Source organism: Sturnira hondurensis, unplaced genomic scaffold, assembly GCF_014824575.4.
Source record: "Sturnira hondurensis isolate 20B ecotype Veracruz unplaced genomic scaffold, ASM1482457v3 Scaffold0022910, whole genome shotgun sequence".
Lineage (NCBI taxonomy): Eukaryota > Metazoa > Chordata > Mammalia > Chiroptera > Phyllostomidae > Sturnira > Sturnira hondurensis.
Genome location: NW_028095541.1, coordinates 12,837,320 through 12,909,408, shown reverse-complemented (window position 1 = coordinate 12,909,408; position 72,089 = coordinate 12,837,320). Strand labels below are relative to the sequence as shown.

The 72,089-nt window shown below is 37.7% G+C and overlaps 1 protein-coding gene and 1 non-coding gene across 2 annotated transcripts; one reads left to right on the top strand and one right to left on the bottom strand.

Moving 5' to 3' along the window:
• The first annotated feature begins 1,204 nt into the window (after nt 1–1,204).
• LOC118980634 (U6 spliceosomal RNA) lies at nt 1,205–1,308 on the top strand. The gene has a single exon (XR_005065159.1). It is a non-coding gene; the product is annotated as a U6 spliceosomal RNA (small nuclear RNA).
• A 38,989-nt stretch (nt 1,309–40,297) lies between these two features.
• On the bottom strand, nt 40,298–71,828 carry RAB18 (RAB18, member RAS oncogene family). The gene is made up of 7 exons (XM_037037059.1): nt 71,622–71,828; nt 67,001–67,056; nt 57,298–57,359; nt 48,381–48,453; nt 46,405–46,523; nt 46,268–46,334; nt 40,298–44,541 (listed from the first exon to the last, which is right to left on the bottom strand). Exons 1-7 carry the CDS (start codon nt 71,687–71,689, stop codon nt 44,366–44,368), a joined length of 621 nt encoding a protein of 206 aa, XP_036892954.1. The 5' UTR covers nt 71,690–71,828; the 3' UTR covers nt 40,298–44,365.
• Nucleotides 71,829–72,089: the final 261 nt, after the last annotated feature.

Below are 72,089 nucleotides of genomic sequence, written 5' to 3'. Positions count from 1 at the left end.
GGGGACAATCTTCTTCACTGGGTCTACCAATTGAAATATTAATCTCCAAAAACACTTTAACAGAAACACCCAGAATGATGTTTGACCAAATCTTGAGCACCTCATGGCCCAGTCAAGTTGACACATAAAATTAACCATCACAAGATATAAAAACAAATAAATAAGATGTTTTATGACAGACTACAGAGAAAACAGATCCAGTAATCTCATCCCATGGTGACATGAGAGAAGGTGACAAGGGAAAGGGAAGAGGTTAACTTAAGCACATCTTTACGTTTTGTCACTGGCTCAAACTTTAAATACATCAGTATCCAAATGCCATCTTGTGGCTGATTATTCACATGAAGTTTCATTTATTTGGTGCCATTCACCCCACATCTGTTGAGAAAGGGTAAAATGTTTGGAATCAATGGGATTGCCAAGGGCTCCAGGGTTTCTCCTCCCGTTTCACTTGCATTGTTAGTAGCAAACCCTTGCTTGGTGGGTTCTGGGTACCAGCAGCCATACCAGCTCCACATCATGTGCAACTGCCTTCTTTGCTTGTAATGGATTTATGGCAAGCACAAAATAAAATACACTATTCATGATCAATATACCTAAGGATGCCATAACAGAAATACATACACCTTCAAACTAACATACCCGATCACTTTACAACCACCATGTTTGGTGTAACAACAACATCATTACGATAGGACTAAATCCATAGGACTGGATCATTTCCCCAAATCCAGGCCTCCGTAAATAGTAGTCTGCATTCTTGGCCCAATATTGTAATCTTTGCTTGGTAACTTTATGCTATCTAATAAAAAAACTTACTATAGAAAAGGGCTTGGGCGTGGCCCATAATCCATGATTTCTCTTGAAAACGTATTATCATTATTGTGTAGGTTGAATCTTGACATTCTTTTCACACACACCACCACCTCCACCACCACCACCACTGCTCCTTACATCTGCATCGCTCAGAAGGCCCACTGATGCTGAGAATTACTGGCTTTCTTTTTAACAAGTAAATGTATGTATGAAACCAACACACTGTATACCTTATACGTACCCAATATTATAGATCAACTGTGTCTCAATAAAATAAAAATTTAAAAATATTCTACAAGGCAAAAATGTGTATTAAATGATAAAATTACATGAAAGAACATTTAAAACATATGTAAAATATACAACTATAATAATTCAAATACCCTTGGTGCTCACTTTGGCAGCACATACACTAAAGTTGGAACGACATGGAGATTAGCATGGCCCCTGTGCAAGGATAACACACAAATTTGCGAAGTGTAAAAATTAAATAAATAAGCGCCCCTGTGTATTAGTTTCCTATTGCTCTATCACACATTACCATGAACTTGGCTGCTTAAAACAACACCCATTTATTAGCTCACAGCTGTGCGTGTCAGAGGTCCAGCATGGTGGGGCCGAGTTCTCTGCTGAGGTTGCCACATGGCTGCAATCAAGGTACCAATCAGGCTAAATGCTCGTTGCAGGCTCTGGGGAAGAATCAGTTCCAAGCTCATTCTTGCTGTTGGCAGACTGTAGCTCCTTGCAGTTGTGGGGTTTAAGTCCTCCTTTCATTGACATGTGACCCCCCTCTATCTTCAAGCCAGCAATGACGTGTCAGTCGAATCCTTCTGATGCTTTGAGTCTCTAACATTCTAATCTGCAACCCTGGAAAAAACTCTGCCTTTAGAGAGTTCATGTGATCGGATCAGACCCACCCAGACGCTTCTCCCCTTTGAGTAACTCTGCATCAGCTGATTATGAACCTTAATCACATCTATAAAGTCCCTTTTGCACATTAAGTGACAGAATCACAGAAGTAACACAAAGGAACAGAGGTCCTTAGGGCCTTTTTAGAGTTCTTTCTACCACACGTTGTGTCCAGCATCATTATAACAAGATGAAAATACTACCAATCCTCTGTGGGTACCTTCCTGGTCTTATCCCCTTCCTGCTGTCCTGAACTCTGGGCCTGGCCTTCTCTCGCTTTCCTTTACCCTTAGCACATGTGCATATAACACTAAGAATATATCATTCCAGTGTACATAATTTCAAAGTATATCTAGATGAAATAATATGAAAATAACCTTGGTGGTAAAGGATAGTCTTTCAACAAAGGTGCTAGAATTATTGGATATCCACATGTAAGAAAAAATCATAGCTTTTTCCCACGCCTTGCACAATGTACCAAAATTAATTCAAAATGGATCAGAGGTCTAAAATGCAAATCAAAAAACCTCAAAAAAGATTCTAACAGACACATCACCATATAAGATATATAGATGGCAAATAGACACATAAAAATACGCTCATCCTTATTAGTTATTAGAAAAATGCAATCAAAAGTACAAGATAAGATTATTCACCTACTAAAATGGCTGAAAATAGAAAGGTGAGTGGGTAAAAAAATTGCGGTATATCCATACAATGGAATACTGATAACAAGATGGAATGGCCTATTGATACATGCCACATGAATGAATCTCATTATAATGATCATGAATGAAGAAGCCAGACAACAAAAGTACATAGTATAATTCCATTTATATAAATCCCTAGAAAAAGCAATATACTTTATTGGGAAAGAAAGCAAGTCAGTGGGTGTTTAGGGTGATGGGAAGAATCAGAAGGGAGGGTTACATGGGGCAGAAAACTTTTGAGAATTGTGCTATGTCTGTTACCTTGGTGGTGGATGGTTTCCTGTATAAATATGTGAAACTGTTTAAATTGTTTATATATGTGCAGCTTATTGTATAACAATTCTGAATAAATCCATTTAAAAGTCAGGAAAAGCAATTTACTCTGAACTTTATATATTTAAAAAATCAACTGAACGAATCATTTACCAGCTGCTTGAGCATGTGCAAATGAAAACACAGCAGAGAGGAGAGTCACCCACGATTGTGTCTCTAATTAGTCTCAGGGGAACAAACAAATGTAATAAACAAACATCTTTGGTATACAATACACTATCATCATTGGTTCATGCAGTCCTACTTATTTTGTTTGCTTCTACATTTATCATAATGTTATGAAGAGTTATGAGTGCTTGGCCAAGTAAATAATTTTGATCATCACTCTGACCCATTTTATACCCTGGCCTTCAAACACCCCGCCTAAAATTACCAACCACCTTGAATTTTCTATTAACCTTCTCTTGGTATCTTAGAATGTTTTATTTAACATGATTTTGAAAACTTGTTTAGTTCTGAATGTTCTTTAAACTTTTTTGAAATGGGTATCATGCTCATCACAGCACTATTCACAGTAGCCAAGTGACCGAAGCAACCCAAGTGCCCACTGACAGATGAATGGATACATAGATTGTGGTGTATATACATACAGTGGAATACTATTCAGGCTTAAGAAAGAAGGAAATTCGGACACATGCTACAACATGGATGAACCTTGAGGACATTATGTTAACTGAAATAAACCAGACACAAAAAGACAAAAACTGTACGATTCCCCTTATATGAGGTGTCTAACACAGGCACATCCACAGAAGCAGGAAGTACAAAGGTGGTTACCAGGCAGCCGGGGGGGGGGGGGGGGGGGGGGGCGGTGGGGACTGGGAGTATTTTCGTGGATATATATTTTCAGATTTACAAAAGGAAAACGTTTTTAGATATGTTTCACAGCAATACACTTAAAAATGGTTAAGATGGTAAATTTCATTGTTATTTATTATATAAACCATTACAAATAAATGCAAATGCTAAATGTAGTCTTTTCCCACTAACATTACTAAATTGTTATTTGTATTATTGTATGTAACTATGTTTTCACTGTTGTAAAATATGACTTTTCTTGTTCCTTCTTTCTTTGGTTTATTTTGATAGTTTATTTTGCCTGACATTGATATTCAGCATTTTTTTAAAAGTGTATGGATTAATGGTTATACATTTTCTGCAATATGTTTTAACGTAGTAAAGACAATATAACATGTATTTTAATACAAAGTATTTCTGTTATTGTTTATAACATTTTCTAATTTTTATTATGATTTCTTCTTTGACACATGGGTTATTCAAAAGTATAATTTAAAAACTGTAATTAGATTAGGATTTTTCTAGTTACATTTTGTTCATTGTTTAATTCATTGTGTTCAGAGAATCACAATATATGGATCATTTTTAAAATATTCATGTGATTGAAAAGAATGTCATTCAGTTTTAAGTATTTTCAAATTTTGGTCATCAGATTTTTAAAACTATAGGTTGTTAAATCTCCAAGGAGTCAAAAATTTAATGACTTGTTTTTGTCATTAAATTCTGATATATTTTGGTCAGTATAATACCTATTCTTTGAAATTTGTTGAGATTTTCTCTATGGCTTACAGAATAATGAATTTTTATAACTGTTAAACTTGTCCATTAAATCAAGCTTATTAAGAGTGAGATTCAAATCTATATTTCTAACTGGATTTTTAAAAAATATATCAACAACTACATATTTCCTAAATTCTCTACCGTGGCATTGGATTTGTTGATTTTTGTCTTGTAGTTTTATCAATTTTGTATATATTCAAATCAATTTAGTATGTATATACATGTTTAGAATTTTTAATGTAATTTATAAATCTTATTGGTGGATTGAACATTTACTATTATGTAATAAACATCTGTATACCTAACAGTGCCTTTTATTTTAAAGTACATATTTTATAGTTTTATAATAATTAATAAGTTATGCCACCTTTCTTTTAATTAGCATTTACCTAACATATATTTCATATTCTTTTACATACTACCTCTATATAGCCCTATGTATTAGATTATCTTATAAATGAGCATAAAACTGGATTTTTAAAATCCATTCCATCATTCTCTATTTTTTCATTTACAATTTTAGTTCATCTATATTGGTCATGATTATTTATATATTTGAATTTGTTTAAATCATCTTTTTATTCAATTTTCTGGCTTTACTATATTATTTTTCATTTCTTATTTGTTTCTCTGAAGCAATGTTAACCATCCATATTACCAAGAACTTCATGGTTAAAAAAAAATTAGTGAGCATTTGCTTTCTGTTTGGTGAGGGTGTCATAGCTCTCCTTCCACTCTTCTCTTTGCTGCTATTGGTCCAAAGCTGTGGAAATAACCCCAAGGAAATTTGACCCCGTTTCTTCCTTGGTCTATTTTTAGAACCCAACCCCAGAGGATTAGGGAAATCCCCAAGCGGTGAGAAGCTCACACCCTTTGAAGAAGCCAGCAGAGGACAGGAACCTGGTAAGGAAGAACTACTTGCTTTTCCATCCATCACCGCCATTTCCAGACCCTACCTTCCCTATGACCTGCAGGAAGCTGGGACTACAGGGTGTCAGTCCCTCTAAGGATCCACCAGTGTTTCCAGACCTGTCCCTTACAGGGTCGCTCCCCTACCACCACCACGACCGCCAGCATGTCCTTTTCTTACTTGCCAAAATACTGCACAGCTTTCTCAGAAAAGGAAGAGATCCACAGTTCTCTGCACCTTCTTTCGCTTGGTCTAAACTGTAATTTATGAAGCAGGAATTCTATGATGTTTGAACAAGGTAGTTGGCCTTTTCCTAAATTCAGATGCCTTACTTTACTCCCCCAAATTTAATTTCTTTAGTCTTTCTTTTGAGAGTGATTTGGGGGGTCAAAAATCAGGATCAGTACTATGTAAGCTTGTTCTTACCTGTTCATATCCTTGGTTAGCTACATGTTCTAATTCTAAAATGATTTTATACTGTTTGTGTAATTTAATATAATTTTCACCTAAGTTTATTTAAAAATAAATGTCATTAAATTTCATCCTGGTGTTTTCCAATCAATTCTTGCAACAAATACTTGAGCTTATAGTGTTCCAGGATGACATTAGCTGACTTGTAATTTCCTATTTAAATAAAGCTTCTTTTGCTCTTTTTACCACTAGTATGATAATTATATGAGCCAAGCAGAATGCACCTCTGCTCTGGAGATTATCCGTGAAAATTATACAATTAATGTATTTTGATTTTATCCTGAGGCATTCTCTTTGAGTCTTTTCAACATAACCCTCTCATAAACAGGATAAAAACACCAGCATTTAGATTAACAGCTGAATTTTGTTTTAAATATTTCCTTAATTATAATCTATTTAATTTTTTGCAATGTAAGGGATTTTTGTTGTTATTGTTATTGGTTTCCAGAGAAAATCTCTTACTTGTGTTTCTCATATAATGATTTTGTGTTTTCTGGGATGCAGAGCTGAAAAAATATGATGACAGTTGCTCTGAAAAGCTGTCTTCTTATTCTGCTCTTTTAAATTTTGCACCCAAGTAACAATTCTCTTTTAGAAATACATCCTTAAAAAAAACAGTCATAGCTCAACAATTCATGCAGAAATACAAGTTTCCAAAACTGGGGGAAGCTCAGTGAATCTTGGGGAAAAGTTTTAAAAAAAAGCAAATAATTCCTGCTAGAATGCTTACTTCCTCTTGAAACTTAGAAAGACTGAGCAATATAAGAGTCAGATGAGTATGAGATGCTGATTTTTCTCATCTTAGAGAAACTGGAGACAAAGCCTACCTGTAACTAGCAAAGGTATAGCCCTCGGAGAGCCAAGGTGGAGCTTCATCATTTCAACAGAGACCAATTTTTATTTTAGAACTCCACACATGACTCATATCTAAAACCTTCAAATTGTAGAGACTCAAAAAGCATCCTAGACAAAAATAAAAAGGTAAAAACGTGGAAGAAATAAACTATAGTATCAAGATATGATGCCAACGGTAAGGTGACCCTGCTGTCCACATAATGTAGATGGAGAAAAGGAAGGAGAATGAAGCAACCAGTCGCTATACGCTAAAGCCGGGCCACCCTGGTTGCCCGAGACTGGGCTCTGTTCTGTGTCTGTTCTTTTGCTTGTCTGCCCTTTCTTGGGAGCACAGTGTTGTGGAAAGAATATTGGCCAAATCAACAGTAAAAACAAAAAAACCCCCTCTGTTTTCAATGTAGAAAATGGATGGCATCCTTAGCTAATAAGTGTTTAATTCTATCAACAGCTCTAGTTAAATATATTAAATATGGTCTCTATCACCAGATTTCACTGTTTCAGAAAGATGCATCTGTTACATACACAGAAAGGCAGGCCATCCATGAAACAGGAAAGTGATACAAGACGCCTGGCTCAGGCCAAGGGCCTCCCCATCCTGCCGCTAAGAGGCGAGGCTCTGCCATGTGGTTCTCATCAAGTACCTCAAAAGTGCACTTCACATCAAAATCTAAAGAGACAACCCTAGATTAAATGCAGGCTCAACACATACACATTTTAGGATTCAGTGGAGGTATTTCGATTGTACAACATATGTAGTCATTTCTGGTACATAAAATGGATTTTTACAGGCCTTTACAGAACCCATAAAGAAGCCTACCTGGTTTTTATAGTCTTTCTGACAATATTTTGTATAAATGTTGACATTTGTCCTTTGAATTGTGTTAATTGGGTGGTAAGGCTTCTGCATCCCTATAGGATGACTTTGGCATTTGTGAAGAGCAGCAAGAAGCAAGACAAGGAAGGAACGGGGCGTGGGGGGGGGCAGGAGCAGCGGGAGTGGTGAGTGTAGAGGCAACAGGAGAAGGAAGACAAGGGGGAGGGGGCAGGGGGACAATTAGAGAGTCCACCCTGGACGCAGTGTACCTCCTTCCTACCTGCTCCTGCGATCACCCACTGCAGTGCCTCGCCAGCCTGAAGAGAGACACGCACCTCTTAGCTTTCATTGAGAGGCAGCATAATGATCCCCCAGAGTTGGCCACAATCTCATTCTCAAAACCAGTGAATATGTCACTTTCTATGGCAAAAGGGACGTTGCAGAATTGACTCAGTTAAGGATCTTGTAGAGAGACAATCCTAAATTATCTGAGTGGGCTCAGTGTAATCACAAGTATCCTTATAAGAGAGAGGAAGGGGGTTGCAGACTCAGAGGAGATGTATGACAGAAGAGGAGTGGAGAGAGAGAGGAGAGAGAGAGAGAGAGAGAGAGAGAGATTTAGAGCCACTCTTGGCTCTGAAAATGGGGAAAGAGCCATGAGCCAAGGAATGCAGGTGGCCTCTAGAAGACAGAAAAAAGCAAGGAAATGGATTCCCCCCAGACCCTACAGAAGGAACAAGGCCCTGGCAACACCTAGGGCTTCTGACCTCCAGAACCGTAAGAGATTACATCTGTGTTGTTTTAACCCACTAAGTTCTTGATAGTTTGTTACAGCAGCAATAGGAAACTAACACATCTCTCTGCCTCAGTGAAAAGTTACTGATTTACAATCCTATTTCTTCAAATCTGTTTAAAAATATGTTATTTCTCTATTTTTAGAGAAAGGGGAAGGGAAGGAGAGAGAGAAACATCAGTGTATGGCTGCTTCTTACGTGCCCCCAGCTTGGGACCGGGCCCACAACCCAGCCATGTGCCCTGAATGGGAATCAAAGCGGCAGCCCTTTGGTTTGCAGGCCAGTGCCTAATACTCTGAGCTACACCAGCCAGGGCCCATTTCTTCAAATCTTGATGGCCCTTCCAAACTTCAAAGTTTGCGTTTCTGTGATTACTAACTAGGTGACTATGAGGAAACCTTGGTTATTTTTTTAATATGCTTGAAGTATAAATAAATTATGAGTTCCTCTAAATAAATTATGAGTTCTAGTATTAAAGATTCTCAGAGCTAAAAACAGTGTAGCCACAGAAATGGAGTGGTATGCCACATACATTTCAGCCGATAAAGATGGGAACCCTGTGCCCACGAGAGAAGGTAACTACTTACCATAAGAAAAACCAACCTGCTTACACATCTCTTTTTCTGCACAACCTTGGGAATCTATATTCACTTCCAGGAAAACAAGAATTCTCAATTTGTTAAAGGAATATTTCTCATCTGAAAGCATTGAAATAGAAATGTATCTCAAAAATATAAATATAAATATAAATATAAATATAAATATAAATATAAATATATGCTCGAGAACCACCAGATACTTGAGGAAACCAACAGCATGAAAAAGAACTAACACTGGGGGAAATAGAGTATGCAAAGAAGACTGGAGGAAACTCCAACAGTTATTGGTATCCTCAGAGAGATGAGAGGACATCACAAGAAAAAGTTAGTAGGAAAAAGTGATCAAAATTTTGAATAAAAACAATCGCAACAATCTATTCCCAACTCCACAAATAAATCTCAGTACTTGACCTGAATTACATAATAGAAATAAGTGAAGATTAAATAGTTAACCTGGACGGATTCTTCTGTAATAGAGTACAAAATAAAAATGTAACGAATTATGAGAAAAAGGTTAAAAGATAAGATACACGAGTCCACTGAAAGTCTAGCAGAAGTCATGTGAGAAAAGGTGTATCAGATATATGTAACTGAAAATTTTGATAAGGATAAAGTGTCAAAAAATTAATGAAGGAAGAAATAAAAAAGGAAGGAAGGAAGGAGGGAAGGAAGGAAGAAAAGAAAGAAAGAAAGAAAGAAAGAAAGAAAGAAAGAAAGAAAGAAAGAAAGAAAGAAAGAAAGAAAGAAAGAAAGAAAGAAAGAAAGAAAAGAGAAAGAGGAAGGAAAGAAGGAAGGAAGGAAGGAAGGAAGGAAAAGAAAAGGAAGAAAGAAAATAAAAGAAGGGAGAAGGAGGGAGGGAGGGAGGGAGAGAAGGAGGAACTAGAGCAAAACAGGTTACCTACAAAAACATTTGAGCAGACTAGCCTATGACTGTACATATGCAAGAAATCCATACAGTAATATATTTTAAAAACTTAGAATTCAAATACAGAACCACACCATCACATAATCTTGAAGGCAGAAGATATTTTTCAATTGCAAAAATTCTGAAAGTTGACCTCTTATGGAATTCATGCCAATGAATACTATATAATGTACTTCACTAAAAACATTAGTAAACAAAAAATAAAAAAAGAAAGCTGGGAAAAAGCCATGCTAGAATTCGAGAATGCTAAAGTGGTCTTCTAGTATTCTTTAGGATACTAAAGAATTTATGCTGGCAAGTTGTTTTTCTAAAATCATTTTTATTGTTATTCTATTATAGTCGTCCCAATTTTTCCCCCTTTGCCCCCCTCTGCCCATCTCAACTCCTGCTCCTGTAGTCATTTTCACACTGTTGTCCATGTTCATGGGCCATTCACACATGTTCTTTGATAATGTATGATAATGGATCCTGATAATTTAGGATTCTTAGGGTACATTCCCATCAGTGGAATCGCTGGGCCAAAAAGCAGTTACATTTTTTGTTTTTTGAGAAAATTCCATACTGTTTTCCACAGTGGCTGCACCAGCCTGCATTCCTACCAATAATGTTCCCTTTTCTCCATATCCTCGCCAGCACTGTTGCTTGTTGATTTATTAATGATAGCCATTCTTATAGGTGTGAGGTGATATCTCTTTATGGTTTTAATTTGTGTCTCTCTGATGGCTAATGACATTGAGCATCTTTTCATGGTCAATTCCCTTTTCATTTTGATGTTGGTTTCTTTAGCCATGCAGAAGCTTTTTAGTTTGATGTAGTCCCATTTGTTTTTTTCCTTTATTTCCCCTGCCCCAGGAGATATATTGACAAATATATTGCTACAAGGGATATATGAAATTTTCCTATGTTTTCCTCTAGGACCTCTATGGTGTCACACTTATATTTAAGTGTCTTATGCATTTTGAGTTTATTCTGGTGTGTGGTGTAAGTTGGTGGTCTAGTTTTTCTCCTTCCTTCCTTCCTTCCTTCCTTCCTTCCTTCCTTCCTTCCTTCCTTCCTTCCTTCCTTCCTTCTCTCTCCCTCTCGCCCTCTCTCTCTCTCTCTCTCTCTCTCTCTCTCTCTCTTTCTTTGCATGTAGCTGTTCCGTTCTCTAAACAGCATTTACTGAAGAGGACATTTTTGCTCCATTGTATGCTCCTGCACCCCTTGTCAAATACTAATTGACCCTAGAGACATGAGTTAATCTTGGGGCTTTCTACTAATGTTCCATTGATCTATGTGTCTGTTCTTATACCAGTATCAGACTGATTTGAGTCCAGTGTTCATATAACATAGTTTGATATTAGGTTTTGTGATCCCTCCTGCTTTGTTCTTCTTTCTCAATATTGCTGAGGTTATTCAGGGTCTCTTTTTGTTCCACATAAATTTTTGGAATATTTGTTCAAAACCTGTGAAATATGCCATTGGTGTTTTAATAGGAATTGCACTGAATCTACAAATTGCTTTGGGTAGTGTGGGCATTTAATGATTTTAATTCTTCCAATCCATGAACACAGTATATGCTTGCATTTATTTGTATCTTTCTTAATTTCTTTCTTCAGTGTTCTATGGCTTTCTGAGTATATGTCTTTTACCTCCTCTGTTAAATTTATTCCTAAACACTTTATTTCTCTCTTTGCTATAGTAAATGGGATGTTTTTCCTAGTTTTTCTTTCTGATATTTCATTGTTGGTGTACACAAATGCCCTTGATTTCTGAATGCTGACTTAGCATCCTGTTAGTTTGCCAAATTCACTTACTAGGACAAGTAGTTTTTTGGTGGACACTATAGGGTTTCCTATGTACACTATCATGTCATTTGTGAATAATGACAGTTTTCCTTCCTACCTTCCAATTTGGATGCCTTTTATTTTTTTGTGTGATCACTGTGACTAAAACTTACAGTACTATATTAAATATGAGTGGTGGAAGCAGACACCCTTGTCTTGTGCCTATTCTTAAGGGGAAAGCTTTTACTTTTTTCCCCTTGAGTATAATGTGGGCTGTAGGTTTTATTATGCTGAGGTATCCTCCCCTATTCCCACTTTGCTAAGTGTTTTGATCATACATTGTTGCTGAATTTTATCAAATGCTTTTTCAGCATCTATTGATATGATCGTGTGGTTTTTGTCCTTCATTTTGTTTATGTGGTGTATTACATGTATTGATTTGTGAGTATTGTACCACCCTTCCATCCCTGGGATAAATCCCACTTCATCATGGGGTATGATTTTTTTTAATGTATTACTGAATCTGGACTGCCAAAATTTTGTTGAGGATTTTAGCATGTATGTTCATTAGAGATATCGGGCTGTAGTTTTTGTTGTTGTTGTTGTTGTGTCTTTACCTGGTTTTGGAATTATACTGGCCTCATATAAAAAGTTTGGGAGTCTTCCCTCTTATTGAGCTTTTTGGAAGAGTTTGAGAAGTATAGGAGTTAGTTCTTCCTTAAATGTTTGGTGAAATTCACCTGTGAAGCCATCTGGTTCAAGGCTTTTGTGTCCCAGGAGTTCTTTGATCACTGCTTCAATTTCGCTAGTTGTTATCGGTCTACTCAGTCTTTCTACTTCTTCTTGATTCGGTTTTGGAAGATTGTATGTTTCTAGAAATTTGTCCATTTCACCCAGGTTGTCTAATTTCTTGGCATATAGTTGTTCATAGTAAATTTCTTACAATAATTTGTATTTCTGTGGTATCAGTTGTAACTTCTCCTCTTTCATTTCTGATTTTATTTATTGGGTCCTCTCTCTTTGTTTCTTGATGAGTCTGGTTAAAGGCTGGTCAATTTCCTTTATCTTTTCCAAGAACAAGTTCCTGGATTCATTGATCCTTTGAATTGGTCTTTTAGTCTCTATGCTATTTAATTTTGCTTTGATCTTGACTATTTCCTTCCTTCTACTTGCTCTGAGCTTTGTTTGCTGTTGTTCCTCTCAGTACTGCCCATAGGTTTTGGGTTGTCATGTGTTCATTTTCATTTGTTTCCAGATATTTTTTGATTTCTTCCTTGATCTCACTGTTGATTCATTCATTATTTAATACCATGTTATTTAATCTCTGTGTATTTGAATGTTTTTGAGTTTGTCCTTGATGTTGGTTTCTAATTTCAATCCATTGTAATCTGAGCACATGCTTGATATGATTTCGATTTTCTTGAATTTGTTGAGGCTTGTTTTATGTTCTACCATGTGGTCTATCTTCAAAAATGCTCCATGTGCATTTGAGACAAATGTATATTTTGCTTCTTTGGGGTGAAAGGTTCTGTATTTATCAACTAAGTCCATTTGACCTAGAGTCCGACTTAGTGCCACAATATCCTTGTTGATTCTTTGTTTGGAATATCTATCCATTGCTGACAATGAGGTGTTGAAATTAAGACCTCTAAGATGTCCTTTATATATTTAGGTGCTCCTATGTTTGGTGCATATATTATAACAAGGGTTGTATCATCCTGTTGGATTACTCCCTTAAGTACTATGTAGTGACCTTCTTTGTCCCTTTTTATGGCTTTTGTTTTGAAGTCTATTTTGTCTGATATAAGAATTGTTACTCCAGCTTTCTTTTTGTGTCCATTGGCTTGGAATATTTTTTTTCCATCCTTTCACTTTCAACCTGTGTAGATCTTTTACTCTGAGGTGGGTCTTTTGTAGACAGCATATATGCAGGTCCTGTTTTCTTATCATACAGCTTTCCTATGTCTTTTGATTGGAGCATTTAATCCATTTACATTTTATATCATTATTGATAGGTACTTATTTTTTGCCATTTTTACTGTACCTGTGTTCTTCTGTCTCTCTTTCCTTTTATAGCAGTCCCTTTAGCATCCCTTGCAGTGCTGGCTTTGTGGAGATTACTCTTTTAGCATTCCTTTGCTTGGGAAGCACTTTATTTCACCTTCCATTTTAAATGGCAGCTTCCCTAAATAGAGTAGTCTTGGTTGTAGGTCCTTGCCTTTCATCACTTGGAATATTTCATGCTAGTCCCTTCCGGCTTGTAGTGTTTCTGTTGAGAAATCAGGTGATAGCTTTATCAGAGCTCCCTTGTATGTTCCTAGCTGTTTCTCCCTTGCTACCTTTAAGATTCTCTTTGTCTTTAAAATTTGCCATTTTAATTATGATGTGTCTTGGAGTAGGCCTTTTTGGGTTCATCTGGAATGGGACCCTCTGTGCTTCATGAACTTGTACAACTTTTTCCCTCTACAAGTTAGCAAAGTTTTCTGTCTATTTTTTCAAACAGGTTTTCTATTTCTTGCTCCTTTTCTTCTGATATTCCTATGATGTGAGTGTTGTTATGTTTCTTGTTGTCCTGAAGCTCCCTTAAAATATCCTCATTCTTTTTGAGTCTTTTTTTTTTTTCATTTTGTTGCTCTGACTGGGTATTTCTTTCTACCTTGCCTACCAGGTCTCTGATTTTGTCCTCTGTTTCATCTAGCCTGCTTTTTAATTCCTTCTAGTCTATTTTTCATTTCAAATATTGTTTTCATTTCTACCTGGTTCTTAGTCATAGTTTCTATGTCCCTTTTCATGTTGTTATAGTTCCTTGTAGTTCTCACTGACTTCCCTGAACATCCTTATAACTATTATTTTGAATTTTATGTCTGATAGATTACTTGCCTCAAACTTCATTTTTCTTTTTCTGGCCATTCTTCCTTTCCTTTCAATTGGGGGTTCTTTGTCTCCTCATTTTAGGTGACTCTTTTTGTTTGTTTCTATACATCAGTTTCCTCTGCTTTGCCTGCCTATTTATGGAGGTTGGCCTTCTGTGGTAGGTGTTCTGTGGGACTCAGTGGTGCAGTCTCTTTGCTCTCTTGATCTGGGTACTCTAAGGTTGCCCCTTATTCAGTTTATATGGGTTCTCTTTTTGTACTAGGGTGTTGATTATTGATGGCTCATTTGTTGTTGGGTTCTCCCCTCTGGCTGGCTGACTGAGAGCCACAACCCCTGCTATGTCTTGTATGCTGCTGTACAGGTACTGGTAACAAAGCAACACTACCCAGAAAACCAAACTCATGCCCACAAAAGTACCCCCCACCACACCAGCAATATCAACAGCAATATTTCCAGCAATTAAAGAAAGATTAATAAAGATGGAGAGAGATTAAGAATATTATAAGATAGGAAAAGGGAATATGAGATGACTAAAGGAGAGAGAAATTATTTTGGGTGGGAAGAGGGAGGAGAAATAACAAGTAAGGGATAGAAACAAGGTGAAGAGAGAGAGAAAATAAAATTTAAAATGTAAGTAACACAGGGAAAGGTGATGGGAAAATGGAGTAAGAAAAGAGTATATTATGAAGTTTGAAATATAATTTTTAAAAGTAGTGCTCCAAAGGGGATAAAATTGCAGGAAAACTACAAAAGGTCAATAACAATGAGAGCTGAGAAAAGATTAATAAAGTTGGAAACAGAATAAGAATATTATCCAAAAGAAGAAAAGAGAATATGAGATGTCTACCATAAAGAAAAATGATTTTCAGAGGATAGAGGGAGGAGAAATAATGAGAGTAAGGAATAGAATCTGGGCCAAGAAAGGGAAAAATTAAAATTCCAAACTCAAATAAACATGGGCAGGAGGAAGGCAAAATGAAATAAAGCAGGAGGAGAGTAACCTATGAGATTTAAAATTTTTAAGAAGTGAACAAGAAGGAATAAAGTTGAAGAAGAGCAATGACCGTAATGTCCATGCCAAACAAGATACAACTTACAAAGGTGGAAAGAAAATAGGAATATTATGCCCATATAATATTTTATACCCATAAAAAAAGAATGAGAGTTGACTAAAGGAGAAAAGAATGATTTTTTTGAGAAAACAGAGGGGAAATAGAAAGAATAAAGAATAAAAACAGAGCATAATGTGTGTGTGGCAGGGGAGAATACGATTTAAGATGAAAATAGGAAAAGGCAGGAAGAAGGTAAAATGGAGTAAGACAAGGGAGGGGTACAATGTGAGATTTGAAATAAAAAATAAAATAACACCTAAATAAAAAGAATAAGAAATAACAGACAAAGAAGTGATTTAGTTGGGTATCATTGATGCAGGAGATCTTAAAAGGCTATGTGAAAGACAAAAATAATGCAATTTCTGATGGGGAACGAACTGGAATTCATCTCAGCAGGGCTTGGCGTTTGTCTTCCATCTTCTCTTTTCTGGACCCACCTCTGGTTTTTCACCAGCTCAGGGTCCCCGGGTGGGTCATCTAACTTCTGGCAACATCACCTGTATCACTTTCACGTGCCTCTAGAGGGGGCTTGGAATCCGGGGGGTGGGGCCCCTGGGTCTCCCTTGGGAGGCGCTGTTCAGTCTTCTGGGAAACTTGTGGGTGTGTTCCCCCTGCCGCTATACCACCTGTCATGGTCTGTCCCAGCTTATTTCCAATAATGTATAGTTTCTGCTGAATTAGCTGTCTGTTTCGGGGGGGGTGTGAAATTTGTGTGAGTCAGTTCTTTCCTGCATGGTGTTGATGGCGGGTCTCTGTGTTAGCTGAGGCTGGGCATGGCTCTGATTCCCTCTTACTGCACCAATTTCTGATCTCCCTGCTTTGCTGGCCTCATTGGAATAGGGCCCTAAGCACCAATGTATTTTGTTTCCCTGAGAGAAGTTCAAAACGGGTCCTTTAGACATTCTGCTTTCTGTCTTTGTCTTGTGGATATGCACTCTGCAGGGAGTTCTTGAGCCTCTCCTGCTTCCTATCCTGCAGGTTAGGCTTGGGTGCATCCTTCCCTTCCCAGAGGTTTGATCTTCCCCAGGGAAGGCGGCTCTGTCTGGCTATAAATAATTTCAGGTGCTCCACTCCCACCCACCCAGTTCCCAGCCTACTGCCCCCACAGCAGACACAGTCCTGGACTCTCCTCTCTGTGCAGCCTTCGGCCTGCTAGCTGCACTGTGCTGGGGCTGAGAAGTCCACTTACTGTGCACCTTTCTGATTTCTCTGCCCACCTGTTCCCAGTGGGTTTGTGCTCTCAATCCTTTCCCCTTGCTGGCAGGGCAGATGCTCATGGGGTCCCTGCCCAGGACACCTCTGCTCCCCTCTTTAAAAGTCCCTCTGGCCATTCCCACTGCAGCACTGAGTAACTATCCAGCTTTCCTCACATACTACCTCCCCCAAAAGCCAAAAGTCTCTCACAATAATGTCTGGCTGCAGCCTGCCTCCTCTGTCTGACCCAGGTGTAGACAGACTCCCTCTCTCTGGCACTCTCCAAGTTGGTATTCAGTGCTGCAACTATGGGGGTGCTGCTCACTCTGTGTGTGTGTGTGTGCATGTGCGTGTGTGTGTGTAGCCTGGACCTCCCCAACATTGTGTACCCAAGTCACTCCCAGTCTGGGGGTTCTCTGCCCTGGGAGAGGAGGGAGTTGCAGAGCTGTGATGTCTGCCTGGGCTCTCCGGGGCTGCAGGTACCACATGTGGGGTATCTCCCTCCAACCTATACAATCTCCTTACTGCCCACTGTGAAGTGTCTTCTGGACTCCCTGGCTTCCAAACTTCATACCAGCCAAGATTGCACTGAATGATCAGTTTATTTTTCAGCAGATCAGCCAAGTATCCAAGCTGGGAGCAAGAACAAGTGGACTCAGCTTCTACCTACTTGGCTGCCACCTTCTCATCTCCTAAGACTAGGGAGTTTTAAGTGAGAAAGAAGAGACATCATTTTTTTACTGAAGTAAAATTTATGTAGAATAAAATGTACAGATCTTAAGTAAATAATTCAATGAGTTTTGGAAAATGTTTCCTTATGTTCCCTTTAGTCAATCCCTAACTTCCTCAGGCAATCACTCTCCTGATTTCTAGCAATACAGATGAGTTTTGCCTATCCTTGAAATTCTCATAAATGAATCAAACATTGATACCTGGCTTCTTTCAGTCAACTTTGAATGTGTCTTATTCATGTTTGGCATGTATTGATATTATTCATTCATTCCTTTTTTAAAATGCTGTGTAGTATTCTATTTCAGAATATACCATATTTTTAAATTTTGGCCAATTTTCTGTGGGTGGATATGATACTCATTTCCAATTAAGGATTATTAAGAATAATGCCACTACGAGTATTATACACAAGTCTCACATTTGAAATTGGTGGGTCATAGGACAGATGAATGTTTAACTTTTTAAAAAAGTGCCACATTCATTCATGGTAAAAACTCTCAATAAACTAGATAGAGAGGGCATGTACCTCAATATAATAAAGGCCAAGTAGGACAAACGCACAGCTATCACAGGCTGGTGAAAACCTAAGTGCTTTTCCTCTAATACCAAGAAAAACATGAAGATGCACACTGTGGGGCCACTTTCCTCGCAAGTCCCCCTGGGTGCCATGGATGAGAGTAAATATGACTGAGACATGATGTGATCTGCTTAGGGAGGAGAAGTGGCCATTTTCCCTGAGGAAAAAGGCCAGTAGTGGCCAGTTTCTCTGAGGAGAAAAAGGCCTTGAGCCCTCTCCTCCAGGGCTTTTATTGGGTTGTAATACACAGGAATACAGGGTGGCAAGGATCAAACAGTAGATAACATTTCAAAGAAATCTGAGGGTTTAGTATGAGTAGTCTGTCAGGAACAGAGTTTTTGGGTTTCCTGCTCGAACCCTTAACATATGAATGAAAGCACTCTTAGCAGAGTAGATTTCACAGGATTATCAGGGAGTCTTTGTGGTGCCAGATTTTTCCTCAGGACATGCTCTAGCAAGGCAAGGAGCTGTACCTCTCTCCAACAGGTATTCAGGCTTAAGGGGATTAGAGCCAGGAAGTGCCTCTCACAGAGAACATGGGGACTCAGGCTATCTTAAAGCCGGGGGGTGAGAGTCCATTGCTCTTTGTTGCAGCCCCCTGAGTCCTTCCATGAAGGCCTCCCAAGTGATTGAGTCTGGCTTAGGTTGCCCCCCACTGTGAGGGGTCTTACCCATCATTGACTTCTGACCAAGCTTTCGGGGCAGAGAAAGGAAACTGAGGCAGTGTTTGCTACCAGAGACAAGCTTTGTCTCCTGTGGCTCGCATTCTAGAGGTAGTCCCTCGCCCTTAGCCACAAGGGGTCAAGATATAATTCCTAAAACCAGGCAGAGCTGTCTGCAACAGCACACTCTGGCCACTTTTTCTCAATGCAGTATTGGAATTCCTAACCAGGGCAATCAGACAAGAAAACAAATAAATTCATTCAAATAAAAAATTAAGTAAAACTGTCTCTATTTGCAGAAGACATGATAATATATGTAGAAAACCCTAGAGACTTCATCGAAAAGCCTGTTAGAACTCATGAATAAATTCAGTAAAGTTACAGAATACAAAATCAACATAAAAAATCAGTTACACTTCTATATACTAATAGCAAACTATCAGAAAGAGAACAAATATTAAATCCAATTTATAATTGCATCAAAAAGAATAAAATACCTAGGAATAAATTTAATCAAGAAGGTTAAAGATCTATACAATGAAAGCTATAAGACATTTACGAAAGAAATTGAAGAAAACATAAATGGAAAGATAGTCTGTGCTTGTGGAAAAAATTAGAAAAAGAAGAAAAGAGATGTTCAACTTCCCTTATAATTAGTCAAACAAAAATTAAAACAACAAAACCCTCAAGATCAAAAATACTATCACAGAAATGAGTAAGGGGCTCCCACTCAAGATGGAAGAGTAGGTTAACACTGTACCAGCATCCTCTCATGACCACATCAAAATTGTGGTCATGAACAAACATCATGGAGAACCACTTGAAGTCTAGCTTAACAGAAGTCCTACAACTAAGTAACTACAGAAGAAGCCACTTCAAGACTGGTAGGAGGGGCAAAGAGATGGAATGAGCTGGACCCACACCTACATGTGAGTACCCTAGATACTCAGAGGGGTATCTCAGCTCTGGAGGCTCCCCTTAAAAAGAGAGGGGTCCCAGCCCTCACCAGGTTCCTTAGCCCAGGATTCCAGTGCCAGGAAGAGAAGTTCCCATAACTTCTGACTGTGAAAACCAGTAGAGATTGTGGCTGAATGAGACAGAGGGCTTCTGGAGACCCAAGCCCTCTCTTAAAGGACTCCCCCACACACTTCCACTCACTCTGAACTCCAGCTCTGGGTAGCAGCTTGAAAATTGCTGGGGACAAATGGGGAGGAACTGAGTTGTCTGGCTTGAGGACAAGGACAGGAAGGGCAGCTTTCTCCCAGACAGAAGTGCTGACAGAAGCCACTGACCCTTTGCTAAGCCCCCTCTCAGCCCCTATAGGTAGAGGCCAGTGCCACATCTGAGTCTCCAACCTGGCTGACACTGTACCACACCCTGGTGACTGTTTAAGATGCTGTCTCACCCAAACTTTGGGTTCACCCAAGCTGTTTCCAGGGCCTTTTCCATACAAATGGCCTGTCTTGGCCCATGCTGCAAACTTTCTTAAAATCTCTCAAAAGTTCACAAACACCCCAAAAGCAGCATCTGGCTTTGTGCCTTTTGCTAAGTGGCCCCAGGCCTAGCACTAGCTGCAGATGGCCTTGGTTTGTAGCTTGGCTTCTCCCCAAGACAAGGAGCAGCCATCAGTAGTCCACTTTGCAGTTCATGCCAGGTGGCCCCAGACAGGGCCCAGGTAGCTTTGACCTGAACCTCCTGGTAGACCCAGAAGCTTGCATATCAGGACATAGCTTCAGATCATGCAGGAGCACCACCCAACCACCTCTACAAGTAACAAGCTCAAAGTGCAGACTCAACAGGCAAGAGATCTGCACTGCAGCGAGTCCTTCTCTATGGAGTCTGCCCCTTCACAGCAGCTCCTTCACTGTAGTCGTAGCCAGTCCTCATAGTCAATCAGCCTGGGGCTCAGTCCCTCCCATTGAGATGCCAACAGCAAACAAGTCTCAACTACAACAAAGAGGTGCACTAATCCACATGGGGGGTGCACCTTGAGCACTTGGCTCAGATTACCGAGAAGGCTCCCCACTGGGTCTTATAGGGCACCTACTACACAAGGCCACCAAACCAAGATGAGGAAACACAGAAGATCTACTACATAGAAACATAGAGAGGCAACCAAAATGGGAAGACATAAAAATATGTCCCAAATGAAAGAGCAGGAGAAATCTCCAAAACAAACAAAAAAGACACAACTAAATGAAATAAAGACAAGCAAACTACCACATACTGAGTTCAAAACAATAGTTAGAAGAATGTTCAAGGAACTTAGTAAGAACTTAACTAGCATACAAAAAAGACCAAGAAACCATAAAAAAGTCAGTCAAAATTAAAAATACAAGAGGTGAAATGAAGAATACATTAAAAGAAATGAACAGTAGATTAGATGAAGCAGAGCATCAAATCAGCAATTTGGAACTAGGTAGCAGAAAACACCCAATCAGAAGAGCAAAAACATTTTCTAAAAAATTGAGGCACATTTAAGGGATCTCTGGGACAACATCAAGTATAACAACATCCACATCATAGTGGCACCAAGAGGAGGAAAGAGAAAGCAGGAATTGAGAAGCCATTTGAAGAAATAATGACTGAAAACTTCCCTGACTTGGTGAAGGAGAAACACACAAGTCCAGGAAGAGTCCCAAACAATATGGACCCAAAGAGGACCACAGCAGGACACATCATAACTAAAATGTCAAAGGTTAAGAACAAAGGGAGAATCTTCACCTGGCTGGTGTAGCTCAGTGGATTGTGTGTGGGTTGCGAACCAAAGGGTCGCCAGTTCGATCCCCAGTCAAGGAACATGCCTGGGTTGCAGACAAAATAGACTTTAAAACAAGCTATAAACGAGACAAAGAAGGACCTAGCAATTCCACTTCTGGGTATTTATCCAAAGAAACACAAAACACTAAATTGAAAAGATATATACATCCATATGTTCACTGCAGCATTAGGTACAATAGCCAAGACAGGGAAGCAACCTAAGTGTCCATCAATATTGGATGGATAATGAAATGGTGCATATATACAATGAAATAAAACTCAACCATAAAAAAAGAATGAAATCTTGTCATCTGCAACAATGTGAGTGAATCTAGAAGGTTCACTGAGTAAAATAAGTCAGTGAAAAGACAAATGCCACTAAGATTTAAATTATATGTGAAATCTAAAAAACCAAACAAATGAATAAGCAGATGAAAAACAGACTCAGATATAGAGAACATTTTGCCAGATAGTAGGATGCTTGGGGAGGTGGGAGGAAAAAGTGAAGATATTAAGAAGTACAAATTGGAGTTACAGAAGAGTCATGGGGGTGTTAAGTACAGCACAGAGAATACAGCCAATAATATTTTAATAACTACAGATGGTGTCAGATGGGTGCTAGACTTATTGGGGTCATCACTTCCTAAGTTATATAGATATCTAATCACTAGGTTGTACACATGAAACTAATATAATATTGTATGTCAACTGTAACTTAAAGTAAAAAGTGATTATTTTTTAAAATTTATTTTCATTTTGTGGTCCTCACCCAAGGATATGTTTATTGATTTTTAGAGAGAGAAGAAGGTAGAGGGTTGGCAGAGAGAAAAGGAGAGAGAGGGAAGGGCAGAGAGAGAGAGGGGAGGGGAGGGGAAACATGGACTGGTTGCCTTCTGTACATGCCTCAACCAGGGATCAAACACACAACCTAGGTATGTACTCTGACTGGGGATTGAACCCACAACACATTGGTATATGGGATGATGCTCCAACCAACTTAGCTACCTGGCCAGGGAGAAATCTAAAAAATTATTTAAAAAATGTTTTGTGTAATTAACTTTATAGTCCAGGTGTGTTCCTTAGAGAAATCAGAGAGTGTATGTTCAAATTATGTCAAATAATTTTTGTTAAAAAAAGAAAAAGAGAGAGAAAAAACAATGCCTTTGTTTTGCTCATTAGTGCAATTGATATGGCTGAGAAAAGAAATATTGAGCTTGAGGATATGTCAACAAAAACTACCTAAACACAAAAGAGAAAAGAGTGAAAAACTGGAATAGAATATCCAAGAACTGTGGGACGAATACAAAATATATAACATACACTAATGGAAATACTATACGGGAAAAAAGCCAGAGAAAATACAGAAGAGATATTTGAAACAATAATGACTGAGAATCTCCCCTAAATCAAAGTCGAACACCAAATCACAGCCTAACGAAGTTCAGAGAATAGCAATGGTGCATTGGATTATGTATGTTTTGTGTATGCTTATGTATTGCTTATGTATAACCTCAATTAATCACACAAAAAATACCAGGGTTGAGGGAGAAAGTTAGGAATATTTCATTTTTATATGAAATTTATAGTACCCATGAAGCAGTATAGTGTCATTCAAAAGTGGGCTTGCATTAGTGGCACTTGTAAATTGCAAACTCTACAATGACCACTAAAAAAGTCTTAAAAGAAGTTTAATGGGTAAGTTAAGAAAGAAGAGTAAATTGAATTATAAATGCTCAATTAAACCCACAAAAGACCAAAAAAAGGGTGGATGACAAAAATAAGAATAAAGAACAAGAATAACAAATAGAAAACAGAAACACATATGGTAAATATTAATCAAACTATATCAATAATCACTTTGAACATGGATGATCTAAATGTACCAATTAATAAACAGAGGCTATCAGAGCTGATCAAAAAAAGACCCAACTATGTCTACAAGTAATCTTCTTTAAATATAAAGACACATTAAGACACAGATAGATTAAAAGTAAACAAATGGAACAAGATAAATCATCCTAACGCTAATCAAAAGCAAGAGTAGCTACATGAACCCCAGGCAGAGCAGACTTCAGAGCAAGGAGTTACCACGGACAAACGGGGGCATTAGATGATGACAAAGGGATGAATTCTCTAAGAAGACACAACAACCCTTAATAACATCAAAATGGGTTAAGGCAAAAACTGATAGAACTGCAAGGAGAAATAGATGAAGCCACTATTACAGTTGGAGATTTCGACATCCTTATAATCAGAAATGAACAGACGCGGCAGGCAGAAAATCAGTAAGGACATAGTTGAACTCAACAGCACCATCGATCAACTGGTTATAATCGACATCCTTAGACTACTTCATCCAATAATAGCCAGACACCATCCTTCTCAAACTCACCAGGATTATTCACCAAGACAGACCACATTCCAGGCCATGAAACATAACAAATTTGAAAGAATGAAAATCATACATGCTCTCAGACAACAGAAAAGGAGCTGGAAAAATAGTTGGTGCAGGATGTGGATATTGGGGGAGGCTGTGCATATGTTGGGGAGGGGTGTATAGGAACTCTCTGTTCCTTTTGCTCAATTTTGCTGTGAACCTAAAACTGCTATAAAAATTAAACTTTAAAAAGTAGAGGAAGAGGTGCTGGCCAGGTAGCTCAGTTGGTTAGAGCATCGACTCGATACACCAAGGCTGCAGGTTTGATCCTTGGCCAGGACACACACAAGAAACAACCAATGAATGCATAAATAAGTGGAACAACAAATTGATGTTTCTCTCTCTCTAAAATCAATTTAATAAGTAGAGGAAGAGATAAATCAGTATAGAAGCAAAAACTAAAGAAATAGAAACATTACCAATGAAAATGTATATGTTACAATAAAACCAGTATTTTTAAAGTGTCACGTTATCAAGAAGATAAGCTGAAAAGACTTTCCGAACCTTGTAAAAATGACTCTAACATTACAAATATATATTTATATCAAGCATGTCTGTCATTAGTCCAGAAATAGTGTCATTTAAGCAAAGTGAGCAAAGAAATAGAGGTAGTGCCAGATTCTGATAAAGAATACAATGACAGAATTGTCTTATAATTTGAAACACTTGGATAAGAAATCCTGTTTGAACATAATGTATTCAATATACTGGAGTCAAAAATCACCGAACAATTTAATTTTACAAGTTTTGTGGAAAATGAAGTGCAATTTCAAATTCTTTAACTGCTTCCAGGAAACATTTCTCTCTCCTCACAAAAGAAGCCTAATGTAATCTCATCTGTAAGCTCTAAAATGATTTTAAAGCAAAAATATAAAGATAAATGATCACTGTAAAGCCTTAAATTAACTCTTTTCCAAAAATACTGGTGGCACCCTCATCTCAGCTGTAATGCTTCTTTTCAGTGCCCCGAAAAATCTCTTTAAAAAAGATAAAGGCATACTATAGGAAGGAAGCAATCTTCTCTTCTAAAATGCAAGATCTCTTAGCGTCTATTATCTCCACCTTCGGCTGAACTGCAATTTGGCCCCGAGGACTGTCGCGCAGTCTGTTGACTTCAGCATAAGTAGGCCGTTTCAAAACAGAAAGACTTGGATCTAATAAAAAGGTGATCCATGGCTGAACTTTGTCTCCAAAAAAGAAAAACAAAGAGAGACAGAGAGGGAGGGAGAGAGGCACAAGGAGGGGGAGGGAGGGAAAGAGATATGAGGCTTGCACACTGGCGCACACACAAACTCATCTGTAAAAATTCCCAAAGGCACAGTTTCTAAGGCTCTGAACAGGACCTTCACTGCAGAATTTCTCAGATAACTGAAGAGCTGCTGCCACCTCATGGACAAAGGAAAGGTCTCATTAGAAATATTATCCTGCAATCACACATTTACCCCTACCTGCCTTTTCTCTTCTATTGAACTACGAAGAAAATAACCACAAATATTTCTTATAGAAAATGCCCATTCTTCTTGGTATATAATTTTTCTTTAAAAAATAACTTATTCAGTTTTGATTCCTATAATATTATACAGCACATGCATATGAAAGGATGAAACACAGAGTCTCACTTTAGTATTACTTAGATTTGGATACACCATCATTCAAATTCTGTTCCCCAAACATGACTGCAGAGCGGTAGTCTGACATGACAGGCTACTCTGCCCTGAGCACACACATTGTGAATGTAACAGCTCAATTTCAAAAGTAAGAATAGCATAATTGAAGTTGATCTTGATGCTCCATGACTACCATTCCTGCAACGTTCTGACTGAAAACAAAAAATCTTTTACTTTTTGTACTACTGCCTTTCCAATTTTAGCTCCTATCTCAAGCCCTGTGATCCTAGCAACAGAAATGGGCAAGCACAAACGGTGAATCACAGTAATGGATCCACTTCCAAAGAGCGTTCATATCTTAATGGCAAATGAAACAATGTGCCGATCTCTGCAGCAGGCAAATAAATATTCAATAGTGTGGATTCTGATCCAGAAAAAAAATAACCTCAAAGTTTAAACACAATTTCTTTTATTGTCTGTCTTGTCCCACTAGAATATAAATTCCATGAAGTAGAGAACTTGGCTATCTGGTTCTAGGTTATAGACAAGCGAAAATACTTCTTTTGTGAATGAGAAAATTAACATTGGTTTACACAGTGATAACCACTAGCAGCTGTATCTTCATTGCATTTCCACATTTATGAAAACATTCGATGCCAACCATCAACAAAATAAGATTGGTTTTCTTTTAAGTTTAAATCAGCGAGGATCTAAAATGCAATAAAGTTTTAAAAACTGCTGAATTTACTTCAATCTCTGTTTTCAAATACTAATCTAGCATCTCCAATACTTAACCTTTATGAATCAAGACCCATTTTTGAAAGAACAACTCTTCCCCCTACCTTTATTGAGGTGTAATTGACAAATAAAATTGTAAGATATTTAAAGTGAACATTGTATATACATACAGTGTGAACGAATTCCTTCAATTCAGTTAACTGACACGCCTAGGATGTAATTTATACAATGGTAGTTATCACTGGAGCTTGAAATGGGGTTTCCATCTAAATCTTTTGCAATGACATGAGTTAACTTTGGTATTTTCATAGCCATCCCTCTGAATGCTTCAACCAGACCCTCTTCTCCATCGAATTTGTGTTTTGTGTTTACCTTCTATGGACCCCACTCCAGCCCTCAACCAGACCTTAATTCAATTTGAAAACAAAACTGAATTCCTGTAGTTTGCATATTCTTCAACTTTTTCCAAAGCTGGAACAGAAAATCAAAAGATAGTTCTGCTTTTAATTTTATCACCAAGCCTGGTTTATATAGAAATTAAAGAAATCTCTAAAAACAAACTTACACGCGTACACAACAGAACTTCAATGGGTGTTTGTCCTATCATTCTTTGTAACATACCAACTTTATCTATGTTCTTTTAAAAAGATGAAGAACATTAATCAAACAAAACCAACAGAATACATGGTGGCAACCTTATCATCAGATGAAGCAAAATTCAATGCCCACACTAATTAAATAAGATGAAAAGGACTATTACATAATAATAATAGCTATAATCATAAAGGATATATGCAATGTGTTTCTTTATGGACTGAACATAAAGCAAAAACTTCAGGAGCTGTAGGAACTTGATAAAATCATATATCATAATAATACCCTTAGTACAACTGTTTCAGAATTTGACAGCTTAAGCAGGCAAAATAACAGTATTATAGAAGATGTGAATGATACAGGTTTCACTTAATAGATGCATCTGTACAAACTTTTGTTTTCTACAAATATGTATTAAAATTCTATATCCATGAAGAGTTTTATAAATCAATCAAAACAACTCTACTATTTATCATCTTTGAGAGCTTGGAAAAGCTACTTAATATTTCCAAGCTTCTATTTCCTTCTCTGTAAAATAAAAACTGTTACACTTACTCCCTAGATTGTTGTGACAGCTTAATAATTTTTTCTCGTAGTCACAGAAACAGCTCCAATACATGTGCCTTTGAATACTGTATTCCATGCAGCACAGAGTGAGGAATGCATTTGAAGGGTTAATGATTAATACAAGTGAGAGCCAAACACAAGACCTGGCACCTATGAGAGAGGAAAAAATAAGTACTTTTTCTTCTTGTTACTCTGTTTCTTCATGGTTTCCATTTTCCCTGTCTTGAGTACTAAGTACTTTTTAGTCCATCTTTGTATCACAGCTCTCTTCTACTTGATAAAGTTTTAGGTGATCCAATCTAGGAAACCCCAACATACTGCAATATAACACGCCAGATGAACTTCTCTTGCCTTGGCTGCCCTGGGCTATCTGAACGTAAATCTAAAATAAGTAATGATAGCCTTGGCTGGTGTGGCTCAGTGGATTGAGCGCCGGCCTGCAAACCAAAGGGTCACTGGTTCGACTCCCAGTCAGTGCATACGCTGGCTGGGTTGTGGGCCAGGACCCCAGTAGGGGCCGTGCAAGAGGCAACCACACATTGATGTGTGCGTGTCTTGCTCGTCTTCCCTTCCCCTATCTCTAAAAATAAATAAATAAAATCATTTAAAAAATAAAATAAGTAATGATAAAACATAAACATACCAACAAGGAAAAAAAATCTAATTCTTGGTCACCAAGAAAACCTTAATGAACTCTAAAAAATACAGAGATTTTTTGTTCCACATTCTCTAACTGAATTGTAAACCAGAAATTTACAAGCAGAGTAACAAATGGAAAAAAACAAAGTCATTACAATAAAAAATTAAGACCCAGTCATCAAAATAGTAGCTACCCAAAACCATAATTAAAACATATTTCAAATAATCAGAATACTTGATATCAAAATATCTGGACATAGCTAAAGTATATGCAGTAGGAAATAGTTTAAATGCTTCCATTACTAAAAACAAAAAAAGACTGACAGTAAACTAAGTATACAGCTAAAAACATTTTGTTAAATTATAATAAATCAACAGAAAGCCACAGAAAGTTAGGAATCGAGACTGATGACCCAGCAGCACCCCACTCCTTGATACTTCTGTGGACACAAGACCTGCACACGATTATTCACAGCAGCTTTATTTACAACAGACCCAAACTGAAAATAGTTAAAATGCCCTACAATAGGTGAATCAGTGAACAAAATATATACATCCATATCATTACTATTCAGCAAAAAAAAAAGAAACAAAAGAAATTAAAAGACCTCATATATTCAATGGCAGTAACTTTGAAATCTTTAAGGTAAATAAACTGTACTAGTATGGGCTACTTTTAAAGGTATGACATCCTTTGATGGCTACAGAGTTTGTGCTCACTGAACCCATTCCCATAAAACACAACAGAACCCGCACAGCTCTGGCGGGGAGCACAATTGTATGCATGAATGTGGCTGCATGTAGCTTATATGTGCAGAAGTTATATGTATATAAGGTGAATCCAGTAGCATTTTTTTAAATATAGTTCAGGAGATTCAAGATGGCGGCCGAGTAGGTGGATGTTACACTCACCTCCTCCAGGGCCAGAGTAGAATTACAGCTAAAATATATATAGAACAATCAACCTGAACAGCCAACGTAAGACTAGCTGCACAGGACTTCTACAAAGATTTAGAGAAAAAGCCAAATTGAGATTGAAAGAAGAGCAGAGATGTGAAAAGGACTGGCTCTGTATCCATGGAAGGCAGTTGAGAAGTGGAGAAATATCTCAGCTGCAAAGGTTCCCCCTGAGGAGCATGGGTTTCAGTGCAGCTGGGCTCCCCAGTCCAGAGCAACAGAGATGGGAAGAGCTGTAATAATCAGCAGAGTTGCTATTGGTCAAGGAGAGATAAGAGTCAACTAGAAACCCAGGCCTACTCTTAAAGGGCCAGGCCACGAAATCTCACTTGCAGCCATTCACCCCAGGCTCCCGCCCAGGGTGTATAAGAACATAGCTGTATAACTAGACAATTGGTTGTGTGGTGCTGGGGAGAGAGCTGAAAGGACAACTGCCAGGGTCCCTGTGCTGAGTTATACTCCCATACCACTCACAGATGCCATCTTTCTTAGATGGAGCACTCCCCACCATATATCATCACCCTGGAAGAACGCAATGGTCCCACTTTCCTGGCTGTCACCCACCCTGAGGAGCTAGCACTCTGCAGAGTAGTCAGCTGCCTAGGCTTGCAGTTTATAGATCCTGGTGGACTCCAAGGGGTGTCAGAGACTGATTTGTGTGGCTCTGGGGTAGGGCCATCCCCCCACCTCCTCTCAAGCCTGACATGAGCCATCCCTTCATGGGAGATCCATTGACTCCACCCTCCTGATCCCAGTGACCCCATCCTGCCCAGCTTCTGTTCTCCATGAGGTCCAGGAAGAATCCAGGACAGACTCAGTTGTGTGGCTCTAGGATGGGGACCATTTTTCCCTCACAGTCCAGACCAGTGCAGAGCCCTCCCTTCACACAGCCAAATCCTGGTCTGTTTGAGAGACCAACTCTGCTGACCTCTCCTTGACAACACCCCGAGACCCTATCCCACCACAAAGGTCTGTGGGCATCTGACAAGTGGCAGTTGGCTGTGGTATATCTCAAGACTTGCTGAATGTCCTCACCCAGCACTGGCACTGAGTTTAAATCTCTTACCAATTTGCTGAACACTAATGCTCCTACCTGGTGACTCTTTGAGAACCTAGCTCACGCAACTCAAGTACTTTCAGAAACTAATTCAGTGACAGTTGGGCCAAGCAGGCACCTGGTAGGTGAAGGCAGACAGAGGCTGATTTCTGGGTGCCTTGGGATTTTGCTGACCTGCCCCTAGGCTTGATGCTGGTAGGAACCAGCCTTGGTGCACAGTATGCACCTTCTCATGAAGGTGAGGGTGTGCACCACACCCTCACCACCCTCTTCCCACCAAGCCCCAGGAGAGGCAGCTGCACACTGTAGACTGCTTTGCTTGGTAGCTCCCAACAGGTTGTCAGGGTCATTCACAGGCAGCATCTGACAGTGACCTGCACCACAGTCCCTCCCAAGAGGCCCCACAAAAAACATACCCAGGTGAAGACTTCTAACAACATGCTTCAAAGCATGATCCAGTTGGCTCCACAAGTGGCATATTAAAGGAAGATCTATGCAAGCTCCAGGTCCTTTTGGGGTGAATTCTGCTTTGTATGATGAGCACATGCAGCAGCTTGTACTGTGGATGGGGTCAATCCTCACACTCGGCCATCCTGAGGGTCAAATGCATGCACAGATGGCCAACAAAATCAAAATTCAACTACAACAGGAGTACTAAGATAACCAATATGAGGGACACTCCTGGAGGACCGATGTGAGGTGATCAGGAAGACTATGCCACTAGGTCCCAAAGAACACCTACTACAGAAGGGCACCGTACCAAGACTAGAATTAATAGAAGGGCTAGTTGATACAAAGAAACCTACATAAAGGAAGCCAATGTGAGGAGACACAGAACATGCCCCAAATGGAAGAACAGGAGGAATCCCTAGAAAAATAATGAAATGAAATGGAGGCAAGCAACCTACCAGTTATAGAGTTCAAAACAATGGTTATAAGGATGCTCAAGGAACTTAGATAACATCAACAGCATGAAAAAACAGAAACCATAATAAAGAACCAGTCAAAAACAAAAAACACAGCATCCAAATGAAAACTACACCAGAAGGAATAAACAGTAAGTTAGATCAGTAGATGATCAAATCAGTGATTTGGAAGACAAGGGAGCAGTAGCACACAATCAGAGCAACAGCAGGAAAAAGGAGGTTAAAAAATTACTACAGTTTAAGGAACATTGGGGACAACAAAAAGTGTAACAACATCTGTATCACAGGAGTACCAGAATAAGAAGAGTGAGAACAAGGGAATGAGAACATATTTGAAAAAAATAATTACTAAAAACTTTCTACCTTGGTGAAAGAAAATGACATACAAGTCCAAGAAGTACAGAGAGTCCCAAACAAGATAAACTCAAAGAGGTCCACACCAAGGCAGAACATAATTAAAATGGCAAAGATTAAAAACAAAGAGAGAATCTTAAAAGCAGCCCAAGAAAGACAGTTACCTACAAGGGAGCTCCCATGAGACTGTCAGCTGATTTCTCAACAGAAACATTTCAGGACAAAAAGGATTGGCACAGAGTGCCAATATTCAAAGTGATGAAAAACAAGGACCTACAACCAAGACTACTTCACCCAACAAGCTATCATTTAAAATTGGAAGAGAAATAAAAAGCTTCCCAGACAAGAATAAGCTAAAGAAGTTCACTAATAGCACACCAACATTACAAGAAATGTTAGAGGGTCTTCTCTAAAAAGAAAAAGGGAAAAAATAAGGAAGAGGTAAATGGTTATAAAGAAAAAATGATAATAAATATGTATCTATCAATAATCATTTTAAATGCAAATGGCTTAAATGCTTCAGTCAAAGGTATAAGGTAGCTGAATGGATGACAAAATAAAACATATACATATACATATACATATACATATACATATACATATACATGCTGTCTACAAGAGAACTACATACCTTACAGCAAAAGACCCAAATAGACTAAAAGTATAGGGATGGAAAAAATATTTCATACTAATCAATCAAAATAAAAAAGTTTCTAGGGTAGCAATATTTATATCAAATAAAACAGACCCTAAAACAAAGCATATTACAAGAGACAATGAAGGACTCTATATAGTGATAAAGGGGATGAATCAATGAAAAGAACATTAACACTTTTAATATTGTACACCCACTACTAGAGCACTTAAATATATAAGGCAAATCTTAAAATACATAAGGGAGAGATCGACAGTAATACGGTCATAGTAGAGGATTTTAACAGCACATGAAATCAATGGATAGATCTTCCAGACAGAAAATCAACAAGAAAACAGCAGTCTTAAATGACACACTGAATCCGATAGATTTAAGTGTTATCATTAGAGCAATGCACCCCAAAACAACAGAATATACATTCTTTTCAGGTGCATATGGAATATTTTCTATGATATACCACATGTTGGGATACCAAAAAGTCTCAATAAATTTAAAAAGATTTAAATCATATCAAGCATCTTCTCTGACCACAATGGTATGAAACTAGAAACCAATTACAAGAAAAAAAAGTGAAAAACACACAAAGACATATAACACAAATAACATGTTAAAATGAATGAGTGAACAATGAGATAAAAAAAGAAATCAAAACATACCTTCATGAATGAAAATGAGAACACAACACCCCCAAATCTGAGAGACAGAAATCTGTCCTAACAGGGAAATTCATAGCATTACAGGCCTATCTCAAGAAACAGGAAAAAAAGCTCAAATGAACAATCTAACTTTACACTTAAAGGAACTTAAAAAAGAACAACAAAGATGAATAAGTAAAAGTAAGGACATAATAAAGATCATAGTGGAAATAAAATAGAGCCTAAAAAAGCAATACAGAAGATCAATGAATCTAAGAGCTGGTTATTTGAAAAGATAAACAAGACTGACAAAATTTTAACCACACTCATCACAAAAAAAGAGAGAGAGAAAACCCAAATAAATAAAATCAGAAATGGAAGAGAAGTAACAACTGACACCAAAGAAATACAAAGGATTATTTTTAAAATATGAACTATATGTGAACAAATTGGACAATCTAGAAAAAATGGATAAATTCCTACAATCATACAATCTTCCAAAACTGAATCATGAAAAACAGAAAATCTGAACATACCCATTTCAAATAATGAAGTTGAAACAGCAATTAAAAAATTACCAACAAAAAAAACTGGATTGGGCAGCTGCATCAGTGAATTTTACAAAGCATTCAAAGAAGAATGAACACCTCTAATTCTCAAATTATTCCAAAACAATTCAAGAGGAGGAAAGATGCCCAGGCTCATTTTAAGAGGACAGCATTATGCTGATTTCAAAACCAGATAAAGACATCACAAAAACAAATAATAGGCCAATATCCCTGATGAACATAAATGCTAAAATCCTCAACAAAATACTAGAAATGAAATCCAGCAGTATGTAAAAAAGATCATTCAGCATGATCAAGTGGAATTTTTTTTCTGGGGAGGCAAGGTTGGTACAATATCCACAAATCAATAAATGTAATACACCACAGAAACAAAATAAAGAATAAAAATCACATGATCACATCAACAAATATAGAAAGAGCCTTTGATGAAATCCAGCACCCACTTATGATAAAAACTCTCAGCAAAATGGGAATAGAGGGCACATACTTCAGTGTAATAAAGGCCATATGTGACAAACACATGGCCAACATGATACTCAATGGGCAAAATCTAAAAGCATTTCCCTTAAGATTGGTAACAAGACAGGGATGTCTGTTTCACCATTCTTATTCAACATAGCACTGGAAGTCTTTGTTAGAGCAATCATGTAAGAAAAAATAAAAAGGTATCCAACCTGGAAAGGAAGAAGTAAAATTATCATTATTTATAGATGACATTATACTGTGTATAGAAAACTCTAACTATTCCAAAAGAGCCAACTGTAACTGATAAATTCAGTAAAGTAGCAGGATAAAAAAATAAATATCCAAAGATAGGTTGCATTTTTTATACCAATAATGAATTACCATAAAGGGAAACTAAGTGGTAAATGGTAATCCCATTTACCACTTCATTAAAAATAAAATATCTAGGAATAAATTTAACCAAGAAAGTAAAAGACTTGTACTTGAAAAATTTATAAGACACTGAAAAAAGAACTGAAGAAGATACAAATAAATGGAAGCATATACCATGCTCATGGAATAGTAAAAATTAACATATTTAAAATGTCTATGCTACCCACAGCAATCTATAGACTCAATGCAAATACTATCAAAATACCAATGGCATATTTTAAAGAAGTAGAATAAATAAACCAAAAATTTATATGACACTACAAAGACCTCAAATAGCAATAGCAATCTTGAGAAAGAAGAACGAAGCTAGAGGTATTATGCTACCTGTTACCAAATTACACTACAAGGCCACAGTAATCAAAACAACATAGTATTGACATAAAAACAGATGTATAGATCAATGGAACAGAATGGAGAGCCCAGAAATAAATCCACAACCTTAGGTCAATTAGTATCTGACAAAGGAGGCAACAAAATACATTGGGATAAAGACAGTCTATTCAATAAATGGTGTTGGAAAACTGGACAGATACATGCAAAAAAGTGAAACTAGACCACCTTCTGACACCACACAGAAGAATAAACTCAAAATGCATTAAAGACTTAAATGTTAGACTCAAAACCATAAAACTACTAGTAGAAAACACAGACAGTAAAATCTTGAACATTTCTCTTAATAATATACAGGGTCTGGTCCAAATAACACCCCTTTTTATTACAAAATCTTTTATTACAAAATAATAAGTATGTAATTCTGTAACATAACAATATCACACTCAAGCACACCATATGATATTTAGGTGAAATGTTCAAGTTAAAACTATAAATTATTACACCCATATTTTTACCCTACCAACCACACTCAAACAGGCATTACTTCTGCTGGATCCTATATTTTCTGATATAGCTCCTTGGGCAAGAAAAACAAAATTAAAAAAGAAACAAATGGACTACATCAAACCAAAAAGTCTTTACACAGGAAGGGAAACCATCCACAAAATGAAAATACAACCCACTGAATAGAACATATTCACCAATGATACATCTGATAAGGGGTTAATATACAAAGACCATTTATAAAGACCTTACACACTCAGCACTAAAAACCCCACAAACAATCCAATTTAAAAATAAGCAAAGGACCTGAATAGACACTTCTCCAAAGAGGACATACAGATAGATGCCTGGTAGATACGAAAAGATGCTCAGTGTCATTAATCATCAGAGAAATGCAAATTAAAACTACCATGAGATAACACATCACAAGTGTCAGAATAGCTACCATCAATAAACAACTGCTGGTGAGGATGTGGAGAAAAAGCAACACTTTTGCACTGTTGGTGCAAGTTCAGATTGGTGCTGCCACTAGAGAAAACATTATGGTGGTCCCTCAAAAAAACTGAAAGTGGAACTGCCTTAACTCCCAGTGATTCTGCATCTGGGCATGTAGCCAAAGAAACCCAGAACTCTAACTGGGAAAAAATATATGCACCCCTATGTTCATCGCAGAATTATTTACAATACCCAAGCTATGGAAGCAACCCAAGTGCTAATCAATAGACAAGTGGATAAAAACGCTGTGGTACATTTACACAGTGGGTTGTTACCCTCATAAAAAAGAATGAAATCTTACCATTTATGACAACATACAGATGGACCTAGAGGGTACTGTGGTTAAGTGAAATAAGTCAGAGAAAGACAAATATCATATGACTTCACTTATATGTGCAATGCAAAAGCAATATAAACAAGGAAACAAAACAGAAACTGATGAGCAGATACAGGGAACAAGAACAGACCGACCGTTGCCAGAGGGGCAGGGAGTGGGGTTGGATGACTGGGTGAAAAGGGCAAAGGGGCTGAGAACTACAAATAGGTATTTACAACAGTCCTGGGGATGTCAGCTACAGCTCAGGAGACAGTCAAACCTCAGTTCTCACACGTCTCCCATCTTGAACAATTCTGTTCCTGACCAAGTTGTTCATGGAAAAAACATCTTGGTTGTTGAACAAAACTTTGGTTCTCGACCTCACAACCCTTTCATGCTGATACCCGTTATGATCAGTCACATGTCTCTCAGGTGACAAAGGAGAGAATGCTTGAATACAAGTCAGCTTATCACCAAGCCTTGCACTGTTAACATCTCAGGAACTGTGCTGTGCAATTTTTTTTTTGCTTTTGTTGCTACTCATTATTACTAAATATGTACAGAAAGTCACCATGGGTCCTAAGAAGGTTAGTGACAGCAGCTGAAAGGAAAGTTGTGAGAACAAAAGTAGTGCTTAAATGATTGCAAGTACGATAGAGGGGTTCACCTGTTGATCTGCCTGCAGTATGGCCTGGTGAAGTCGACTATCAGGCCAATTTTCCAATATAAAGAAGCCATCGGCAGTGCTGATGGTTGTAAGTGTGGGAGTGCTCACAAAACAAGGATCACAGGCCACTGAAGAGGTAGAAAAATTGTTGATTTGGAAAAATGAAAAGCAGACAGCTGGTGGTAGCACTTTGGAGGCAACAATATGTGAAAAAGCAGACACTGCACAGTTACCTCCTGACAGACAGACACGCCTGGAACGAGTGCTGAGAGTGACTCATTTAAGACTTACAGGGGCTGGTTTGATAGACTTATGAAGTGTAAGTTCACAGTGTAGTGAGGCGTGGGGCGTCTGCCAGTTTTAACAAAGCAGCTGCTAATTGTGTGACAGAATTTCAGTATGCAGAGGCCGAGGGACTGGATCCCTGAACAGGTGTTCAGTTGTGATGAGACAGGTGAATCTTGGAGGAAAATACCAAAGAGAACCCAGATCACACAGGAGCAGCAGTTACTACCAGGACACAAGCCAGCGAAGGACAGGCTGACATAATTGCTGTGTGGGAATGCGAGTGAGAACTTTAAATTGAGGCCTCTACTTGTCTACCATTCTGAAAACCCAAGTTTTCTGGAAAAATGATGTCATAAAAAACAAGTGGAGCCCTAGCCAGTGTACTCAGTGTATTTAGCACCGGCTTGTGAAACAAAACATTGCAGGTTTGATTCCTGGTCAGGGCACATGCCTGGGTTGAAGGCTAGGTCCCCTGTTGGGGGTATGAGATGGATGTTTCTCTCCCTCTTCTCCCTCACTTTCGCACTCTGAAATTTTTTTAAAATCTTTTACAAAAGTTAATGGAAGCTATTATTAAAACCAACAAGTTGAATGAGATGTGGAGGGCTAATAGTAAAGCTTGAGTAACCAGTTAATTTTTTATTCAGTGGATTCAGGAAGTGTTTGCCCCAAGTGTGAAGAAATACTTCCGGGATAAATAATTCCTATTCAGGGCTCTTCTTGTAATCGGAGGATGCTCCTGCCTCCCCCCCCCCCCCCCCCCCCCCCCCCCCCCCCCCCCCCCCCCCTTGCGGCNGCCGCCCCCCCCCCCCCCCCCCCGCCCCGCGTCCCCCGCCCCACCAGCTTTGGAGGCCCAGTCGGTGGGAGAGCAGAGCCTCATCACTTCTCGATTTCTGCCCCTCAACACAACTCCTCTCAGCCAGCCCATGCGCCAGCGGGCCATTTCTAATTTTAAGAAACTACACAAATGTACTGTTTGAGAGGCGTTTTGAGGCGACCTCTGAAAGTAATGTAACCCTTGGGGAGTTCTGGAAGGAACGTTTTACTATCCTCCCTTGCTTGAGGCTCACAGACAAAGCATGGGGGTAAGCATCTTCCAGGACCATCAGCCTGGAAGAAACTGTGGCCGGAGCCTGTTGCTGAGACTCGAGGGCTTTGAGGATGGGCCTGTGCCTGCTGTGCAGGACGCTGTGTCCCTGGGCAAGTCCACGGGCCTGGAGGTGGACGGTGATGGCGGGGGACCACCACACTGCGCTGAGCACGGAGGAGCTCCAAGGCCTTCAGAGGGAGCAGCACAGGTAGCAGCTGAGGAGCCTTCTTCAGAGGCGGAGGGAAGGGAGGATATTCCTACTTCGCTGTCAAGGAGACGCTTGGGAAACGGGGAAAGTGCAAAGTTTCAGTGAGAAGTATCACCCTGACAAAGAAGTAGCAAACCGTGGGATCAACTTGTCCAGTGACAACAACTCAGGCCAGTGATACAACTGTTTTGGCCAGTTGTCCAGTGATACAACTCAGGCCAAAACAAACATCACTGGATAGGTTTTTAGTGAGACAGAGGCCCACTGAGCCTGAAGCCTGAGTCTAGTGGAGAAAGACAAAAGAGAGGAAGAACCCCGACCAGTGACCTGACGTTTTTATAAAAGGGGGCTCCCCTTCCAAACAGTACATCCCTCCTCCCCTCCTCTCCATATTGGCATCAGTTGCTCTGGACATTAAAGGTAAGTTCAAGTTTGTATGTAAATTTTTATTTTTTTATCGTACATTTCATTTCCTTTCTGGTAAATTTCTACTTACATTACATGTTCTTTTGTTTTTCGAGTGTTTATAGATTTAGCAGTACATTAGACATGTAAAAAAGAAAGGTTTAAACAGAATTATTTGGGAGTCTGGAATGGATTAATTCAATTTACATCATTTCTAATGGGGAAAAATGATCCAGTTTTTGAACAAATCACTTCTCAAACAGCCTTCCAGAATGAATGAAGTTCAAGAACCACTGTATAGTCAATAGTATTGTAATAAGTATGTGTGGTACCAAGTTGTGTACAGGAAATAACAAGAACACTTTGTAATGTATGTGATTGTCTACCCACTATGCTGTACACTTGAAACAAATACAAATACTGAATATACACTGTAATTGAAAAAAAAAAGAAAAAATACACTTTTGACAAGTAAGATATATCCTAAGAATGTAAGGATGGTTTTGCAATGGGAAATCTTCAATGTGATTCATTATATTGAATAAACCAAGCAACAAAACTATTTGCTTATATCAATACATGGCAAAAAAAAAAACCCTAAAAAAATTCAGCTGACATTTGAAATAAGATTGAAGCCAAATATTGAAAGAATGAAGTCAAAACACTTTTCTAAAATATTAAAGACTATTTCTGCAAGTTAAAAAAATAGTACATTAGAAAAATACTAAAACTACTGTTGTAACTCAGATCAGACAAAAATACCTTTACTCATAGATATTACTTTGAACCTAGAAAATAAGAAACACTAAAAAGATATGAGCAGTAATAATTTGGTAAGATGCTGTTTATAAAAAATACGTAACTAATTTTTCTCTGTGACAGAGAAAAATAAACGGCAAAGTTTTTAAAACCTTGATATAGTAGCAAAAATGATAAAATGCCCAGGAATACATTAACAATTATAGCTGGAAGGTATATTATAAAGAAAGTCTAAAATTTTATTGAAGGACATGAAAGAACTGAATAAATGGAAGGCTAAGCCATGTTTCTGGATGGGAAGACTTTTTAAAATGTCTATTTATAATCTAATACTATATCAATTTAATATAGCTCCTGTCGCAATTCCAAAAAGCTTTATTTTGTAACTAGATAAAATGACTGCCAAAATAAGTTGTTATAAAATTAGTACTTTATTTTGAAAGACCTTGATTTACAAATACACCATAAAACCAAAATGGTTATGATTTTGGCAGACTACATTGGTAGAACAAAACAGAATCTGGGAATAATTCAACTGTATTATCTATTGATTGAAGAAACATCCATGACCCATCTAACAACTTGGCATCCTCACTTCCCACTACCTTTTCTTCCACTCCACCTCAGGCACCTACATGTGCACCTATTCCACTCCCAAAATCTGCCAAGAATCTTTCCAACATTGCCTATCTTTATAGCTTGCTTGCCTTGGTGTACAGACCTTCCAAAATATTGGACCTTATTAGGAAAGCCCGTCCTCTGGTCCTAAAATAGGAGACTTCAAAGTCATATGTATGAAGGTAACTCATTTACTTTTTGTTTTTATTTTATTTATTTTCAGAGAGAGGGAAAAGGGGAGAGAAACATGGATGTGTGAAACATCAATGGGTTGCTCTCCCACATGCCCCAACTGGGGACCTATCTGCAATCCAGGCATGTGCCCTGACTGCGAATCAAACCAGTGACCTTCAGTTCACATGCCAGTGCTCAGTCTACTGAGCCACACCAGCCAGGGCTGAAGTTATCTCATTTACATGTATATATCCACACAGAAATATAAGTAAACTCACTAAAATATTAAGTTATTTAAGAGTAGTAACTTTTCAAGTGATAGTCATCCCATATTGAACCTGCTGTACAGAGAGTCCCTATATGTGTACTCACACAGCATACATTTGGTTATAGGAAAAAAGAAAATCCAATTCAAACTGGTTTAAACAAGAGGGATTTATTGGCTCTCCTAAGTGAAGTCTACAAATAATTTGCCTTCACTTCCAATTTGATGGAGGTTCCAAATTGCTTCAGGGTGCCAAGCTTGAATCCCTCTAATTTTCTTGGTATGCGCCTCAGGCTGGCTCCTTCAGGTTAGAAAAATGGGCTGTATCGAGGTCAGATGTGAATCCTCGCATCACGGGTCCAAGCAGACGTCTTTGTCAGCAGTTCTTGAGGAAGCCTCAGCAAACACCTCGTCTCCAAGCAGCGTGACGTCTCCTGCCTATCCCGGAACCATTCACTGTGGCACTGTTTAAAAGTAACTGGCTCACTCTAGAACTGGAGGCACGGCAATCCCATCCGAACCACATGCGTGACAACGGGGAGAGAGTTATCCAAAGAAAAAGCGGGTGGCCTTGTGGGAGAAGGAAGTGGGTGCTGGACGGGCAACCACAGCATGCATGAACAAGAAACTTGCCCAATACAATATGAAGAGTGCTCAATATCATTAGTATTCAAGGAAGTAGAAATAAAATTACATGATGTGTTGCTTATCAGGTTTATAAAGAAAGAAATATTGTTTGTGTGTGAGAGAGGGGGTGAGGCGGCAGGACTGAGAAGAGGAGCTAACACAATGGTGCTTGTGCCCAGTTTTAACTAAAAGGCACTTAAGTAAGTTTTATACCCCAATTAGAAACATTATTGGTTGCTAAATATAAAACAAAAAGCTAGTGACAAATAGTAAAATTTAAAGCCCCATAATATAACAGAAGATGACTACTTTTTTTCCTCCCCCAACCTGATAGATGTTTCCATTTTGGGAAAAAAAAATCAGAGATTCCTGGGTAAATCTATATTCCTTAGCTCCAAGTCTTGACTTGGCCTATTTCTTTCTCTTTTTTAAACATTCCTGGACAAAATCCAGGATGAAATCTATAGTTAATTAATCTTGGCATAGATGGGGTCAGAACTAGTAAAATGTCTTCTGAAAACTGATTAGTTTTACCCCATATCCAACTAGGGAAGAATACATGAAAGACAAAAAAACTTCCTAAGTTGAAATATACTCCAAGACAGAGAAGCATAATGCTTGAAAACAGAGAAGTCCTACCATCTAGAGCGTACCTAAACAGTTATTCCAGTTCACTTGAAAATTAGAAAAAAATATACACTAAACTGTATTTAAACATGTTATGGTGATGAGGTAGGTCTGTGCCATCCCACAAGTAGAATCAGTAGTGGCATAAGAAGGATGCTCTTATGAGCTCTGGGGCCAGCCCCACACTTTGTACAGAATCATGTATATTTCTTAAGCATGTGTCAAAATAGTCCAATTCTACTGACCTCAATTTGAAAGTCAACACCAAGGTGAATTTGTTGATGATAATTAAGCACTTGAAATGAAAATACCCCCGGATTTCTAATTTAAACTAAAGGCTGTCCCTAGGTTTAATTTTTCTCAAATCCAATTGCAAACAGAAAGTTAAGGTGCCGTCAATCCCCTGACTTTGTACTATTTTAAGTCAGGGGTTTTCACTGAAGCCTGAGAAGATAAATGAACTAAGACACAACCTCCTCCTCTATCTTAACTTTCTGGTTAAACGGACTCACATGGCTGGCTTACATCAAAGGGGTTTACTCTATAACCAAACTATCTGAAAAAGAACAATAATAGAGAAACCCTCTCAACCCAACTGTGTTAAGATGACGAGCTGGTACCTAAATCGGAGCAGATGGAGCCGTGGTTAAAGAGCATGGACTCTGCAGTTAAGAGGCGACCAAAATCCAGCTCTATCACTGATCAGCAGTGTGCTCTCGGGAACTGACCCAACACAACTGAGTTTCACTATCATCTTCAAAATGGGCATAATGATGGTTACCACCCCGTCTCTTCCGGTTGCTGTGAGGTTTCCTGAGATAATCTAGCACCACACAGCAAGGAAACTTTCAATAAATGTTATTATGCTTAATATAAATTGAATAGCTACTTGTTTGTTTAGGTCTATGTCAGTACTCCTAGAACATAAACACTGTATCCTAACTGTTCTAACTTGCACCATCTGAAAATAGTGCTTTAAAACTACTTCAAGTGATTGGAAAAGAAAAATTAACAAAATCCTTTCTGTGGTTAATAATTGTACATACTACACTTCACTTAGAAAACCTCTACCATGAAACAGTAAGCTTGCAACAAAGTAGTCAAGTGAAAGCCACAGAATACAACAGAACTTGAATAGCACCATATTCAGAGGCTTCTCAGCTAATGAGAGTAACAGGGAGATGTAGAATAGTTCCTGCACAAATGCATCTAGGGAAAGCAGGCTATATTTATTCAAAACTACAAAAGATTACAATGTAAATCAAGCAAAATTAGTTTTTAAAAGTTAAGTGACCCATCTGTATCCAAATTCTGACCAAATCAAATCAAGGCAATAATCCAATATACAGAAAGGTTATATAGCCTAAGAAACAAAAAGCAACAAACAGAAACGTGCTGTCAATACAGCCACTACGTGAATATACAAATATATAGTTTTTAACATAACATGAACAAGTCTTAAGCACATGTGTTGGCTAACTATGTCCAATATTAAAGCAGTAAGTGTTTTTATACTTGGTAAAAACATACATACTGTATAAAACCCTTAATCACATGTAATGAGGTCTACAAGTGTGAACCAAGTAGAATATAAGAGGTTTTCTTATGTGAAGAGAAACATTTTAGAAAGAGTAAATCCATTATCACATGTATTGTAAAGATGACCCACAAAAATGCTTATTCTTTGTAACTGCATACAGGGAACAAATTGCCCACGAATTTGTATTATTTCTGTATTATAGCAACTTGCCTGAAAAGATAAATTTCTTATTTGGGAGCTTAAATAGCAGAGGTCAATGTGAATTAAATTAACATATGACTAAAAATATATATACAATGTACAAGAGCTAGAGGTTAGAAACCTGGATACTGTGGCAAAGATTTATTAGTCTGTACAAGTTGGTTTTGATAAAATATTGACTACTTGTTACAATAAATTACCAAGATTTTCATTGTAACAGTATTTTCCCATACACATCAAAATCTGGAAGCAAATTGTCATTTAGTGTATTTTCCCCCCAACCCTCAAAACACAGGCATAGGTTCTGAGTATCAACAAGCGATTTATGGAAGTCATAAGATACAGCTATCATAAATATCACACAAGCTACAATGGAGGTACCTGGACAAACATCACCAACATTTATAGCAAAATGTGTTGGTTTAAAAAGTGTTAAGTACTAACATGAGCTATATCAACACACTATTCGTATCCTTCTGAAACCAGAGTAAGGAAAAACCTTATTGCCACTCTGCCAAACGTCACATAACTAAAAATGCTGCACAAAGGGTCATGAATCCAATGTACACATATCACAGAATTAAAACTCCAGTTAAGCAACTGAGCTACTCATTGAAGTAAATTAAAAAGACCAAACTTCTTTAACATATTAATGCTATTTTAGAAGCATCATCGGAACAGAGATTTAATTATAAATTGGCCTGGATTGCACCCTGTAAAAAGAATTTTGCTTAGTACTAAAAGAGAATCTGTCAACAGACATCCTAGAAAAGCTGTGGAATCATGCTCTTTTTTATTCCTGAAGAAATTCACCAGATTGGATGATACCTGTAATCTCCCAGTGGTTCTAGGAATTCTACATACCAATTAATTCAGTAATTGATAGGCGTATTTAAGCCAAAAGAAGACCAAAAGTAGACCTGTTCTCAACAGATGATAGGTGGCTTTTTCAAAATCACATGATAAATGTAAATCATAAAATCAAGTGTACTTATAAAGGTACACGAGTTTTATGTTACATAAAAAACTATAGACTGCAAACTGTGCATGCTTACCATAACATTTTACCTGGGAGAGCCAATGAGTGGGATTTCTTGTAAATATTTACTGCCATGATACAAAACAAATATGTGCAAACTGCAAGGTCCCTAAAATAGCAGTTAGAGTTTATATACAGAAAGATGTCACTATCTGATCAAATATGCAAGAGATGGCGTTTCCCAGTTTATAACACAGAACAATAACCTCCGCAGGCTCCTCCTCCGTGGCCTTCTTCCCTGTGTGACAGTTTGACTCCTTTATTCTGGTTCTCACTTTCCCATAGTCCAGGTGTCTGAATGATCTTTTCAACAAGCTCCTCAAAGGCACACTGTACACCATCACAGGTTTTGGCACTTGCCTCTGAAATTCAAGGAAAGATGTCATAGTACATTCCTTTCTGGTCACACTCCTAGGTTTTCCTGTGAAACTATCATGGCGCAAAAATCAGCTGACGATATATAGAGTCAAATCAACAAACTCCCCCCATACATTTAATATTAGTGAATTTTCCCCAACTCTCACTGGCTGTCAGCTTTACCATCAAAGCATCTCCCAGACCTGCCAACTTTCCACCACTCACCACTGCCACTTGCAGTCAAAGCCACCAGCTTTGGTCATCTGGGCTATTACAAGAGAATAACTAGCCTCTTGCTTCTGCTTCTCATGGTCCATTTTCAACACAAATAGACCCCTTCCCTGCCCTTTTTATAAAGAATATGAGATCACAGCACTATTTCCTTGCTTTCTACCACACTTAGAACAAAATCTATTTCTTTACCATTTCCTGTGAGGTCCAGCATGACCGTTTTAACCCTCACCTCCCATTATTACCACCCTTCCCCCCAACACACACTGCTCCAGCCCACAAGCTTTCTTCCTTTTTCTTAAATACACTACATTGGTTCCAAAGTCAGGAAATATTTGCTATCCTCTCAACCTAAGATGCTTGCCCTCTAGGTCTTCATAGTGATCCTTGCTCAAACGGCATCGCCTTAAAGAACTTTCCCTAATTAGTCCCTGCATCAGTCATTCTCTCCCCCCTTACTTTGCTTTACTTCCTTCATAGCATTACTTACTTATTTAACTGTTTCTCATACTTGAATGTAAGCTCCATAAGGGCAGGGATTTTGTTCGTTCTACTCGCTATTATATCCTCAATGTTCAATCAATATTTATTGAATAAACTAATAAATACTGAAACAAAAGGTCACCCAGGAAGTAAGCAGTAGAGGTAGTACTCAGTCCCTTTCTAAAACTCCCTACACCTTCCCCTTGCGCCACCCTACTTCTGCCTATATATGATGTTCTCCTGTACCCGTTTCTGAATTCCTAGTCAATTCTAACACTATGAAATAGGTAAATCAGTAATTCCTATATCTCGCTTCACATTAGAATCAATTAGGGTGGTTTTTATATACTGCTTCCTAGGACCTCTTTCAGACCTGTGATAAGTTCCAGGGACCTGTACTTTTACAAGGCAGCCCACTTTTCTAGATGAGGGGTCAGAAAACTGTTTTTGTAAAGAGCCACATGGGAAACAGTTTAGGCTTGGTAGGCCATATAGTTTCTTGTAGCTGAGCTCTGCCATGAACCCTGAGGCAGCTACAGATGACATGTAGGCGATCGGGCATGGCTGTGTTCCACAGAAACGATGGGGCCAGATTTGGCCCCTGCTGTAGTTTGCCAGCCCCTGCTCTACCACACTTCTAAAATACCAGTGTGCAAACAAATCACATGAAGATTTTTTTTAAAAATGAAGATTCTAATTCAGAAAACCTGGTTACAGCTTGAGATAAAGCATTTCTAGCAAGTTCCCAGGTGGTACAACTTTAGCACTGGGAGCTGGCTTTATTGAGACGCATTACATCCTGACGGGAATGATTCTGTATGACTTCATATAATGGATCCTGTTTTTTCTTACAGAAGGAAAAATAAAGAACCTGACTCTATAGTTACATTTTATACTGTGAGATAACTTTGTGCTAAATATATATCATGTATAGTTCATGATATACAGAAAAATTTAGTAGAAATTTTAGTTTTAAATTCCTCATTAATAATGAAAGGATAGTATTCACACACCTACCTATAAATAACATGGAATGCTTTCGTGCAAATTTCAGGCCTTCACTTCTATCAACTTCACGATTTTCCTAAAAGATAGGTGCAAAGATTAAGAAAAGCTACCAAAACACAGAGCCAAATGCCAAGTCTCTAACTTACCTTATCAATTTTATTTCCAACTAGCATGTTTACTATGTCATTTCTCGTGCAGTATGTTTCCAATTCATTTAACCAATTATCCAGTTTAACAAAGGTGTCTCTTCTTGTGACATCATAAACTGAAGTAAAAAAGTTATTTATTACATAAGCATAAAAACAGGTAGCAATAACATCATATTTCTGATATGTAAATAGGAGCTAACATTACTATATATAGGTAAGTCTGTATTTTTAAGCCTTTTGATGCTTAATCTTCACTGTCTACTGATCTAGATGGAAGGAACAAAGAAATTAAAAAAATACAAAATACACACATTTCAATTTTATTAACACACACTGTAGGAGGAATGAAGTTATATCTTCTGTGATTACGGAAAACTAATTTAAGCAAAATAGCTGCCCCCATCCCTGTTCATAACAACAAAAAATGAAATTTATCTAAAAACCAAGTGTTTAGGTTCAAATCTATGACAAAATACCAAAAATTTTACATGAATTTAAACATCTATGACGCTGCTAATTTGTCCTTACACAACCAGGATGTAATGTTAGTAGATGGAATCCTGTTTTCCTCTCTTATCACTTTTATAGTATTTTGCACTATAATAAAGAGGTTTCTTAATTTACAGTATTTTCTAAACTTAGGAGATGCTAAGACCAAAACAATACACCTCACGGTCAAATTAAAAGAAATAGAACCAAAGCCTCACAAATCACAAAATAAAAGAATTCTCCCTACAAATGATCTGTATTAATTTTAAACCTTTTCTCAGGAGCATTAAGAACAAGCACGTTGACAACACATCTAAAAATGCTAGAAGTGGATCTGTGGGGGCTCCAGCACATAGTGATGTCAGGAAATTACAGATTCAAGTGCATTAAAAGGAGAAGATTGTGAATGCCAAGTTTAAATAATTTGGCTATGGTTCTGCGATTGCCTCCAGTTCCTGAGCCACCAAACAGCTGAAAGGGAAGAGAGTGGAGGTAGCCTTGACCATCAAAAACACGGATACAACCAAGGAACTCTGCCTTCCCTCTGTGAAACTGCACTGCTCCTTGCTGGCCGAAGATGTGTTCAAGACAGCCCTGGCTAATTTACAAACTGAAACAAGAACCCAAGAAAGGGGAGGTGGAGAAGAAATGAGTCCTTGGGGAAGCTTCCACCAGGACAATCAGCGACTTGCCCACCTGCGGTGCAGTCACCCCAGTCACTAGAGATTTCAAAAGCCCTTCCCACACTGCAGTGAAAGAGCTAGTAAACACCCACACCACTTGCTGTTCACATTGCAGCTCTAATGCAAGCAAAATACAGTTTAATTGTTCTGAATCCTATGGTTTCTTTCAGCCCACTTTGATCACCTTGACCCAATTTGTGTATATTGTGAATTGTGTGTATAGATTCAAAACCGAAATCGGTAATAAAGTCTCAAGTTCTGACAGTGCACAAAGTGCACAAAGATCTGTTTCCAGGAAGATTACCAATGGGATACTCTGGTGTGATTATTTGATAGAATCAGGTATTATACATAAAACAGACCTAAATATATATAATAAACAAAAGAATATAAGACCAAAAAAAGGACAAGCACTTTTCAATTGAGAACCCACATTTTGTTTTTAAAATTCTGTGTTAAGTGCTTTGCACTATATTTTTAGGACTGATAAAATGCTGCTAACTAAAGATCAGTTTCTGGTAATATTCTAAAACCAATTATTTCCTTATTAACATGTGCTTTTAAATGAAATAAATTTGTCTGCTTTCTATTTTTTAATTGCTAGAAAAAAGCTGAAAATAAATTTTAAGTTTCAATATTCATTAATACCAAATGAAGTTAATACAACTTCAAGTTACATAAATGAAGTCCTATAGGGAAAAAAAACCCAAAAATGTATTGACCTTTACAGATAAGAAAGATCAGAAATTCCAGTAATAAACAATAACATTTTTAAAGCAGGATATTAAAGTAAAAACTTACCTAATATAACACCCTGTGCACCTCTATAGTAACTGGGAGTTAATGTCCTGAACCTCTCTTGACCAGCAGTATCCTAAAAGAGATAATCAATTACGATTAAATAAAACAATTATAAATGACAGACATTCAAATACTAATTTAAGAGTAGAAAGTAAACATTATTTAAAATACCAATACACAAGAACTCATTTAAAACTTGAAATTTAAATAAGATGTGTTCTCTTAATGAAAAATGTCACATTAGGTAAAATTAAATACTGACTCATCTCTAGAAAAATGCAACTAGGTAAAGGTTTTCTACTACTCTGGCTTTAAGATTTTCATTACACATGCAACCCACTTCACTGAAAGCATGATTCTCAACTCTGGCTGCACAATGAAATTTCCTGGGAAACAAAAACCACGCATGGCTGGGTCCAATCCACAAATATTCTGGCTTAATTAGTCTAGGAAATGAGGGAAGTTTTTAAGATCTTCCCCGGTGATTCTAACATAGGGTCAAGGCTGAGAAACACTGATTTAAAGAGAATCACAGAGGTGTCTTATTTTAGGTAACAACTTTTAGGCTGGATTTTTCAAGTGTTTTCTACATATCTTCTTTTAGGAAAATGCATAAAACCCAACCACTTCTTTCTCACACCAAGGTGATAAACATAAGATGTACACTAATAGGATATTAAGATTTCATGAGGAAGAATCCCCATCTGCTTAGTCTTCAATTTAACCTCAGTGCCTAGAGAAAGTCCTGCCATAGGATAGCCGCTCACCTTCTGTTGGGGGGAAAAAAAGTGGAAAAACTAATGAAGTCTCTACTTCCTGAATGGTTCCTTCTGGCTTTTTTCTACCATCCTTGGACTGACTGTGGTTTCCAGGTATCCAAGACTATGCAAAACAGCAGTAGGCAATATGCTGCCTCAGCCCTCTACCTGTTTTATTATATAACGTTTTACCAGCCAGGTGCATCCACTTATGTAATGACATATGACCCCCCCTTAGGGTTGGACTAAATATTTACTATCCAGTCTTTTACAAAAAAGTTTGCACCAGAGGGGACAGGGGTTGTGGGGCTGGGTGAAAAAGGTTAAAGGATTAAGAAGTAAAAATTGGTAGTCACAAAACAGTCACAGAGATGTCAAGTACAGCATTGGGAATATAATCAATAATATGATAACTATGCATGGTGTCAGGTGGGTTCTAGAACTATGGGGGAGAACACTATGTAAAGTTTATGACTGTCTAACCATTAGGCTGTACACCTAACACTGAAACAAAATAATAATGAATGTAAACCATAACTAAAAAATAAGATTAAAAAAGAAAAGTCTGTAGTCTGCTAATGTAAAGTACCCTGAAAAAAGTGAAGATGTTACCAAATGTCAACTGAGCTATCAGTTCCATTGTTGTAAATGTGAATTTAGCTAAGGAGCAAACAGAAGATCCTTTATATATAAAAAGTGTTAATAACCTCTATGAGGTTTATAAGATCGGAGACAAATTTTAAATCATCAGTGATGGGCTGTAGCAATACCTAGTATCTTAGCCTGGCCAAAGTACAGAATGCTTTAAGAAAATAACGATAAGGCAGCCAGTGTTTGAGGTAATTTGTAGTCCCAGAAGAGAAACTTGAGGAAGAAACCCTCATACAGACCACCCCACATCCTCTGCTCTCCTGCAGACAAGGTTACACGAATTCAGGGTGTCTTCAGCTTTCGGATTCTCAACACTACAGAAATGCTCGTTGGAGTGGAAAAGTAGCAAATTAAAATCAAACTTTCTAAAGAGATTTTACAAGAAAAATAATTTTTACAAAAATTCTCTTATAAACCTGCCTTTGATATTTAAGATTATTCAGTTTGCATATTTACTCAAAACAATAATACAAACTAAAAGATGCATAAAGTGAAGTGACTTTGCTATCTAAAGCAGATTATAATTTTGACAATATAATGTAGGTCAGGGAAATGACCAAACATGAAATATTTTTGTCCCAAGATTCCTTGTTATAACAGGAAAAAAGTGATTCTATTTACATAGTGAAAATACCCATTCTTTAATAAATTAATTTCCAAAATTAGCAGAAAATATTTGAATAAAAATTATTTTCCCTTTGGTCTTCACTGAGATCAACTTCAGTAACTTGTATGTTAGAAAAAAATAACAAGAAAACATTAGAACACTTACATAGTTACTTCTTATTTGGTATAAAATGCTTCCTAGGAATAGTGTGCAATTCAAAGAATGCCATGATGATGAATGACATCACACGATGCATAAATATTGTGGTCTCAGTCTGTAACCAATGCCTAGACTGCCCTTAATATTTAACTACTATGTTGAAGTATATCTCAGTTTGACGGTAGCTGACCAGTTCTAACATTACATATCATGTTACAAAAATATATTTACATATTTAATTATCATAGTATATGGAAAAATTAGGTATATAAAATAGTATGTTTTTGTGACATATGTGTAGTATATATCTAATATACTAGCAATCATATTTAGATAGAGAGACAGACATGAATGGGTAGATAGGTAAATAGGAGGAAGGGAGAGATACGCAGACAAAGACACTAAGTATCTTGGATGCTTCTGAAATTAAAGCTACCTATTAAAAAATGAGGATAGTTTAAAGGACCTCTGGAACAACATGAAGTGTAATACTGAAAGGAGAGCAAGCAACAACCTATTTGAAGAAATAATGGCTGAAAACTTCCCTAATGTGGAAAAGGAAAAACATAGAAGTCCAGGCAGAGTCCCAAACAAGATGAACCCAAAGAGGCCCACACCAAGACACATCATAATTCAAACGCCAAGGGTTAAGGACAAAGAGAGAACCTTAAAAAGCAGCAAGAGAGGAAGCTAACTGGTATGGCCTTCCATGGCCCCACCCACAATGTGTCAGTTGTGGATCTGACCTGCCACCTGGAAAAACCTGCCTAATATGATGGCACCAAGGCGGAGTGAAGCAGGCATCAGAGGGACCCCACTCAAGCACATCTGGGATATAATGAGGACCAGGTTGTTTCCTGTGACTTTAGTAGTGAGACCCACTCCTCCACCTTTAACACTGGAGCTGGGGTTGATCTCAATGACCACTTTGACAAGATTATTTCCTGGTATGACAATGAATTTGGCTATAATAACAGGGTGGTGGACCTTATGGTCCACAAGGCCTCCAAGGAGAAAAAGGCCCCTGGAACACCAGCCACAGGGAGAGGAGTATTCACACGATGCATAAATATTGTGCATAAATATTCAGCTGCTGGAGTATGGTTGCCCTATATCAATCTGCCAACACACTGAGAATCTCCTGACCTCCACAGTTTCCATCTCAGATACCCTGAAGAAGGGGAGAGGCTTAGGGAGCCCTATTTTGTCATGCACCATCAATAAATGACCCAGCCCATCCAGACCCCTGCAAAAAAAAGAAGCAAGAGAAAGACAGTTAGTTGCCTAAAATAGAGCTCCCATAACACTGTCAGCAAATTTCTCAACAGAAATATTTCAGGCCAAAAGGGACTGGCACAATACATTTAAAGTGATAAAAAACAAGGACCTCCACAACCAAGAGTACTTTACCAGCAAGGTTATCATTTAAAACTGAAGGAGAAATAAAGGGCGAGACAAGAAAAAGCTAAAGGAGTTCATTACCACCAAAACAGTATTACAGAAAATGTTAAAGGGTTTTATTTAAGAAGAAAAAAAAGAAGAAACCACAGAGGGTCACAGTTATAAAGAATAAAATGGCAATAAATACATACCTATCAATAATCATTTTACTCAATAATCACTTTAAGTGTAAATAGCTTAAATGCTCCAATCAAAAGGTAAAGGGTAGCCCTGGCCAGTGTGGTTCAGCTGGTTCAAGCACAGTTCTGTAACCAAAGGGTTGCAGGTTTCATTCCTGGCCAGGGCACACACCTAGGTTGCCAGTTCAATCCCCAATCTGGACACATATGCTCCCCAGTCTGCGTGTGGATGCCAGGCAACTAATCAAATGCTTCTCTCTTGCATCAATGTTTATCTCTCTCTTCCTCTGCCCCTTCCTCTCTCTCAGGTGAGAGTTTTTAAAAAAGGCATAGAGTAGCTGAATGAATAAGAACACAATACCCATATATATGCTGTCTACAAGAGACACACCTCAGGATGAAAGATACACAGAGATTTTAAGTAAAGGGATATAAAAAATATCTCATGCAATTGGAAATGAAATAAGCTGGGATAGTATATCAGAGAAAACAGACTTTAAAGGCTAAATTAAAAACAAAGAATGATACTACATAATAATAAAGGGATCAATGCAATAAAAGGATATAACCCTTATAAACATTTATGCACCTAACATAGGAGCACCTGAATATATAAAGCAAATCCTGATGGATATAAATGGAGAGGCTGACAGTATTAGTCATAGTGGGGGATTTTAACACCCCATTGACATCAATGGATAGATCTTCCAGACAGAAAATCAACAAGAAAACAGCAGCACATGATGGTTTTAATTGATATCTTCAGAGCATTTCACCTAAAGCAGCAGTATACAGATCCTTTCCAAGTGCACATGGAACATTTTCTAGGATAGATCAAATGTTAAGACAAAAAAGAAACCTCGATAAATTTAAGTAGATTGAAATCATATCAAGCATCTTCTCTAACTACAATGGCAAGAAACTAGAACTCCTAAGAAAAAAATTGAAAAAACACACAAACACTTGGAGGCTAAATAACATTTTACTAAACAATGAATGGGTTAAGAATGAAATCAAGGAAAAATCAAAATATACCTTGAGAAAAAAGAAAATGAGAACAAAAACCTAAAATCTATTGGACCCCACAAAAGCAGTCCTAAAAGGAAAATTCATAGCATTGTAGGCCTACTATCAAGAAACAAGAAAAATCTCAAATAAACAATATAACTTTACACTTAAAGACACTAGAAAAAGAGCAACAAACAACGCCCAAAATGGATAGAGAAAGGAAATTATAAAGATCAGAGAAGAAATTAAAAAATCTAAAAAAAAAACCACCTCAATACAAAAGATCAATGAAATCAATAGCATGTACTTTGAAAAGATTAACAAGGGTGATAAACCTTTATCCAGACTCATCAGGGAAGAAAGAGAGGGCTCAAATAAGATCGGAAATGGAAAAAAAGTAACAACTGACACCAAAAAAATACAAAGGATTATTAAGAAAATATTACTAACACCTAAATGCTAACAAACCGGACAATCTGGAAGAAATGCATAAATTCCTAGAAGCATACAATCTTCCAAAACTAAATCAAGACAAAAATAGAAAATCTGAACAGACCAACTTCAACAAATGACTATCAATGAACAAACGTCCTGGATCCAATGGCTTCACTGGTGATTTTTACCAAACATCCAAAAAAAAAAAAAAAGAACAAACACCTATACTTTTCAAACTGTTCCAAAAAATTCAAGAGGAGGGAAGAGGCCCAAGTTCTCCTGCCAAAGCCTGATAAAAAAACTTCAAGGTAAGAAAAGTATAGACCAATATCCCCAATGAACATAAATGCTAAAATCCTCAAAAAATATTATCAAACCAGACCCAACAATACATTACATAGATCATACACCATGATCAAGTGGGATTTATTCCAGGGATACAAACTTGGTACAATATCTGCAAATCAACAAACATGGTACATGACATAAACAAAATGAAGGATAAAAATCACACGATTGTATCAATGATACAGAAAAAACATTTGATAAAATCTAGCACACATTTATGATAAAAACTCAGCAAAGTGGCAATAGAGGAATTGCACCTAAACATAATAAAGACCATAGGTGACAAACACACAGCCAACATTGTACTCAATGGGCAAAACTAAAAGTGTTCCATTAAGTAAGATCTGTAACAAGACAGACTTTTATTCAACACTATACTGGAAGTCCTAACCACAGCAACCAGACAAAAACAAATAAGAAGCATCCAAATTAAAAAGGACAAAGTAAAACTGTCATTATTTGCAGATGACATGATACTGTACATAGAAAACCCTAAAAACTCCAAGAAAAAATTACTGGAACTGATAAAAGAATTCAGTAGTGCAGGAGAACACAAAATACATACAGCTATCAGGTGCATCTTTATGTACCAACAATAAACTATCTAAGTGGGAAACAATCCCATTTACGATTGGTTCAAAAACTAAAATAAAACACCAAGGAATAAATTTAACCAAGGATATAAAAGACCTCTACTCGGAAAATTATAAGACAGCAAAGAAAGAAACTGAAGGAGATATAAATAAATAAAAGCATGTACTGTACTCATGGACAGGAAGAATTAACATTATTAAGACGTCCATTCTACCCAAAGCAATCTATAGATTCACTGCAATTCCTATCAAAATACCAATGGCATATTTCACAGAACTAGAAGATACTCCAAACATTTATGTGGAACCACAAAAAAAACCCTGAATAACTACAGCAATCTTGACAAAGAACAACAAAGTTGGAGGAATCACACTACCTGATATCAGACTATACTAGAAGGCCACAGTAATCAAAATACCATGATACTGGCAAAACCAGACATATAGATCAACTGAACAGAAGACCAAGCCCTGGCTGGTATGGCTCCACTGGTTGGGCATCATCCTGCAAACTGAAATGTTGTGATCTGATTCTTGGTCAGGGAACACACCTGGGTTGTGGGTTTGGTCCCCAGTCAGGACGTGTACAAGAGGCAGGGGTTCTCTTTCACACTGATGTTTCTCTTCCTTTCTTTGTTCCTTCCCCTCTCTTTAGTGTCAATAAAAGGAAAAATAAAAAAGAACAGAGCAACCAAAAATAAACCCACACCTTATGGTCTACTAATATTTGAAGAAGGAGGCAAGAACATACAATGTGGTAAAGACAGTCTCTTCAGTACATAGTTCTAGGAAAGCTGGACAGATACTCACACCATACACTCACACCATACACTGGACCAACTCCTTACACCATACACAAGAACAAACTGAAAATGAATTAATGACTTATATGAAAGACTCGAAACCACAAAAATCCTAGAAGAAAATACAGGCAGTAAAATCTTGGACATTTTTCTTAGTAATATTTTTTCTGATATATCTCCTAAAGCAAGGTAAAAAAAAAAGAAAAAAAAACAAATGGGACTATGTTAAACTAAAATGTTTTTGCACAGCAAAGGAAACCTTCAATGAAATGAAAAGACAACCCGCTGTGGGAGAATTATATTCATCAATAATATATCTGATAAGGGGTTAATATCCAAAGCCTATATAGAACTTATACAATGCAACACCAAAAATAAACAATTTTATTTAAAAATGGGCAAAAGACCCTTAGTAGACACTTTTCCAAAGAGGACATACAGATGACCAACGGACATATGAAAAGATGCTCAACATCACTAATCATAAGAGAAATGCAAATTAAAATCACAATGAGATTATCACCTCACACCAGTCAGAATGACTACCATCAATAAAATAACAAACAAGTGTTGGCGAGGTTGTAGAGAAAAGAGAACCCTTGTGCACTGTTGGAAATGCAGACTAGGGCAGCCAATATGGAAAGCCATATGGAGTTTCCTCAAAAAATTAAAAATGGAACTGCCTTACGATCCAGGAATTCCACTTCTGGGAAAATAATCAAAGAAACCCAAAACATTAATTCAAAAGAATATATGCACCCCTATGCTCATTGCAGCATTATTTACAATATGCAGGATTTGGAAGCAGCCCAGGTGCCCACCTGTAGGTGAATGAATAAAAAAGCTGTGTACATTTACATGGTAGAATATTACCTGACCATAAAAAAGAAGGAAATCTTTCCAATTGTGACAACATGGGCAGACCTAGAGAATATTTTGCTAAGTGAAATAAACCAATCAGAGAAAGACAAGTACCATATGATTTCAGTTCAGTGTGGAATCTAATGAACAAAATAAAATAAACAAAACAGAAACAGACTCACAGGTAGAGTACACACTGACAGCTGTCAGAGGAGAGGAGAGTTAGGGGCACTGGGTTAAAAAGTTGAAGGGTTTAAGAAAAAAACTCACAGACACAGACCATGGTGTGGTGATTACAAGAGGGAAAGGAGGGGGGTAGACGAGGTAGAAGTAAAGGAGGGATAAATGGTGATGGAAGGAGACTTGATGTAGGGTGGTAAACACAATACAACATACAGATGATGTATTATAAAATGGTGTACCTATATTATAGAATGAAAATTATAGAAATACTATATTATCCAATGTCACTCCAATAAATTCAATAAAAATGTTTTTTAAATTAAGCTACCTATTCAGCATTACCATGAAGATGTCTTGTCAGCAGAGCAATGTAGATCAGAACTGTTGGTTGACAGGCAAATGAAATAAAAGGCAGTATGTAAAGACTGGGCATGGAGTGGAAAAGGGGTAGGGGGAAAACAGACTGTACTTGAAGAACAATAAAAAAAAATAAGCCCAACATTGGAAAACTCAAATTTTATAAATATTTATACTTAAAACAAAAATATTTTTTCTAAGTATAACTCCATTTCCCTTTCCCCTCTGCCTTTAGTGTTATGTTAGTTTAGTCTAAGTTATCTTTTAAAAACTTTAAAGAAATACATCCAATAACAACAATTCTTTCTGGCATAGATGATGATTTTATAAATATTTTGCTCCATTTTTCAATATTCTGAATGGACTATTATATTTGAAAAATTTAAATAAAACAGGTCTTTTATCCAACTATAAGATATAATTATTTATTGCTTATCCTTTAATCAACATCAAATTTCCCAAAAGTTATTTAATACAAATTGTTCATTCACCTCTAAAAAACTATAAACACCAAGCCTTACTTCTTTAAAAAGTACAATTTAATATTTATACAAATACATTTTAAAAGTCTTACCCATATTGCAAGTTTAGCCTTATTTCCATCCACTGAAATTGTTTTCACTTTAAAGTCAACACCTTGAAAAAATAAAAATTTTGGTAAGAATCCCAGTAAGATACATTTTTAAAATCAATTACCAAGAACATCAGAAAACAAAAAAGTCGTTTTATCAAATGCCCTAATTCACACCCCAAGTTCTTAAGAGTTATGGATGTGAAGATAAAAGAAAAAGTGTCACTAAAGTTCAGCACCTTAGGATTTAGTCAGGATAATGAAAACCACATGTTTATAGAATTCAAACATTCGCCTACCTGTGCTTCTTAAAAAAATAAAAATTTTACTGAAAAAAATATAATCCAATGTAAGGGGGAGACTGAACATGCACATTACAAGCCAAGAGTTAGAATTCAGAGTGTTTAAGTACGAAAGACTACCTGGGGCTGGCTGTGAAACCAGGCAATTTTCAGAGGCTCCCTAAGCATCTGCACACTATTATGAAGAGTGTCATTCACAGCTAACCAACTCCCTAACTTGAATTCTGACTGTAGGAAACCTGGAGGACTAGTAAAAACATGAAGGAGCCACTCCTTATCTTGTAAATTCTTTGTTTTGTTTATTTTTATCCTAAAAACAGTATTAGTTTTATATAACTTTATCAATGATCACTTAACCACTGCACAATTTCAAAAAGAGAATTTACACACACAAAAGAAACTGTGCCCAACCCTTCTGAAAGACAGGAGGAGGTACAAGGGTGCTCACAGTTCTGTAAAATTCTTGTATTGGTAGTAATTTACATAAAGAGAAAAAGAGCTTCATAAAAAGTCACATAAGGTTTTACTACAGTAACCCCCCAAAACATCTCCCTTTTCAGGAAAAGGAGTTGACACATGCCATCTGGCTTGAATGAAAGTAACTGCCCACAGGCCTTTAAAGAGTATCAGAAATAATATGCAGTCTACCCTCCTGGCTAGAGGGAAAACATTAGCTTAAGAAGTTTGGAAAGTAACTTTAAAAAGATCTTATTAACTTGTCACAATTAATTCAGAAAAGCCACAACTAAGATGAACAGCACCCTCACATACTAACGGTTTAATAGAACACCTGTCACCAATAAGGAAATATATTAGTAATTCTTAGATGATTTCTGGTAATCCATTACATATACAAATTAGGAATAAAAATGCATTTCAAAATGTGCATTATGACAGGTCTTCCTGTGCCAAAGATTAAAACAAAAAAGTTTGGTGTTTTGGGCTAAAGTGATAAAGGAGTTGTTAAAGCCATGCCTAGGATGATGTACAACAATTAGTTAAAGGAATGTACCAATTACTTAGTCCAAGGAAAGCCTAAGTATAAAGTTTCTTTGCAACCCACCTCCCCCCAAAATCCCATGTTAAATAACCTTGTATACACTACATCTGGATTAAAAAATATACATATGAAATTCCTTACATTTTATTCATATCAGTTTAAAAAACAAAAGAAAACCCAAGAAACTCCAGATGAGGGTAACAGTTCTGACTTGGTGCACGTACTAAATCAAGGCCATTGGTAGATTCACAGAGAGACAGCCTGTCATACATATTTTACAGTTAAATTCTCAAGGTTTTTCAGAGAGTGGAGAACTCTTTTTTCCTTAATAACCACAGACAACATGATCAGGGGGCAAGCTGGCCTTTTTCCTAGTTATTGGCTAATTAGTTTACCCAAGAAAAGAAACTCACTGTTTCCAGAATGTTTGTTTTCCCATCTTCTTCCCCTAATCGCCTTTCTCTTTTATAATTTCCTGTTTCTGTGTGTTTCTGGACAGCCTAATGACTGTCTCTGTCATGTGTAGTTTGCACGTTGATAATTGTTTCCAATTTTTATTATTCTAACATATCAGATCTCAAAGTTACAGAGAACACCCTACCATCAAAGTCAACACATGCAGTTAGGCTGACAGGGCATCTCATCTAGACTGAGACCCCTCAAGTCCCCACTCATCTTCCCTTGTCTCTTCTAGTGATTCTAATGAGCTGCCATTGAGCTCTTTAGCCCTCATATGCTCAAACTGTTTCTTCACCAGGCCTGGTTCTGTTTCCAAGTGGCTGTTAATTTGACTTCATTGGCGGCAGAATGTGGGAATCTCTGATCAATTTGATTTTGCCAAATTCTTACTACTAGATTTGACTAAAATATCTTTTCGACCTCCTCATGTGGATGACAAGGAGCTCATACTAGAAGCAGAATGTCTAGAAACACTCCCATGTTTTTCCTCCACTACAAAACTGAACATTTTCTGTGACCAGATATGTAGGGGTTTCCCCACAAGAAGCAATTCTCCATCTCTCCAGGGACGCTGGGCAGTTGTCCTACAATTCAGTGCAGCTCTGATACTACAAACCTGGAATTAGAGTCAGATCCCACAGAGTAAGGGTTCAGTCCCACAAGACCACTGCACCCGTCATTACAGATGCCAACTGTAATCCAGGTTGTTGACTGTGCTTCTGACCAACTGGCTATAAAGTAGACACGTATAATAAAAGCATATAACTCAACAGTATGCTTTTATTATTTCCTTAATAACCACAGACAGCATGATCAGGGGCAAGCTGGCCTTTTTCCTAGTTACTGGAACAGTAAAATGAAAGAGACACAAAGGGCAAGGAATGCGGGAAGGGGCACATGGCCTCTATGCCCTCCTCGAAGCCCCCCATCCTCCTAGCAGCTCCAAGTGTTCACCAACATGGAAGTATTTCCTGTGAGATCAAAAACTGGACAAGGAGGCCCATTCTCACTATACAGTACTGGAAGTTCTAGCCAGAACAATTAGGAAAGAAAAGGGAAATAAAAGGCATCCAAAGTGGAAAGGAAGAAGTAAAATTATGTCTATTCAGACAACATACTCTTAATATATAGAAAATCCTATTGACTCTATTCTATACACACACACACACACACACACACACACAACCCTGCAAGAATAAATGAATTCAGCAAAGTTGTAGAATGTAAAATCAATACAAAATCAGTTGCATTTGTATATACTAGCAATGAAAAACTCCAAAGAATATAAAAAAAACATTCCATTCCACTTATAGCATCAAAAAGAATAAATGAGCCCTGGCTGGTGTAGCTCAGTGGATTGAGCGCAGGCCTGCGAACCACACGGTCGCAATTCGAATCCAGTCAGGGCACATGCCTGGGTTGAAGGCCAGTTCCCAGCAGGGGACTCACAAGAGGCAACCATACATTGATCTTTCTCTCCTTCTCTCCTTTCCTTCCTCTCTAAAGATAAATAAATAAAATCTTTACAAAAAAAGAATAAATGACTTAAGAATAAATTTAACCAAGGAGGTTTAGGACTTACATGCTGACACCTATGAACACTGCTGACAGAAATTAAACAAGACACAAGTACAAGGAAAGAGATGCTGTGTTCATGAGTTCATGAAAGACTTAGCACTGTTAAGATGACAACACTACACACAGCAATCTACAGATTCATCAACACAATCTGTACGGAAATTCCAAGAACTTTTTTTGCAGAAATGTTTATGAAGTGGCTTTTAGACTCCACCTAAGGATGGAGACTGGTTGCCAGGGGACCCAACCTTGTGAATAGGGGATTGGAACTTTCAGTTCTGTCTCTGATCTCTGTGGAGAAGGGGAGAAGGGCTGGAGGTTGAATCAATCACCAATAGCCAATGATTTAATCAATCCTGCCTATATAATGAAGCCTCCATAGAAAACAAAAACAAGAGGGTTCAAAGAGCTTCCACATTGACTTTGGGATGAGGGGTGTATAGAAGCTCTACAATCCTTCCTACACATCTTGCCCTATGCATTTCTTTCATCTGTCTGTTCCTTTTATAATATATCAGTGATGTAGTAAGTGAAATGTTTCTCTGAGTTCTGTGAGCTGCTCTAGCAAATTAATTGAACCTGAGGAGAGACTAGAGGGAAACTGATTTACAGCCAATCAGTTATAAGTACAGGCGACGACTGAATTTATGACTGACATCTGAAGTCCAAGGAGGAGATTGTGGGAACCCGCCTTATAGCCAGTCAGAATGACAGATGACAACCTGGGATTTGGACTGGCATCTGAAGTAGTGATGGTGGCGGGGAGAGGGCATTTGAAGTGGAGACAGGAGGAAGTGGGCAGTCCCATAGGACTGACCCTTAGCCTCTAAGATCTGATGCTATCTCTGGTTAGCTATCAAAATTGAGCCAGCTAGTGTCTCAAGAACTGATTACATGGAAGACACTCCTTCCACACTAATTGGAATTGGGTCCAGGAACCAAAACTAAATTGATAAATAAAACGTGCTACATGATAGGCTGGAACAATTCTGAAGTAAAAGTAAATTTTACTTCATCTCTATGTATGGACAGATTTTGCACATGCATGTGTGTGTATTTATAATGTACATAAGCAATTCTATACACACACACACACACACACAGAGCTTCTATGTTCAGTGCCTACTTGCTTATGACTGTTATAGCTGCTTTGTTAATTAATTGGACCTTTGATCATTACATAATACCCTATTTTATTCTGACCAGTGCATTAACCTTAAATTCTACCCTAACTTAAATGACCACCTCTGCTTTTGGTTGTTTGCATTTGCCTGGCTCATTCCTTCATTTTCACAACCTTTCCTAATTTAAGTGCTCTTCAACTCCACTGACATCAGTCTTGTCAGAATGAATTGGGAGGTTCCAACCTAACTGCGGCTGAAGGACATGAGGCTGGCAGAGGGTTTTTACTTTACATGGGGAACACTGTCCAATAAACAAGAAATAAATAAACAAAAAAAGGGCCTGGAAATCAAGAAGACCATTTCTAAATCAAAGATTTCAAATGTTCAAACTGAAAATTCAAACTATCTAAGAAAAATAAAAAAGAAACACACCACACCACAACCTATGAGACATGGTAAAACTTACTGAGAGTACACCTTTATTAAAAAGTGACATCAAAAATAAGGTAAGTTAATATTCATGTTAAGAAACCAACAAATTAAACCAAAAGAAAAGTCAAAAGGAATTGAAAAAGTAAAGCAATTCCTCAAACAATAAAATAGATATGTCCCTCAATATACCAAAATATAAAAGTTTAGAAATGAGAAAGGAACTTAAACACAGATAATGAAGAGTTTGAAAGAATACTACGTGCAACTAACTTAAGAAGTAAGTGGGCTTTCCAGATACATTCTCAAAACTACCTTAAGAAACAGAAAATTTGAAGAGGTTGGAATGGCATGGAAAGGAACAGGATCAGATTGAAATAAAACCTTTAAAGAACAGATTCAAGCTGGTAAAGATAATTTAAAAGCTTCTTCATTTTATAAACCAGTACAACTCTAATACCAAGTCCTGATTTTTTAAATATACCAAAAAAAGGGGGGGAGACATTCTATATCTAAAAATAGGTGTAAAATTATTTTTAAAGATTTTACTTGTATTTTTAAAGAGATAGGAAGGGAGGGAGACAGAGAGGGACAGAAACATCAATTGATTGCCTTTTGCACGCCCCCAACTAGGGACCTGGCCCACAGCCCAGGCACATGCCCTGACTAGGAATCAACCAAGTGACCTTTCAGTTCAAAGGCAGCACTCAATCCACTGAGTCACATCAGCCAGAGCTAGATGTAAAAATTCTAAACTAAGTATCAGTCAACAGAATCCAGAAATATGTCAAACAGTATGAGTGAAGACTTATCTACGAAAGCAAGGACATTTCAGTATAAAGTCTATCAACAATGTATCAATGCTGAAAAGACAAATGGAAAAAAATCACAACACTTTCTAATAAAACCTCAAAGTAAAAGTAAAAACCTCAAAACAAACTATTAAATATGAGGAAGTATTTGCCATTATTCTAAATAAAGAAATGCTAGTGTCATTTTTATTGTTTTATTCCAATTAAAATGTTTAACTGAATGAAATTATATGAAATGGAATAGTTAGACTTTCCTTTGAATTATTTCAAATTTCCAAATATTTTAACAAGCTTATGTTAAAGCATCAAACATCTATAAACTCTCCTGGGAACTCTAAGGCCAGCCATCTGTGGATCACTACGTAGCTAATGCCAGGTGGCCCAGCACAGAGCACAGGTGGTGGCTGACCTTGGCCTGCAATTCCTGGGAGGTCCTAGAGCCAATGCTCCTGGTAGATAGCTTCGGACAACTCTGAGTACCACCCAACCACCTCCATCAGTGATAGGCTCAAGGGGCAGACTATCGGGCACTTGGTTCTGCTGAAGCAAGTCCTGTATGTGGGGCTGGCCCCTGCACAGCAGCCAGTTCCACCTAGTCATAGCTGGTCCTCATAGCCAATTGGCTGGGGGCAGTCAATCCCTCCTACTGAGGTTCCCAACAGCAATCAAGGCTCAACTACAACACGATTGTGCACAAAGCCTACACACCAAGGGTTGGGGTGATAGGCTGCACCTGGAACACTCAACTTGGGTGATAGGGGAGGCTACAACACTGGGCTACACAGGACACCTATTATGTATAAGACCACTTTACCAAGCCCAGAAGCCCAGGTTTCTACCCAATACACAGAAACAAGTATAGAGAGGCAGCCAAAAAGAAGAAACAAAGAAACATATCCCAAATGAAAGAACAGAACAAAACTCTAAAAACAGAACTATACCATCTCTCAGATGCAGAGTTCAAAACACTGGTTACAAGGATACTCAATAAACTTAGGGGAAGAGTAAATGAACTTGTTAGAACTTCAACAAACTTATAGAAACATAAAAATGGAGACAAAATATAGAAAAGAACAAGTCAGAAATGAAGAACACATTAACTGAAATGAAGAATCCATTACAGGAAATCAACAGTAGTAGAGTAGATGAAGCAGGCACACATCAGTAATTTAGAATATAGGAAAGCAGAAAACACCCAAACAGAACAGCAAAAAGAAAAAAAATAAATGAAAAACAATGAGGATAATTTAAGGAGCCTCCTGGCACAACTTCAGACATACCCACATTCACATTATGAGAGTACCAGAAGAAGACAGACAGCAAGGAATGGAAAATCTATGTGAAAAAAAAATGATGGAAAACTTCCCTAACTTAGTGAAGGAAATAGACATACAAGCCCAGGAAGCACAGAGCCGCCCACCCCAAGACACATCATAATTAAAATGCCAAAGGATAAAGACAAAGAGAGAATCTTAAAATCAGCAAGTGAAAAGAAGTTGGTTACCTTCAAAGGAGTTCCCACAGGAATGCCAGCTGATTTCTCAAAAGAAACAATTTGGGCCAGAAGGGACTGGCAAGAAGTATTCAAAGTGATGGAAAATAAGGACATGCAACCCAAACTACTCTACCCAGTAAGGCTATCACTTAGAATCAAAGGACAGATAAAGAGCTTCCCAAACAAGAAAAGCTAAAGGAGTTTATCATCACCAAACCAGTATTACAAGAAATGTTAAAGGATCTTTAAGAAGAAAAAAAGATAAAATTATGACTAATAAAATGGCAATAAATACATACTTATCAACAACTACTATAAATGCAAAAAGATTAAATATTCCAATCAAATGATATTCAGTGGCTGAAGAGGTAACAAAACAAGACCCAAACATATACTACCTACAAGAGACTCACCTCAGACAAAAAGATACATGCACTGAAAGTAAAGGGATGGAAAATATATTTCATTACAAAACAAAATAAAATAACTTGGATAGCAATACTTGTAACAGACAAAATTTACTTTAAAACAAAGGCTATCACAAGAGACCAAGAAGAACTCAACAATTCCACATATGGATATTTACTCAAAGAAACCCAAAACACTAAATTGTAAAAATATAAGCCATATGTTCATTGCAGCATTATTTACAATAGCCAACATATGGAAGCAACCTAAGTGTCCATCAATAGATGAATAAAAACGAAGTGGTACATATATAATGGAATATGGCTCAGCCATAAAAAAATGAATGAAATCTCTCCATCTGCAACAGCATGGATGGGCCTAAAGCATATTGTTCTGAGGGAAATAAGTGAGACAGAGAATGACAAATGTCATGATTTCCTTTAAATGTAAAATCTAGGAAAACAAAATAAATGAACAAGCAGATGGAAACAGGCTCATAGATACAGAGAACAATTTGAAGGTTGCCAGAGGGGAGAAGGGTAGGAGGTATGAGTAGGAAAACTGAAGGGATTAAGAAGGGCAAATCTGTAGTTAAGGAATACTGACTGGGATGTAAAGTACAGCATTGGGAATATAGTCCATAATATTGTCTTAACTATGTATGATATCAGATGAGTACTAGATTTAATGGGGTCATTGCTTCATGATCTACATGAATGTCTAATTACTGTGGTGTACACCTGAAACTAATAAATTATTGTATACCAACTGTAACTGAAAAATAAAAACTTATTTTAAAAATGTCAAGGCCATGAAACACAAAGAACTGAAGACTGTTTGGATTAAAAAAGATTAAAGAGAAATGACAACTAAATTCAATGTGTGATCTTGCACTGAATCCTGGACCAGAAATAATTCTTTTACTTTTACTACATAAGACAATAGTAAGAAAATTGATAAAATCTGAATGTATACAGTGGAATTTTATCCATGTTAACTTAGGAAATACACAATAAAGTATTTAGAAGTTAAAGACATTAGATCTGTAATTTCCCCTCAAACAACTGGGGAAAGCACGAGACCACTGTTTGAATGCAGAGAGAGGATAAACCAAATGTGATTAATATTAACAGTTGGAGAATTTGAGTAAGATATAGAGGAATTCTTTGAAATATTTTCACAACTTTTCTCTAGGTATAAAATTATTTAAAAATAAACAGAACCACAGTAAGTGAAAACAAATGAAGCCAGTTAAGAGCAAGAGAAACCATTTTCCTTAACAGTGCTAGGATCATCTTTACTACATTCCACTCATCAGATCATAAAATGTCAGAGTGGGAAGAAATGTATTCTCTATTACCAAAACTTCTCAATTCATGAATGAAGGCAATGAAGTTAAATGCCTTGCCCAAGATCACAACTAGTTCAAGGCACAGCCCAGACTGATCTTGCTCTGACTCAGCTCTTTGAACTCTGACAAGCTATCTCTTAATATCTTAATATTGTTGTCTACTCCCTAAACATACAATACCAAAATATTTAGCTCTATCTTCTCATATATTCTAAAAAGCTATTATGGCAAACCATTCTCAGGTAATCTGAATTTCACTTTTAAAAGGAATTTAGGTATCACTGCTCCTAACAATGTTTAATAACATACTGATAAATATATTGAGGGCAGAGTTCATTCCAGATACTGTAGCAAATGCTAAAAACACAAAATTAACATATGCTACTAAAGCGACACTATTAGGTCCATTATGATAGAGACCAAATCTGTATTATTCATCATTATAACCCCACCTCTTAGGAGAGTGCCTGGTATACAATAAATACTCAGATAATTGGACACTGCTGAATAAAACACAATCCACGGTACAAAAAAGAAACTGTATTTGCAGGTAATCATAACATCCACAGTGTTAAAGTACCATGATACAATAGATTAGAAAGTTATTTTTGCTTCATGAGATCTACAAAGCCTTCAGAAACTTAATGACAACCAAGTTAAGCTTCGAAAGACAAATGGGGAGCAGGGAGTAGATAAAACATCCTGACAGCAAGAAAATATTTAGCTTGATTTTTAAACATAGGCTTACCTATTGTTGCTGCAAGTTCTGGATCAAAAGTATCATCTGTGAACCTCAAGAGCAGGCTAGAAGAGATATAAAAACACAGATTAGAAATATGACTTTTCCGCTAATCACTTGATATGTTCGTGATGTTATATTTTCTCACCAATCAGATGCATCTAAGAATATTACTCCCAAAATACTGCTTCAGTGCAGGTATATAAGAACAAATTAAATTATTGGAAAGGCAATTAAAGAAGAGCAAAGTAGTGTACTCTAGAAAACATATTCCCCATGCTTCCCTACACAATTTCCCCAAGTGTGAAAAGGCTTGTTTGTTTATTTGTTTTAACTCTACTGGTATGTCCTTCCAAGAAAGTGCTACAACATCACGTCATGCTTTTACTTTAACTAACGTGGACAAAGGGGGAAAAATAAGTCTCTTGGAATGCAGCAAGTTAATTTTCTCAAAAAATATCTGTTGTGTAATTCACTCTGAATTCAACTAAAAACAGAAAGATGTGAATGTCTAGTTCTTTGTAGTACACAGTATAACTATTCCCTATGTGGGATAAAAAGATACACTAATAAACAGTGAAGGCGGACAGATCACATGATATACAGAGTACAAATACTCTGGCAAATGATATGCAAGGTGTATGAAATCATGTAGGCAATAGGGAGCTACTGAAAGGTTTTAAAAAAGGAATGGCAAGAAGTGCTCTACATTTTGAAAAGTTATGCCAGCAAAAAAAAAAGTAGGAAAAATCAACAGAAGACAACTGCCATGGTTGTGGTGTGGTGAGAGATTTGTAACAAAAGATTAAACCTAAAAAATGGTAAAGACACTAAAAAGGGAGAGGTGACATGAAAGCAAAAAGATACCAGAGTAAAATAATATTCTAAGATTTTATATCTCCTAGGATTATTTTATTTAATATGAAGCAGAAATGTCAGTTATTAGAAGCTCTTCATAAATAAAATCTAAACTTTTGTTAAAGCCCCAGATTTATAAAATTAATCTTCCCTCACATTATTTCCTGAACTAGGACAAAACTTCTATTGACCTGTTTGCATTAATGAAATTAAGGCAATAAATATCAGATGTCTCGGTTGTGGACAAGTATTTCTATAGGTTGTAATTGTTGATGTTAGAGATTTGCGGTGGGGGGGGATGGGGGGGATGGGGGGGCACAGAGCATACTGCAAAATATAGTGGCTTCCTGAGAATTTCCAAACCCAGTATCATTGATTATATTTGAAGGATTAACTGTCCCTTTCCTGGTTTTGCTTTCTAGTGTCTACCATAAAACCAACACCACAAAGTCAAAAAGAAGAGTCAAACTGTAGATTTTTCTGGTTAACACTGAACCTGCTTGACTGTAACTATTTTTACTTACTTTCAACATGAGCTTGGTGAGAGCAATTAAGAATCTTAAAAGACTCTTGCAAAAAAATTTTCCCTCTGCAAGACTAAATTTCAAATGAAGGAAGTGAAAATTTCACTAAAAATTTCAGTCATCCACAATTTAAGAATAGAAAAAGTATGTATCCATGCTTGGTCACTACAGAAAATATTACAAAAACATAGGTTAACATAACCTTACAGAGCAGTAGTAGTAATAGAAACAATACTTAAGTAATATAAATAATAACAATAGTGTTAGCTATTATTTATTGAACATAGATAATGTGCCAGACATGGAGGTAGGGGTTTTTCTTACAGAATCGCTAATGCTTACAACTACTCTTGTTATCAGTGACACTTTGTCAGGAAAGGCAGGGAATTAGTGCAGTGCAAAGAAACAAATGCTAATACAGGCTCTGGGTATAAGCAGCCAATCTTAGCCAGGGATACACAGGCAGCTCAAAACCCATCCAAAAATCTATGCACACCTTCATTCTTCTAGGTATGGAGTCCATTTCTCCATTAGATTTTGAAAGAAACCCATAACCTGAAAATTATTAAGAAGCACTGCTCTAATGGACATATGCTTAAACTTTCATATTTTTAAAGTTAAAGGAGCAAAATACTCTCCATGCAGAGCTAAAGATGGAAGAAGTAACTACCAAGAAGTAAAGAGGAGATCAAATTTATAATAAACAGTGTGATTTATAACTAATTTGCACCTCTTAATTTACAAGTGAAATTAGCCAGAAAGGATGGAGATACAAGGGGCACAGGGGGGACAGCAACTTACATAAAAGATGATCCCTAAAATCACGGTCAGTTTCTAAAACACTTCGCAACTTCTTTATTTCTGTTGGACTAGCCATAGAATCAAAGAATCTTATATATTTAACATGAAATAGGGTTTGAGAGATTTCCATCCCCACCTCATTTTTCAAATAAAGAAATGAAAGTCCAGAGTGTTCAAATGTCAGATACGAGATGACACCAAGTGGGAGAACTAGTTTCATAATCCTGATCTCCTGACCGCTAACACACGTGTTCACTACACTCCAAGAGTCCAAATAAACTGGAAAAATAACCCATTAATTTCAGTGAGTTAAGATAACCTTTGTCGTGCAACGATTTCTCAATAAAAGTGGTATCTCACTTCCACTAACTCTAGATCTGTAAACAAACAGAAATGAATTATTGGTTAGAACAACCCTTTAAGATTACGTCCATGACATATGTTTTATTTTATTTTATTTATTTATCTTTAGAGGGGAAGAGGAGGAGAGAAATATCAATGTATGGTTGCCTCTCGTGAGTCCCCTGCTGGGAACTGGCCCGCAACCCAGGCATGTGCCCTGACTGGGAATCGAACCATGATCTTGTGGTTCGCAGGCCCACGCTCAATCCACTGAGCTACACCAGCCAGGGCTACATATGTTTTTGAACTAACAGGCTTCTGTTTTTTAGTAGTCATTTATTCTCATTTTATTCAGAAAGATAAATGTTGTTTTCTATAACATATTACACACACAATATGTATATTTAGCTAGAAAAATAAGACAACTTTCTCCCTAAATGCAATTTTTCCATTAAAGAGATAGTTAAGAGTGTTAAATATTTGCAGTTAGCAATTTATAACTCACCATGAAGTACTGAGAAAAATTTTGGATATTACATCCACATAAGTTTTTGTATGAAAAAAGAGAACGAAGGAAACCAGTAATTACACACAACACATTTTACTCTAGAGGAAGAACCACAATTATGCAAACACTATTAACCTTTGAGGAAATTTTAACATAGCTCAACTAGTTATCCATCCAATACATTTAGAAGAAGTCCCAATCAACCATGTATTGGGTTGAATCACATGAAATGACATTTGACCTTTACTGGCTTCAAAATCAGCAATTTCAGAGGCCTTAACTTAAATGACAGTCACATCTCAAGAAAAAAAGAAAGGTCACAATGCTATGGAATTCCTATTAAGTCAATGTTCAGTATATTTACTAATTTTTAAACCTTCAAACAGATAAAACATTACTTTATTCAGACAAATTATTTTATTTAACCTTCAAGCAATAAAAATTATTTTATTCAGACAAATCACAGTACCTGGCTAGCCATAGTATTTCATTACTTTATTCCTTGTTGTGCAGGAATCCCTTACTCCAATGTACACATTAAAGGAGAAAAACTACGAAATGTGTTGTCATATTTTAAATATACATACAATTTCAGAATGTATTACAAAATAAGGTTTCAAGTCTTTCTGTATCTAAAAAAAGTAAGAGTTTAAATGCGATTTGAAAAATACGTTTATCAGGAGGTGCAGCTACAATGTAAAACTACTACTTATAGCTCCTGGAACGCGAAATTTGTTTAAAGCACAAGGCATCAGCTGGCAAGGGCAAGTTCACCCAGAGAACTTGTTCTAAGACCTCGATGAAATCACTACCCTCTTGCAACACCTCCCTAGCTCCACGTCAACAACCGTCAATGTTATTTCCCCAAGAAACTGTGAAGAAAAAAAGCAGAGCACCAATTTGTCCTTCTACCCCTATATGATGTGGCAAAATGAGAACTAGCAACCTTTATTTTCAAAGGTGGTCCACAGCTTAAACTCTAGCACCCCAGACCAAAGGCAATTAGAAGACCAATGAGTTCTTTCACAGCTGACTCAGGGGGAAAAAAAACCACAGAAAAGAAGCTGCAATGGGGAGCACCAAAACAGGCCAGGAATGTGACCTAAGGCGTCACGAAACTTCCTGCGAAGAACACGATTTAGATAAAGCCGCACAGAAACGCCTAAGTGATAAAGTTACAACTCCGAACTCGCGGGGTGACAGGCAGCCTGAACCCCGAGGGGCCTGGACCAGGCCTCAGCCGGGCCAGACTCCGGCCTACCCCGGCCCGCCACGCCCCGCGCTCCTCCGCAGCAAACGCGCCACACCAGAAGCGGTTCCCCTATTAGTTTGTTTCTCGGTACCACAGGAGGCAGAGCAATCCAGCGAACTCGGGCCGGGCACAGGCCCCGAACGGGCCCTCGGACGGGCGCGGGGCCCAAAGGCCGAAGGGCCTCGGCGGCGGGGACGCCGGGCAGGGCGGGAGCGGAGCCCGCCCCGCCCCGGGGCGCACCAGGCCGGCCGCCGCCGGTTACCTTTCGGGTCGCGGCACAAAACACAGCGGCCACGGAGGCGGAAAGGGCCCCGCCGTCCTGTCACGACCCGCAGACTCCCTCACCTAGACTTGCCCACGCCACTCTCGCCGATAATGAGGATCTTCAGGGTGGTCAGTACGTCCTCGTCCATCCTGACCCTTGTCCGCTCGGAGCGCAGCCTCCACGGTCTCGCTCTCAAACCCTCACCGAGAAGAGCTGCCCGTGCATGCGCACTGCTCCTCCGCTGCCGCCACCTTCTTTTCACGGCTGGTGGATTGCAGAAGCCCTATCTCCGCCTTGAGGTGCTTCTGCGTCTGCGCAAACCTAGAGTCCCAGGCGTCGCGCCTCTCCTGAGCAAGCGCAGATTGAGGGGCGTGGGGGGGGGGAGGCGGGGGCGCCGAGTGTGACTTCTCTGACAGGTTCTTCCTCCTTCCCAGCCCTAACCTAACCCCGCTTCCTTGGGAAAGCGCTGAGCTGGGGGACTGTTACGCTCTACTTAAAATTTCAGCACCTGCTCCTAACAGTTGCAATAGGAAAAGTTGCAGTAAGAA

Bases quoted from the DNA above. Each gene is read 5' to 3' on its own strand.
- RAB18 (XM_037037059.1), bottom strand. From the start codon at position 71,689: ATGGACGAGGACGTACTGACCACCCTGAAGATCCTCATTATCGGCGAG. The intron at 57,360-67,000 runs GTAAGCCTATGT...TATTTTTTCAAG, and splicing joins AGAACTTGCAGCAACAATAG to GTGTTGACTTTAAAGTGAAA. The intron at 48,454-57,297 runs GTAAGACTTTTA...TATCTCTTTTAG, and splicing joins AGGCTAAACTTGCAATATGG to GATACTGCTGGTCAAGAGAG.